Source organism: Myxine glutinosa, chromosome 11, assembly GCF_964187855.1.
Source record: "Myxine glutinosa chromosome 11, kmMyxGlut1.1, whole genome shotgun sequence".
In the NCBI taxonomy this organism is placed as follows: domain Eukaryota; kingdom Metazoa; phylum Chordata; class Myxini; order Myxiniformes; family Myxinidae; genus Myxine; species Myxine glutinosa.
This window is the reverse complement of record NC_136271.1, coordinates 16089671-16161759: the sequence shown is the minus strand read 5'-3', so window position 1 is coordinate 16161759 and position 72089 is coordinate 16089671. Positions and strand designations below refer to the sequence as shown.

General features: G+C 45.3%; 2 protein-coding genes and 1 long non-coding RNA gene across 3 annotated transcripts in view; 2 read left to right on the top strand and 1 right to left on the bottom strand.

Moving 5' to 3' along the window:
- The window catches only part of LOC137436442 (uncharacterized), a 25052-nt gene extending 19204 nt beyond the window's left edge, over positions 1-5848 (top strand). Inside the window, exons 9-12 of the mRNA XM_068130230.2 lie at positions 1022-1685; positions 2406-2577; positions 2739-2783; positions 4584-5848. Of these exons, the coding sequence (XP_067986331.2) occupies positions 1022-1685; positions 2406-2577; positions 2739-2783; positions 4584-4700 (998 nt within the window). The 3' untranslated portion in view covers positions 4701-5848. The remainder of the gene's footprint in view (positions 1-1021; positions 1686-2405; positions 2578-2738; positions 2784-4583) is intronic.
- A 14156-nt stretch (positions 5849-20004) lies between these two features.
- Positions 20005-61979, bottom strand: ACAA2 (acetyl-CoA acyltransferase 2). Its single transcript, XM_068130229.2, has 10 exons — positions 61677-61979; positions 51280-51446; positions 46573-46701; positions 46251-46367; positions 43395-43542; positions 41449-41624; positions 39468-39597; positions 23041-23109; positions 20875-21031; positions 20005-20355 (listed from the first exon to the last, which is right to left on the bottom strand). Exons 1-10 carry the CDS (start codon positions 61690-61692, stop codon positions 20271-20273), a joined length of 1194 nt encoding a protein of 397 aa, XP_067986330.1. The 5' UTR covers positions 61693-61979; the 3' UTR covers positions 20005-20270.
- On the top strand, positions 54495-55849 carry LOC144894234 (uncharacterized). The gene is made up of 3 exons (XR_013624909.1): positions 54495-55129; positions 55262-55439; positions 55618-55849. It is a non-coding gene; the product is annotated as an uncharacterized LOC144894234 (long non-coding RNA).
- Positions 61980-72089: the final 10110 nt, after the last annotated feature.

Sequence of the window (72089 nt, the reverse complement as noted above, 5' to 3'; positions counted from 1 at the left end):
ACCTACCTTGTGTGGTAAGGGTTAAACACTCTAAGTTTGATCAAAATCTGTTAATATTTGTGGACGCTAGAGTGGTAACGTCGTTTTCATGACCAAAAACAAAATGGTCGCCTAAGTCCGCCATTTTTCAACGGATCGGGCTGAAATGTAATACCAACTTGGTCCTTGGGGTAAGGATGCTGCACGGCAAGTTTGATCAGAATCGGTTGATATTTGTGGACGCTGGAGTGTTAACGTCCAAAAGTTGACAGGCGACGGACGCCGGAGGGTTCAGTATGTGATGAACTCAACTGGACGGTAGTCCAGTTGAGTTAAAAATCCTTCCTAGCTGACATATATTGCAGCGACATCGTTTACCCTGAGCCCGTTTCCAGGAAGTGGCATCCATGTCGATCGAAGCAATCTCGATAATATCCAAATCCGAGCGCACAATTGGATGCAAAATAAAATGCTGATTATTACAATTAAACGAGTCTTTAAAGCATGTGCTGTACAAGGGTCAAACGTGACGATGTCGATAATATATCTCGTACATGGAAAACATTCTCCCTCCAGGGAAGAAATCTTTCGAAAAGATCAGAGCAAAGATGCATAATTATCAACACCATGTGGCGGTCACATGTTCCGAAGTGAGAAGCAGTTCAAACTCGAGCCAAGAGTGACAAAAGTCACAAGTTTCTGTTGCTCGAGCAAACCTCGATCACCTGACCGTCCATGTGTATTTTCCGCACGCGTATGAAAGTAGCTGAAGCGTACGGTCATGGTTTTTGTTTTCCAATATTATAAAAGACAAAATTACTCCAAAAATATTTTTGCTCGGCCTTCAGTAACCAAGTTCAGGTCAAATTGGAAGCGTGCTCGTGTGATTGGACATTTGGGATTCCAAATTCACACCAATGTCACCATCTGATGAAAATGGTAAATACACTACTGTCGAGGATTCTAAATTGTGGATGTTGTGTATTTGGGGGATGGTAAGACCGATGGGGGAAGACGTTGATGCTGATGCGTGCACTTTCAGGAAAGCAGACAGAGATCCCTCCAGCACCTTCAGGAAAGCAGAGGGAGGTCCCTCCAGCACCTTCAGGAAAGCAGAGGGAAGTCCCTCCAGCACCTTCAGGAAAGCAGAGGGAAGTCCCTCCAGCACCTTCAGGAAAGCAGAGGGAGGTCCCTCCAGCACCTTCAGGAAAGCAGAGGGAGGTCCCTCCAGCACCTTCAGGAAAGCAGAGGGAGGTCCCTCCAGCACCTTCAGGAAAGCAGAGGGAGGTCCCTCCAGCACCTTCAGGAAAGCAGAGGGAGGTCCCTCCAGCACCTTCAGGAAAGCAGAGGGAGGTCCCTCCAGCACCTTCAGGAAAGCAGAGGGAGGTCCCTCCAGCACCTTCAGGAAAGCAGAGGGAGGTCCCTCCAGCACCTTCAGGAAAGCAGAGGGAGGTCCCTCCAGCACCTTCAGGAAAGCAGAGGGAGGTCCCTCCAGCACCTTCAGGAAAGCAGAGGGATGTCCCTCCAGCACCTTCAGGAAAGCAGAGGGATGTCCCTCCAGCACCTTCAGGAAAGCAGAGGGATGTCCCTCCAGCACCTTCAGGAAAGCAGAGGGAGGTCCCTCGAGCACCTTCAGGAAAGCAGTCGGAGACCCCTCTATTAAAATGTGAACCTCTGGGGCCTGAGCATGAGCATGACTTCCTGAGGTAATATTTTTGGCAGTTTATTACTCGGATTCATTTGTAGTTTTATCGGTGTTCTTTCTTTGGAAGGGTGTGACAGCATTGGGATCACGTTCATTCATTGTCTGGGATCATATTTTGTAGCATGGGCTACACCATCACTCAGAGATAGTGTATTCTATCATTCGTTGGTGGACGTTAAAGATCCTTCGCGCAGAGGAGGCGAGTTGTCAGCACAGCACCTGCATCAGCGGCGAAGCCACTCCCTTAGTCAATGATGCTGCCACTCAGCCTTGTACTACATACAAAAAGAAGAAGAAGAAGAAGAAGGTGTAATCTATGCTCTTTGTGTACACTCTGGGGCAAAAAAATGAGCCAAGCCAATTTTTGGAAGGCAAAAGGTGAAGACCTGCCTGGAAGCCTATCGTCGCTGCTCGTAGTCTCGTTTTATTCGTTCTTACATTATTTTATGTTAACACATCACACATATTGACCATCAATGATCTCCATTTGTAATATAATGCACCTAATGTTTCTCTTCGATCCGCAAGGCTAACCCCCGCTCTTGCAGGGAAAATGGCCTTAACCTGCTTGTTGTTGTTGTTGTTGTTGTTGTATTGTTTCTCTTCAAAGTTTTATTGATGCCACTCGTTTTCTCCCTTGTGATGTATGTGATGTATATGCTTCTTCTTTGACCTCGGAAAAACAAAACGTACTCGTGTTTGTGTTCACTTTCTTTGAAAGCGAGTACCCACCACTGAAGACTGCAGATCGACGTACACGATACAAAGAAGACTTCAACGAGGAGTATGCGGAGTACCGAACACTGCATTCACGTATCCAGGAAGTGACGCAGCACTTCGCCCAATTGGAGACTCAACTTCTTGCACTCGATCCCAACTCCGAGCAGTACAAGGTCAGGTGGATGAATTCCAGACTTATTTTTCTTCCATTTCAATGCCCTGGCACATTTTTGACGCATTGTTAAAAAGAAGGTGCGTGCGTGCGTGCATGTGTGTGTGCGTGCGTGTGTGCGACAAACATTGCAGAAATGTGACGTGAATTATTTTTTTCCAGATTATTCGTGAAAAGGTTTTTCATGAATTTGAAGCGTTGAAGCAGGTATGGACGATGCTCTCGTGATATTAGAATGTGTTTACAAAGTACTGTTGCAGGTGTTTAGTGCCATTATCACCAAGCATTTACTACTGATCGTTCACAATATTTTTATTTATCAATTGCCGGTGTTGCAGGAGGCTCGGAGCGGTATGTATGGATGGGCGTGGGTAAATATTCCCAACATTTTCCTGTTGTGTATACCGCTTGATGCGGATGGGGGAAGAGAGAATGGCAAAGAGAGCGGATAGGTTGAAGGAACAAGGTAGGAGGAAAAGAGGTAGACTGAGGTTGAGATAGGAGGATTGTGTGAAGAGGGTGGGGCGGGGGGGTGGTTGGGGAGTGGAGAGGGCTGGCTGAGGACAGAGGGGAGTGGAGAAGGATGGTCAAGAAGCTTGTAAAGGGAAGAAGAGGAAGAGAAGAAGAACTGGATATGGTTCCACACACAATGTTGGCAACAGTTAGCTGCAACACAAATTATCGAACTTGGTGCATTATTTATCTGAAAATTGTCTTTAGTCTCGAGTCCTGAATAATGTCAAAACGTACTTGTACAAAACTGTGAGGTAATATCCAACAGCATTAGGCCATATACAGACGTCCTCCTTTTGGCTTCTCCACCTCTCTCCTTTTCCCCTTCTCTTGCCCTCTCTTCTGGCATACATGCCAGTAAGTATGGATGGAATCACCATAACGTTTATTGAGGAATGCTAACCGCCGTGGGAAGGAAGGTGATGACGTTTCGGGCGTTGATCCTTCATCTGAGATCTTTTGTTTTGACAAAGGGTTGACAGACGGAATGTCTGATTCGCATCGCTTCCCATTGCGGTTAACATTCTTCGATGAACGTCCTGTTCGTTCCATCCATCGTTCTGCCTGTCTGCCGACACAGATCGAGGCATCTTCACCAGCAAGGCGGGTTTTTCGATCGATTATATGTACAGGTGGCCCTTGCTCTTTGACCCTGCAGATGTAAAGCACCAAGTGGATTGGAAGCAAATATGGTAAAGATTTAGAGGAATAAATTAGATGGATTATAAGGAAATTTATATTGTTTATAGATTATAAGGACATGGGTAATGAATGTAGAGCAGCAACGAAGGCTGGAAAGGGTGGAAATGCGAATGGTTCCGATGGATGTGTGGAGTATCGTTGAGAGAGAGGAAGACAAATGATGAATTGCGAAAGATGATGGGAATAGAGCCTGTGATGGATGCTGTGAAGAGGAACAGATTGAGATGGTTTGGTCGTGTGTTGAGGAAGGATGAAAGTGACTGGTTGAGAAGAGTGATGGAAATGAATGTAGAAGGAAGTAGAGGACGGGGAAGACCGAGCTAAAGATGGTGGAAGAAGAAATGCGGGCAAGGGGGTTAACAAGGGGAGATGTAGAAAATAGGACAAAATGGAGAAGATTGTCATGGGGACCGCAAGGCTAACCCCCGCTCTAGTAGGGAAAATGGCCTTAAAATGCCTGTTGTGTTATTAATATTGCATAAGGAAAGGAGAATCTTTCACACACTTGATGTTTTCTCCTCGTTGTAGCAAATCGGACATGTTCATGGCATAATATCCCAAGTTTTGTTTGGCGGTTTGGGCCTTATCTCAGAGGTAATATCCCAAAAGTATAGCACATGTGATGCATGTTTTTGTGTTCAACCGGCTCCATTATAAAATGCGATTCAAGATCCTCATTGCTGTCGGGATCCTAATATCCCGTGATCTGCATCTTTGACCGTGATGTCACGGTCGAGCTCTAAGAAGCCGGTGGTTGGAAGCCGATCCGAGTGTCTCTTGTGACCTTTGCAGAAACACCCTCGTTACCAAGAGGAGAAACACCACTGCCAGTATTTGCACCTCAAGTTGGCACACATCAAGCAATGCATCAAGAACTACGATAAGAGCTGCTCTGCGACGGATCGATGATGGCTCTCACACCTCGGTTCATTTTGCATGTTTGTTCTGGTTCCTTGAAACCAACATGTCTTGTAGTCACATGGCATGGCTTGTTGACCATTCATTTTCAGGTTCCCTGGGATGCATGGGATTGGTACATGACCGAACACTTTACCCTACGATATCTTTCGCATTGTTCAGTCACTCCGAAAGGTCTGTCTCGATACTGACCTGGCATATTTAAACTAAAAAATACCTGTACATTGTAGTTTTTGTCCTTTTTGGAATTCTCCAGCACGTCCACTAGATTACATCCATGCAATGTATTTCCTTTTACCTGATTTATACCATCGTCAACAATTTAAACTTTGTTAAATGACAAAACATCATTAGCTAACCCCCGTGTTCAAAAACAGCCACTTGAATTGGGGGCGTTTTGTTTTGTACTTGATCAGTAGAAATTTCGTTTCCATCGAGCGAGCGGTTTATAAACGTGTCTTGGAAACTTCCGTGTCGGATTACCGATCGCTCCGAAACGTCCACGAGTCCATGCTTTATTTTTGCTTTTTTTGTTCCGTTTTCCCCCACCTGATCGAATGTGATGGTCTCGTCGCTCGCTCAGAATGTTTTTTGTTGAAATTGCTACGAATCGTCTATTTTTCATCGTATTTATACAGCACGAGAGTATATCGGATACTCGTGCTCGAGGAGGGTATTGCAGTGAACAAAGTGAGATTCTCCGACATGCACTTTACACCGTCAAACCCTAAAAACATCCGTTTTTGTAACGGATGAGCTTTTTTTTGTTTTCTCCAAAAGGGTCATGAAATTTGCCTCCGATTCGACAACTGTTCCGCTTTACTTTGGGCCCAAATAAAGCATCTTTTGTAGTTTGTACCTGAATATAGAGTATATATTTAAGCAGTACCGGTGACGTCTCTTTTGGTACTGTCCGACATTACATCGTTACCAGTATTAACCCAACCTGATATAAACGGCCATATTTTCTGAAATTGTTTTCCCCAATACCATTAGTCACGTGCCCGATAAATCTCACCTTTACCTGTGAATGTGTTAAGGTACATGGCACTGGTTAAATGTACATTTTGAGTACCAAGACAAACTGAACATGATAATCAAATTTTTGAAGTTGAGAATAAATATCTTTTGCAAAGGTTTTCTTACTTTTCTTTATCCCCGTGGTGTATCGTTTGTAAAATATCCCACTGTGGGTGAAAACCGATGATCCGGTAAAGAATTAGGCTTGGACTAATCACTTAATATTTAGTGCGTTGGTTCTTTTAGGAGCTTCAATGCAGGAGGCCATGAGGCCCATCAAAGCCTGTTGTGATTTCCAACCTATGGTTTGTAAGCAGCACGCACCATTATTATTTGGTTGGACTTTGCTGGGGTTCGAACCGATGACCTTGCAGAATCAGTGGACACCTAACCATTATGCCATTGTTCCAGTTACCAGACTTGCCTGGTTTGAATTTGGTGAATCGTGTCGAAATCGCTGTGACAGTCGCCCGTCTCAGACACCTCCTGCTGGATCCTCGTGACCAAAGCGGCGTTACCGTGCAGATCGAGGTCCTTGAAACGAGGGAGTGCTGTGCTGAGCGGTGACGACCTGATCGATTTTGAGGCCGAGCGAACCTCGACCACATGATGTAAACTTCTGAATCAATTTAGCTTCAGCAGGATTTACAGGACCCACCAGATGAAACTGTCAGAACAAACGGAATGAACCAGGGACCGCGTTGGGGTTGTAAAGTGCATTGATGCAACTAAAGCAAAAGGGTCAGGAAAATACAAGGACAATAAAACAATGGATCAAATTCTAATACTCCAACCCCAAGCTAACCACTACCAGCATACACACCTATGGAACAAACCAAACAACGGATGGTAGATCCTAAATTATTCTCTGCCTTAAGGCCACAGACACATGACAGAAGACGAGAGAAAGTCACGACGCATCAGAGGTATTTGGCAAAACCCAATGATGTTGCTTGTAGGAGAACACCCGGTGCAAATGTCAATGCTTTGCAACAACAAGAATGTCTTTGTAAGACGGTGAGGGTGGAAGAGAAGAGACGCGTCTTGTTGAGTGAGCGGGACGTCGGCAAGATCGTGTGGCAATTCTCCCTCTTTATGGTCGCTCCAGGGTACAGCCTCCAGCTCGGTGGATCTGGGTTTTCTGGCTTTCCCATGCCTTTATAGCCGAGCTCGCCAGTGTCATTGATGATGATCTACTCCCCTCCCCTCTCTACCATTGGTTCATGCCCCGACCGGTAGGGCAGAGCTAACAACTCTACTCCTCTCTTCCCTGCCCCCAACTTCTTGTGATTTCCTGCTGGTAGGTCAGAAAGATGATAATATTGTGAGGATAACAACTTTTGCTGTGTCTATACTTGTTGAAATGGCCAGTGGTGCAAAATTGGGACATTTAGACAAACGTAGGAGACAGAAGACACAGTGAATGGTGCCTCTGACATTTTTAACTATAGGAAGTAGAACGGCACTCAGAGCGCATACCTCCACCAGGATGAACAGTTTGTTTTGTATCTCACTGATAGGTCGGATCTGAATCGGGACCTGAACCAAAATCTAATCGGCTTGTTTTTGTCAATAAACAATCCCGTTTATCCTGGTTCTTGTTTGGATGGGTATCCCGTTTATCCTGGTTCTTGTATGGATGGGTATCCTGTTTATCCAATTCTTGTTTGGATGGGTATCCTGTTTATCCATTTCTTGTTTGGATGAGTATCCTGTTTATCCTGGTTCTTGTTTGGATGGGTATCCTGTTTATCCATTTCTTGTTTGGATGGGTATCCTGTTTATCCTGGTTCTTGTTTGGATGGGTATCCCGTTTATCTCGGTTCTTGTTTGGATGGGTATCCTGTTTATCCTGGTTCTTGTTTGGATGGGTATCCCGTTTATCCTGGTTCTTGTATGGATGGGTATCCTGTTTATCCATTTCTTGTTTGGATGAGTATCCTGTTTATCCTGGTTCTTGTTTGGATGGGTATCCTGTTTATCCATTTCTTGTTTGGATGAGTATCCTGTTTATCCTGGTTCTTGTTTGGATGGGTATCCCGTTTATCTCGGTTCTTGTTTGGATGGGTATCCTGTTTATCTCGGTTCTTGTTTGGATGGGTATCCCGTTTATCTCGGTTCTTGTTTGGATGGGTATCCCGTTTATCTCGGTTCTTGTTTGGATGGGTATCCCGTTTATCTCGGTTCTTGTTTGGATGGGTATCCCGTTTATCTCGGTTCTTGTTTGGATGGGTATCCCGTTTATCTCGGTTCTTGTTTGGATGGGTATCCTGTTTATCTCGGTTCTTGTTTGGATGGGTATCCCGTTTATCTCGGTTCTTGTTTGGATGGGTATCCTGTTTATCTCGGTTCTTGTTTGGATGGGTATCCTGTTTATCTCGGTTCTTGTTTGGATGGGTATCCCGTTTATCTCGGTTCTTGTTTGGATGGGTATCCTGTTTATCTCGGTTCTTGTTTGGATGGGTATCCCGTTTATCTCGGTTCTTGTTTGGATGGGTATCCCGTTTATCTCGGTTCTTGTTTGGATGGGTATCCCGTTTATCTCGGTTCTTGTTTGGATGGGTATCCCGTTTATCTCGGTTCTTGTTTGGATGGGTATCCCGTTTATCTCGGTTCTTGTTTGGATGGGTATCCTGTTTATCTCGGTTCTTGTTTGGATGGGTATCCCGTTTATCTCGGTTCTTGTTTGGATGGGTATCCCGTTTATCTCGGTTCTTGTTTGGATGGGTATCCCGTTTATCTCGGTTCTTGTTTGGATGGGTATCCTGTTTATCCTGGTTCTTGTATGGATGGGTATCCTGTTTATCCTGTTTCTTGTTTGGATGGGTATCCTGTTTATCCTGGTTCTTGTATGGATGGGTATCCTGTTTATCCTGTTTCTTGTTTGGATGGGTATCCTGTTTATCCTGGTTCTTGTTTGGATGGGTATCCTGTTTATCCTGGTTCTTGTTTGGATGGGTATCCTGTTTATCCTGGTTCTTGTTTGGATGGGTATCCTGTTTATCTCGGTTCTTGTTTGGATGAGTATCCTGTTTATCTCGGTTCTTGTTTGGATGGGTATCCTGTTTATCCTGGTTCTTGTTTGGATGGGTATCCTGTTTATCCTGGTTCTTGTTTGGATGGGTATCCTGTTTATCCTGGTTCTTGTTTGGATGGGTATCCTGTTTATCCTGGTTCTTGTTTGGATGGGTATCCCGTTTATCTCGGTTCTTGTTTGGATGGGTATCCCGTTTATCTCGGTTCTTGTTTGGATGGGTATCCCGTTTATCCTGGTTCTTGTTTGGATGGGTATCCTGTTTATCCAATTCTTGTTTGGATGGGTATCCTGTTTATCCAATTCTTGTTTGGATGGGTATCCTGTTTATCCTGGTTCTTGTTTGGATGGGTATCCCGTTTATCCTGGTTCTTGTTTGGATGGGTATCCTGTTTATCCAATTCTTGTTTGGATGGGTATCCTGTTTATCCAATTCTTGTTTGGATGGGTATCCTGTTTATCCTGGTTCTTGTTTGGATGGGTATCCTGTTTATCCAATTCTTGTTTGGATGGGTATCCTGTTTATCCAATTCTTGTTTGGATGGGTATCCTGTTTATCCTGGTTCTTGTTTGGATGGGTATCCTGTTTATCCAATTCTTGTTTGGATGGGTATCCTGTTTATCCAATTCTTGTTTGGATGGGTATCCTGTTTATCCTGGTTCTTGTTTGGATGGGTATCCTGTTTATCCTGGTTCTTGTTTGGATGGGTATCCTGTTTATCCTGGTTCTTGTTTGGATGGGTATCCTGTTTATCCTGGTTCTTGTTTGGATGGGTATCCTGTTTATCCTGGTTCTTGTTTGGATGGGTATCCCGTTTATCCTGGTTCTTGTTTGGATGGGTATCCCGTTTATCTCGGTTCTTGTTTGGATGGGTATCCCGTTTATCTCGGTTCTTGTTTGGATGGGTATCCTGTTTATCCTGGTTCTTGTTTGGATGGGTATCCCGTTTATCTCGGTTCTTGTTTGGATGGGTATCCTGTTTATCCTGGTTCTTGTATGGATGGGTATCCTGTTTATCCTGTTTCTTGTTTGGATGGGTATCCTGTTTATCCTGGTTCTTGTTTGGATGGGTATCCTGTTTATCCTGGTTCTTGTTTGGATGGGTATCCTGTTTATCCTGGTTCTTGTTTGGATGGGTATCCTGTTTATCTCGGTTCTTGTTTGGATGGGTATCCTGTTTATCCTGGTTCTTGTTTGGATGGGTATCCTGTTTATCCTGGTTCTTGTTTGGATGGGTATCCTGTTTTTCCATTTCTTGTATGGATGGGTATCCTGTTTTTCCATTTCTTGTATGGATGGGTATCATGTTTATCTCGGTTCTTGTTTGGATGGGTATCTCGTTTATCCAATTCTTGTATGGATGGGTATCTCGTTTATCCAATTCTTGTATGGATGGGTATCCTGTTTATCCAATTCTTGTTTGGATGGGTATCCTGTTTATCCAATTCTTGTATGGATGGGTATCTCGTTTGTCCATTTCTTGTATGGATGGGTATCCCGTTTATCCATTTCTTGTATGGATGGGTATCCTGTTTATCCAATTATTGTATGGATGGGTATCCCGTTTGTCCATTTCTTGTATGGATGGGTATTCTGTTTATCCATTTCTTGTATGGATGGGTATCCCGTTTATCCATTTCTTGTATGGATGGGTATCCTGTTTATCCAATTATTGTATGGATGGGTATCCCGTTTGTCCATTTCTTGTATGGATGGGTATTCTGTTTATCCAATTCTTGTATGGATGGGTATCCTGTTTATCCATTTCTTGTATGGATGGGTATCCCGTTTATCCATTTCTTGTATGGATGGGTATCCTGTTTATCCAATTCTTGTATGGATGGGTATCCTGTTTATCCAATTCTTGTATGGATGGGTATCTCGTTTGTCCATTTCTTGTATGGATGGGTATTCTGTTTATCCAATTATTGTATGGATGGGTATCTCGTTTATCCAATTCTTGTATGGATGGGTATCTCGTTTATCCAATTCTTGTATGGATGGGTATCCCGTTTATCCATTTCTTGTATGGATGGGTATCCTGTTTATCCATTTCTTGTATGGATGGGTATCCTGTTTATCCATTTCTTGTATGGATGGGTATCCTGTTTATCCAATTCTTGTATGGATGGGTATCTCGTTTATCCATTTCTTGTATGGATGGGTATCCCGTTTATCCATTTCTTGTATGGATGGGTATCCTGTTTATCCAATTCTTGTATGGATGGGTATCCTGTTTATCCAATTCTTGTATGGATGGGTATCCTGTTTATCCAATTCTTGTATGGATGGGTATCCTGTTTATCCAATTCTTGTATGGATGGGTATCCTGTTTATCCAATTCTTGTATGGATGGGTATCTCGTTTATCCAATTCTTGTATGGATGGGTATCATGTTTATCCAATTCTTGTATGGATGGGTATCTCGTTTATCCATTTCTTGTATGGATGGGTATCCTGTTTATCCATTTCTTGTATGGATGGGTATCCTGTTTATCCAATTCTTGTATGGATGGGTATCCTGTTTATCCAATTCTTGTATGGATGGGTATCCTGTTTATCCAATTATTGTATGGATGGGTATCCCGTTTGTCCATTTCTTGTATGGATGGGTATTCTGTTTATCCAATTCTTGTATGGATGGGTATCCTGTTTATCCATTTCTTGTATGGATGGGTATCCCGTTTATCCATTTCTTGTATGGATGGGTATCCTGTTTATCCAATTCTTGTATGGATGGGTATCCTGTTTATCCAATTCTTGTATGGATGGGTATCTCGTTTGTCCATTTCTTGTATGGATGGGTATTCTGTTTATCCAATTATTGTATGGATGGGTATCTCGTTTATCCAATTCTTGTATGGATGGGTATCTCGTTTATCCAATTCTTGTATGGATGGGTATCCCGTTTATCCATTTCTTGTATGGATGGGTATCCTGTTTATCCATTTCTTGTATGGATGGGTATCCTGTTTATCCATTTCTTGTATGGATGGGTATCCTGTTTATCCAATTCTTGTATGGATGGGTATCTCGTTTATCCATTTCTTGTATGGATGGGTATCCCGTTTATCCATTTCTTGTATGGATGGGTATCCTGTTTATCCAATTCTTGTATGGATGGGTATCCTGTTTATCCAATTCTTGTATGGATGGGTATCCTGTTTATCCAATTCTTGTATGGATGGGTATCCTGTTTATCCAATTCTTGTATGGATGGGTATCCTGTTTATCCAATTCTTGTATGGATGGGTATCTCGTTTATCCAATTCTTGTATGGATGGGTATCATGTTTATCCAATTCTTGTATGGATGGGTATCTCGTTTATCCATTTCTTGTATGGATGGGTATCCTGTTTATCCATTTCTTGTATGGATGGGTATCCTGTTTATCCAATTCTTGTATGGATGGGTATCCTGTTTATCCAATTCTTGTATGGATGGGTATCCTGTTTATCCAATTCTTGTATGGATGGGTATCTCGTTTATCCAATTCTTGTATGGATGGGTATCATGTTTATCCTGGTTCTTGTATGGATGGGTATCTCGTTTATCCAATTCTTGTATGGATGGGTATCCTGTTTATCCTGGTTCTTGTTTGGATGGGTATCCTGTTTATCCAATTCTTGTATGGATGGGTATCGCATTTATCCAATTCTTGTATGGATGGGTATCCCGTTTATCTCGGTTCTTGTATGGATGGGTATCCCGTTTATCTCGGTTCTTGTATGGATGGGTATCCTGTTTATCCAATTCTTGTTTGGATGGGTATCCTGTTTATCCATTTATTGTATGGATGGGTATCACGTTTGTCCAATTCTTGTATGGATGGGTATCCCGTTTATCTCGGTTCTTGTATGGATGGGTATCCTGTTTATCCTGGTTCTTGTATGGATGGGTATCCTGTTTATCCATTTCTTGTATGGATGGGTATCCTGTTTATCCTGGTTCTTGTTTGGATGGGTATCCTGTTTATCCATTTCTTGTTTGGATGGGTATCCTGTTTATCTCGGTTCTTGTATGGATGGGTATCCTGTTTATCCTGGTTCTTGTATGGATGGGTATCCTGGTTCTTGTTTGGATGGGTATCCTGTTTATCCATTTCTTGTATGGATGGGTATCACGTTTATCCTGGTTCTTGTATGGATGGGTATCCTGGTTCTTGTATGGATGGGTATCCTGTTTATCCATTTCTTGTATGGATGGGTATCACGTTTATCTCGGTTCTTGTATGGATGGGTATCCTGTTTATCCATTTCTTGTTTGGATGGGTATCCTGTTTATCCATTTCTTGTATGGATGGGTATCCCGTTTATCTCGGTTCTTGTATGGATGGGTATCCTGTTTATCCTGGTTCTTGTATGGATGGGTATCCTGGTTCTTGTTTGGATGGGTATCCTGTTTATCCATTTCTTGTATGGATGGGTATCCTGTTTATCCTGGTTCTTGTATGGATGGGTATCCTGGTTCTTGTTTGGATGGGTATCCTGTTTATCCTGGTTCTTGTATGGATGGGTATCCTGTTTATCCTGGTTCTTGTATGGATGGGTATCCTGGTTCTTGTTTGGATGGGTATCCCGTTTATCTCAGTTCTTGTATGGATGGGTATCCCGGTTCTTGTTTGGAGGGCGATCCCATTTATCCTGGTTCTTCTTGGGATTGGAATCCTCTTTTCAAAAGCAAAACTTTTCACTGAGGCAAATGTGACTCATGTTCTCACCTTTTCATTTGGGTAAAATTTGGCACAATCCTCAGGTGCATTGCCAGTTGTGAAAGCTGGATATCCCATGTACATGTTGTGCAATGTGTTGATGCTCATGTGGGTCAACGTACAGAATAATTATGGTGCTGTCTTGATCATGGAGATATTTATTCATCCATTGCAACTTAATTTAGTGAATGAGCATGCAAAATTTGTATACAAGATCACTTCCTGAGAGAGAGTAGAAAATAACACTCATGGGGGTATAATGGGCAGATACCACAATGGGATAAACAAACAGGGGGAGCGGCAGGAAACAGCAAGTGGAGGGGAGAGGGAGGAGAGGATGAAGATCACAGGTAATGATTAAATGACCCTAATATGGTGATACATTACCCACTTGAAGCCATTGGAGGGACACAATCATGAAATGGTTTAGAGGACCATCTCCCTGACTTTTTTTTTTTGTTTTTTTTTGTATACAAGATCGAGGCTCGTGAAAGACCGAACATTAATCACACAGAAAGACAAACCGACACATAAAACATATAACATCGGGAGCGGTAGACAAGATGGGGAGAAAGGGGGAAGGACACAAACACAACATTTGAGAGCAGGGACCTAGAGGCATGGAGACATCGAGAGATCTGTGAGAGGGAGAGGGCTTTGGAGGGGGGCATGGGAAGGGGGGGGGGGGGTGGGAGAGGTATAAAACATATGGACACTGCCAGGACTTCCAGGAAAGAAGTTTGAATTTCAAACAAGGTGGATCTGGGGTGAATTAGCGGGGGTAGAAAAGATCAAGGTTTTGGATGGGGGAAGATAAGAGATGGTGGTGAACAGCTGTTTTAAAGACCTGGAGGGAGGAGTGGGATTGAAGGGAGTGTGGGAGCTTGTTCCAGAGGCGGGAGAAAAGAGGAATGAAAGAGTGAAGGTGAGCAGAGAGCCGAGATTTCGGCAGTTTAACCATCAGAGGCTTGCTGGCAGATCTTGTGCGACCTGTAGGAATATTTGGGGGACAGAGCACAGAGAGCTGGGGGAGCAAGGCTGGAGAGGAGTCGGTAGAAGACAAAGACCACCTACCTGCCTGCGGTGAGTGAGTGAAAGGCCCTCAGAGATAGCTTCATCGCGGGAGATTCCAATGATTCTGAAAGCTTTGGTTTCAACAGCGTGAAGCCGAGCTAGGTGTGAGGCAGGAGCACCGGCCCATAGGGGAGAACAGTATTCCATTGAGCTGCGGATGAAAGCCTTGTATGTGGTGAGGAGCTCAGGTGTGCCAAGGAAGGACTTCGCACGACGGAGGATGCCCAGTCGGCGACTGGCTTTGGAGGCCAGCTTGGAAATGTGGTTTTCCCAAGAAAGATCATGGCAGATAGTGAGACCCAAAAGCTTGAGCGACAGAACTTCTTGGAGAGGATTGTTGAGAAAGTAGATGGGAGGGTTGTCCAGTCGATCTTTTTGGAGAGACATAGTAAGAGTGTGAGATTTGTCAGGATTGAAAGACATGTTCCACTTGTTTGACCAGTCTGTGATTTTGTCCAGGTCTTCAGAGAGTGAGGAGGCTGCAGACTGCCGATCTGAGGGAAGAGGAATGGAGCGGCAGAGAGTGGAGTCATCAGCAAAGAGATAGAGAGGATTTTCCAGAGAGTCGGAGAGATCATTGATAAAGACCAGAAAAAGCACAGGGCCCAGAACACTGCCTTGGGGAACTCCAGCCTGAACAGGAAGGGGAGATGAGAGAAATCCATTCAGGGCCACACGTTGACTACGACCAGAGAGGAAGTCCCCAAGCCATGCATGGAGATTTCCATGGATACCATAGGAGGAGAGTTTGGTGAGCAGAGCTGGGTGCCAGACCGTATAGAAGGCACGTGATATGTCAAGGGAGACAGCTCTGATTTCCTGTTTGGCATTGAGGACCTCCATCCATTGTTGAGACAGCAGAAGCAGCATGTCCAGAGTAGAGTGACCTGGTCTGAAACCAAATTGATGATCAGAGATCAAGCCATTGGAGAAGAGGAAAGATTTCATATCCGAAGCAATGATGGATTCCATGACTTTGCTGATAATTGGGAGCAGGCTGATTGGTCTGTAGTTGCAAGGATCTGTTTTTGCACCTTTTTGTGTGAAGCAGTAATGTTTGCTGATTTCCAGGATGCTGGCAGATGACCTTGAGCAAAAGAGGGTGAAAAGAACAGAGAGAGGGTGAGATAGAGCGGCAGAGCAGGATTTTAGGACCCGTGGGCTGATGCCGTCTGGTCCAGTTGCAGAATCAGAGTCGAGGTTAGACAAAAACTCCTCCACCTTGTCAGGAGAGAAGGACACAGCGTCCAGGAGCAGTTGGGTTCGACTGGGAAAGGTGGGAACAGAGAGAGATGGGTTTGGGACTAAAGATTTTGAGGCAAACACAGAGTTGAGGCATTCGGTTTTGTCACGTGCGATGTCAACTGTGTAGACATTTGAGGTAAGGGAGGGGATGGAGGGGGAACAAACACCAGAAACGGATTTGACCAGATGCCACCAGGATTTGGAGGAAGGAGACAGGTTTGAGAGTTCATTCTTGAGTGTGGAGAGATAGTGCTTCCTGGCACTCCTGAGGGTAGACACACACTTGTTCCGAGCTTGGTGGAAGGAACTGAGATTGCCTTCAGTTGGACAAGCCTTCCAAGAGGCAAAGGCAAGTTGTTTCAGGGCAACTGCCTCACCACAAGATTCAGTGTACCATGGACGGGAGGAAGGGTAAGACAACTGAAGACGAGATGGGATAAATCTGTGCATGAGAGAGCAGTTTGCTTTGGAAGAATTCCCAGGAAGAATTGATGTCAGAGGCAGTGGAGATGGGAGACCAATCCAGACGATTGATGGCTGCTTGAAGACCGTCGCAGTCGGCCTGAGTGAAATGCCAGATTCGTCGACGCTGAGGCGGCTCTCTGAGAATGGCCAGAGAGATGTACACTTTGACAAGCACATGATCAGAAGAACCGATTGGAGCAGAAGAAGAGCAGCAGACATTAGCAGGGAAGTTTGTCATAACCAAGTCTAGAAGAGAAGATACTCCATTGGCTGAGATCCGGGTCGGGAAATTGACAGATTGTGTCAATCCCAGTGAGTCACAGAAGTCCTTTGCTGAGGTGCTATGACTGGTGAGAAAGGAACCCACACCCAACCAGCTGGCATGATGACAGTTGAAGTCACCACATATGAGGAAGAGAGAGTTGGGATGAGTGGATAGAAGTTGGTCCATGTTGTCAGACAGTGAAATGTAAATGGAGTCATCACTGTTTGGAGGACGGTACAGAACACATATGAACAAAAGGTGGGAGCGGAGAGGACGCCGTAGCCAGAGGTACTCCTGGGGGTGAGGAGGAGAGAGGGCAGTGCAAGGAGAGTGAGGAAGAGAGTTTTTGATAAAGATAGCCACCCCACCACCAGGACGAGGCTCAGGTCTTATCATACCGGAGGAGGGAGTAACCAGGAAGAGATATTAAGGAATCAGAGACATCTTGAAGGAGGAAAGTCTCTGTTAAGCAGATCAAGTCTGGATTGTCAGAAGCAACCTGTATGGAGAGATCAGTCAGGTTTGAGCGAAGGCCCCGGATGTTTGAGGTCCATACCGTTAATGAAGAGAGAAGAGGAGCATCGGGTACAGGGGAGGGGAGGGGAGGAGTAGGAGTAGGGTAAGATGAAGGATGAGAGGGGGAGGTAGGGAGAGCAGTTGATAGTGTGTCAGAGATTACAGAAGAGTTCCAAGAAAGGGAAGGATGAGGAGGATGAAAGGTTTGATGGTGAAGGGATGAGGCACAGTGAGGGGGGGGGCAGAGGAAAGTAGAATGTTGGGGATGGTGGAGGTATGAGATAGAAGGGAGACGAAGTGGGGAGGAGGCAGCTTTGAGGAGGAGGGGGGAGGAGGGAGAATTGGAGAGGAATGGTATGGGGGGAGATTTGAATGGGAGGGGTTGGGGGGGAGTTTTGAAGGGGAGGAGTGAGGAGGGAGTTTAGGAGGGGAGGGGCAAGGGGGGAGTTTCGGAGTGTAGGGGCAAGGGGGGATTTGGAGGGGAGGGGAAAGGGGGGAGTTTAGGAGGGGAAGGGCAAGGGGGGAGTTTAGGAGTGGAGGGGCAAGGGGGGAGTTTAGGAGTGTAGGGGCAAGGGGGGGGATTTGGAGGGGAGGGGAAAGGGGGGAGTTTAGGAGGGGAAGGGCAAGGGGGGAGTTCAGGAGTGGAGGGGCAAGGGGGGAGTTTAGGAGTGGAGGGGCAAGGGGGGAGTTTAGGAGTGGAGGGGCAAGAGGGGAGTTTAGAAAGTGGATGATTAATGAAAGACGAACATTGATAACAAATTGGGTTTGTTGTGATTTTCAAGTTAGCAATCCGATTCAGAACGATGGAGGAGGGGTGGAATGAATGTGAATTTAGACCATGTCGTGAGGGAGACGTATAAGAGATTGAATTTCTTTTTTTTGACGTGGAATGAGATGGAGAGAAAATTGAAAAAAGCCTTTTAAATAGGAAGAAAAACAGCGTGTTGTAATATACCACTGAATAAAACACTGAAGGGGAAAGTTTAAACATATTTAAATAATATTTAAACAGAACCGTGAACAATCTTATATGCACAAAATACCAACGGGGGGAGGGCCGAGAGGGACCACCACGAGTCACGTGAACAGGGCAAAAGGTGGATGGCAAGGAGATAATGGGGGCGGGGCGAACAGCACACCTGGACAGAAAGTACAGGATGAGACAACAGCACACGTGGAGAAAGGAAAATAAATGTTTTTGGGTTTTTTGTGGGGGGGTGGGGATTTAAAACGTTAGACAAAGAGTATTATGTTTGGGGTAGAAAGGAAAAAACTAAGCCAAGCAAAACACGATGTAGGGGACTTAAGTTAACAAACACCGACGGGGGTACAAGGCTGCACACGCGGAGCAGAACACGATTAATTAATTACGAGTTACAGGAAATTCAAACCAAAACTAACTATAAACAAACAATAACGCATGGACGATAAAATAACGAGTTGAAATTTGACAAACACACGAATGAAAAAATAACTGCTTTGGATGCCCGGAGAGAACCAAGCCTCAAGGTCGGAAGCTTCAACAACTAGGCCGCGTGGCACGAAATACTCGACTATTTTATACAGGTATGAAAGATTAACACCGATAAATCTCCGAGGGACACGCAAAAGGTACACGCAAAAGGTACACACACGTAAGACAAATACAGTTTCGACAAAAATACAAATGTGACAATTACTTAACTTCGAGCGTGCGTGAAGATCGTGGAACAGCTTCGAAAAACCGTGACCGCCCCGACAGGATCTCGCGAGATATGGATGTTATCGTGTTATCGTGCATTAGCGCAAAAATAAAAAAATTGGGAGAATAATAAGCCATATTATCGTGTTTTAAACTGGACTATTTTCACTTCCGTTATGCAAATGACTACTTTTGTCGATTCATGGGACATCACCGTTTCACAACTCTTGATGAACGTGTACTGTCTGCATTTCATCACAAGTTATTCTGGCGTTCAAGATGCCGATCCGTCAAGCTTTTAACTGTTCCAGCCAACGAGGAATTTGCCTATAGATTTTTTTTTTTTTTGCATCCCTGACCCACAAAAAGATCGTTAACAATCGTGTGCTTTGTGATTGTAACAAACGTTTAGGCTTCAACATCAGCCATGACCTCTCCTGTGCCAATCACAGCAAAGATGGCCTCCAATACAAGCTGCAGATTTGGCATCCTTCGTTGATCCAAGACTTTCCTCGGGAAATGAGAGCTGGTCACGGTCCACACGGCCTTTGTCTATGACCCAATGGATTACTGCTCCCCCCCTACGCGCTGGCACCCCAGCATGCATCAGTTTATCCTGGAATTTGAGATCTGAAGCTCTCAATATTATAGGGAATCTCCCATGATAAGGCTCCAACACAAGGCTTTCACACTGGTGGTCTCTCCAGCTTTTACCACATCTCCAACTGTTTAACTGCCCCCCCTCTCTCTCTCAACCCTCTCCAGCACCTCCAGGATGTGCATGGACCACCATTTAATCTCTTCCTGGTTAATGTCAAACTCCAGGCTTACACCACACCGATACTGGTTTCTCTTTTCTCGTGGTTGTGGAACTCTTTCTAGAATGGGTTCAATACTACCCGGCCTTCCAAGGCTTCCAAGCAAGCGGTGAAGCACCATCTCGTTTCATCCCCCATCCAAATTCACATTTTCTTCCTCATTAATCCCAACTGAACCCTCTTCCTTGCATGTGGTCTCCTCACATTCTCTCCTTCTATTCATATTTACCATCCAGCACCGTGCTCTTCCATACGAAAAATAGTTTCCTAACTACCACATCATCCCCTAACTCTACTTGTGATTTGTTTATGCCCCGATTAACCCCCAGGTTCTGTTCCTTCCTTCCTTCTCCCCTTTTTCATTCCATACATTGTGCATTGCTTTTTTCCTACATCAAATTACCTTCTTGCTTTTCCACGAATCCAACCATGTGATAATGTATTAGTAAATAAGTTTCGAGGAAATGGAATAAATATATTTAATAACATGATTCATTCCAGCAAATGTAGCATATAAGGTTTCTTCTTCTTCTTCTTCTTCGATACAAACCACAAAAAATACAGTGTGAAGATTGCAGTTCTCGGTTCACAGCTTGAGCACCACAGGTATACAACCAGCTTTGTCTTGGCTATACTATTGTATTTCAATACAAAAACAAACTTTCACTTTGGCCATTAGTCTGGGAGCGATTTTAAACAAAAACATGAGGGGTTCACCTCGCAGTTCATGTTCAACTCATATTCTCCAAAATGACCGCAATTCCCTGACCACCGCCGATGCAGGCCGAACCGATTGCGTACTTCCCCTTACGTCGTCTGCGCCACACACACAATGCAAAGTAAACAATAAACCTTTCACCTTCTCACAAAAAAATTAATACTTTTGCCATTCAAGTACATTTTACAATACTGGACACCTGCCTCCTGGTTAAGCCACGGTCCCATAGAGCCTGCGTTGGTATACGATGGACTACGATGGACTACGATGGCCCACGATCACTCTGAGCAAGTCGGCATGAACTGACGATGAAGTGATGGCTGGGTTTTATATACCCCCAAAGTAGCTTCGAGGACGCACGAGGACGCAGGATGATCCTGCGTCCTCGCAGGATTGTCATACGTTGTCGTACGATGGTCTACGATTGTAGGATCGTGGACCATCGTAGACCATCTTTTGAACATTTCAAAAGATGATTTTCCAACCTACGATGGCCACAAAATCGTACGTCGACGCAGGATGGGCTCCACGATCCTACCATCGTATACCAACGCAGGCTCAATGGGACCATGGCTTTATCACCATCAATGAGAGACGTCGGCTTCCCTGCAGCGTACCTTAGCTCATGTACCAGGTGGACGATGATGCGGGCTCCCGAGCTTCCGAGAGGGTGTCCGATCGCTATTGCACCTCCGTTAACGTTTGTTCTCTCTCGATCGAGGCCCAGCTCCCGTTCCACACCCAGGTACTGCGACGCGAAAGCCTCATTCACCTACAATGCAGAATCGGCACGTGAAAATAAATACAAGATGGCTGCCATTATACACGAGAAACGTTCGTCGATCACCATACTTGAGTTCTCGCTGTTAGCTGACCGATTATTTATTTATTACTGCAACAGCAGATTTTCAAAGTCGTTTGGACATAATATTCAACCAATGCCATCGGTTTTCATTTGAATCGACGCTCTTATATGCTCAAGAAACAATTTCAGTTTTTGGGGTCCAAATGAGGATATGAAAAAAAACCCACATGGGACTTGAACTATCTAAAATCTATCCAATACAATGCTGAAGTGCATGCTAATGAACACACGCATTGTTTTACCTCTTTAAATACCTCAAGCCACTCTGCACCTGTTTTCGTCTCCATCTCAATAAGCGTCCACAACCATCCTTGCACATGTACAATGTTGGGCAAGGCCCTCACCTTTTCACCTTTATTCACTTTAAAATTTGTTTTCTCGACAATTGCTTGAGTGATTGACATGAAACTTTCATATACAGTGCATTCAGAAAGTATTCAGACCCCTTCACTTTTTTCACATTTTGTTATGTTGCAGCCTGATGCTGAAATCGTTTAAAATCATTTTTAGGTGCTTTTTTGCAAACTCCAAGCGGGCTTTCATGTGTCTTTCATTGAGAAGAGGCTTCCGTCTGGCCACTCTGCCATAAAGCCCAGATCGGTGGAGTGTTGCAGTGATGGTTGTCCTTCTGGAAGTTTCTCCCATCTCCACACAGGATCTCTGAAGCTCAGCCAGAGTGATCATCGGGTTCTTGGTCACCTCTCTTACCAAGGCCCTTCTCCCCCGGTTGCTCAGCTGGGCCGGGCAGCCAGCTCTAGGAAGAGTCCTGGTTGTTCCAAACTTCTTCCATTTAAGAATTATGGAGGCCACTGTGCTCTTGGGAACCTTCAATGCAGCAGAAATGTTTTTGTCGGCTTCCCCAGATCTGTGCCTCGACACAATCCTGTCTCTGAGCTCTGCAGGCAGTTCCTTCGACCTCATGGCTTGGTTTTTGCTCTGATATGCATTGTCAGCTGTGAGACCTCATATAGACAGGTGTGTGCCTTTCCAAATCATGTCCAATCAATTGAATTTACCACAGGTGGACTCCAATCAAGGTGTAGAAACATCTCAAAAATGATGAGCAATGGGAGGCACCTGAGCTAAATTTCAAGTGCCATAGCAAAGGGTATGAATACTTATATCAATGTGATATTTCAGTTTTTTCTTTTTAATAAATATTCAAAACTTTCTAAAATCCTGTTTTCTCTTTGTCATTATGGGGTATTGAGTGTAGATTGATGAGGGAAAAAATGAATTTAAACGATTTCAGCATAAGGCAGCAACATAACAAAATGTGAAAAATGTGAAGGGGTCTGAATACTTTCTGAATGCACTGTAGGAGCACCTAGCAATGGAGAATGTTTAAACTGAGTTACATGAACACGATGAAGAATGCGGATGGAATTCAAAAAAGTCTTTTCTGTCGGCACGAGTCATTGACCTCGCTTCGCTCGGCCTCTGCTGAATAATATTGTTCAACTGATGCAAGATGAGATTTTGGCCAACTGGAGTTTCCAAGTGAGGTATTCCTACAGTGCAAGACTCCTTCATATCTTTTGACGGCAACATTTGATCAACTTTGTGAACGAAGAAGGCCGCTCGCACGTAACATGTGGCGGGTCTCTCTCGATAAATTAGTTTATAGCGCAGAATCTGCTGAGAAGAGCAGAGAGCAACCACACAGATTGCAAGCAGTGTGAACCGATGCCAATAAACCTTCAACAAAACCAGAACACTTGCCACCTGAAATCCAGGTAGGGATCGATAGGGTACCAGGTCGCCGGCGATAACTCATGTACTCACCGTTGATCACCGTCAGTATCTCTCAAACTACCCATGGAAAGTGATTCTACATTTGGACACTTGACACCAAAGGAGAGACAAAGCAGAACATGCAAGGGAAGTTGTAGAGTCAGGAAGAGAAAAATACTTTCCTCGATCAGGTCCATTTCCTTCAGCGAAAGGCCAGCCTTGTCCAGAGCTCCTTTAATAGCAGGAACAGGACCTGGATTTGAACACAAAGCATGCGATTGGTTGAATGTCATCGATTTGGTCCATAAGTTGCTGATAAGCAAGAAACCAATCAAACAGCAGGTCCTCACAATCACAGGTGGTAACAAGTCATTGAGAACGGCTCGAATGGTTCCTTATCGGCATTTACACAATCATAAGATGCAATTCGTAAAAAAAACCTGAAATATATCGTTACCGTTGTACAAACAAATTACAGGAATGGATCTGTCTTGTCCATCGGTGGTGGAGGTCATCGTCCACGATACAGTTCGCTCGTTAAGAAAATAACTCTCACCTGAATAGGACTTTTTAAAAAGAGTTACAATTATTTCCAGTTTCATATGTTTGGCGAACACAAAGTACACGAGACTATATGAACCGGGCCTTACTCGTTACGGAGCGTTGTCGCTGCCACAACAGTTTGTTAGCGAGGGTTGAAGCGGGTAGTTTGCCGCCACCTTCCCGGTCGTCAATCGGGGATGGAATTGGTAATTGGTTCAGGGTGCCGGTGCCAACTCAGCTGCTCTTCACAAATAGGGCACCATGGGATCGTTAACGTCCACCTACCGATACCGGTAGATTGGACGCCCAGCTTAACGTCCAAACGAGGAACGGCACAAACACCGATGAATCGCCCTGTTTGTGAAACACCGGGATGGGATTTGAACCCAGGCCAGACGGCTTGGAGGCGAGTGTGCGTACCTCTGGGATGCATACCTGTCAGCCATCCTAGCAGCCCACAAAATACATACCCAAGGTTTACCTTTTATTGCATTTAAATACAATAAATGTATGATGTGCCCAGATAAAGATGATTAATGTTATGAAAGGACGAAGGATGCAGTTCACGTACAGATGAGGCCGACATGATGGAGCCTCATGTACCCGACACGCTGCCATCGCACGGGATGTTAAAGATCCCACATCCCATAGTTATTCCCATATGGACATCAGGGATTCGATGACGATAGTGTTTGAAAGTTATACAGTAAGCAATTATTAAAACTAAGTGTTGAGATATTTTAAAGAGGGAGCAAAAATATAACAACTTGTACCATTTTCCTGTTCAAATTCAACTCAAATTACTTTCCATCAAAATCAACAAGAAGTAAAGAAGAACCGTTTAATGAACCTGTGAAAGAGACGACGGTATCGAATACATCGAGTAAAACTACCTTTTAATCCGCACCTACAATGTTTGTGATTCACAACAATTCGCGTTTCATCGCCATTTGGGAACTAGTATGAAACAATGACAACCATGAGGAGGTAATAACACAGAACCATGAGGAGGTAATAACACAGAACCATGAGGAGGTAATAACACAGAACCATGAGGAGGTAATAACACAGAACCATGAGGAGGTAATAACACAGAACCATGAGGAGGTAATAACACAGAACCATGAGGAGGTAATAACACAGAACCATGAGGAGGTAATAACACAGAACCATGAGGAGGTAATAACACAGAACCATGAGGAGGTAACACAGAACCATGAGGAAGTAACACAGAACCATGAGGAGGTAATAACACAGAACCATGAGGAGGTAATAACACAGAACCATGAGGAGGTAATAACACAGAACCATGAGGAGGTAATAACACAGAACCATGAGGAGGTAATAACACAGAACCATGAGGTAATAACACAGAACCATGAGGAGGTAATAACACAGAACCATGAGGAGGTAACAAATACGGAACCATGAGGTAATAAAATGGAATCATGACGAGGTAACAAATACAGAACCATGACAAGGTAACAAATACGGAACCTTGACATAACAAAATACGGAACCATGACGAGGTAATAAAATGGAATCATGACGAGGTAACAAATACAGAACCATGACAAGGTAAATACAGAACCTTGACAAGGTAACAAATACGGAACCATGACATAACAAATACGGAACCATGACATAACAAATACAGAACCTTGACAAGGTAACAAATACGGAACCATGACATAACAAATACGGAACCATGACATAACAAATACAGAACCTTGACAAGGTAACAAATACGGAACCATGACATAACAAATACGGAACCATGACATAACAAATACGGAACCATGACATAACAAACACAGAACCATGAGGACGTAACAAACATGGAACCATGACAAGGTAACAAATACAGAACCATGACAAGGTAACAAATACGGAACCATGACATAACAAATACGGAACCATGACGAGGTAACAAATACAGAACCATGACGAGGTAAATACAGAACCTTGACAAGGTAACAAATACGGAACCATGACATAACAAATACGGAACCATGACATAACAAATACGGAACCATGACATAACAAACACAGAACCATGAGGACGTAACAAACACGGAACCATGACAAGGTAACAAATACGGAACCATGACGAGGTAACAAATACAGAACCATGACGAGGTAACAAATACAGAACCATGACAAGGTAACAAATACGGAACCATGACATAACAAATACGGAACCATGACATAACAAATACGGAACCATGACGAGGTAACAACAGAACCATGACGAGGTAAATACAGAACCATGACAAGGTAACAAATACGGAACCATGACATAACAAATACGGAACCATGACATAACAGATACGGAACCATGACATAACAAATACGGAACCATGACGAGGTAACAACAGAACCATGACGAGGTAAATACAGAACCATGACAAGGTAACAAATACGGAACCATGACATAACAAATACGGAACCATGACATAACAAATACGGAACCATGACATAACAAATACGGAACCATGACATAACAAATACGGAACCATGACATAACAAATACGGAACCATGACATAACAAATACGGAACCATGACATAACAAATACGGAACCATGACATAACAAATACGGAACCATGATGAGGTAACAAATACGGAACCATGGCGAGGTAAACATGGAACCATGACAAGGTAACAAATACAGAACCACGACAAGGTAACAAATACAGAACCATGACAAAACAAAATATGGAACAATGACATGGTAACAAATATAGTCCAGCGGATTAGCTCAACATATCAAACCAATTGTTCATTTTTTGATAAAAGCACCAAAATTGGCACAAGCATAGAATATTATATACTAAACAATTTCAGATATGGAGGCACTTGAAATTTTACCTCTGTCGGGCAGGGCAGTCATTTTCCAAAATGGTGGCCATATGTCATTCGCAATATAGATATGCCGCTCTAGATGTCACTTTATGATACTAAAAGTCGTTTTAAAGGTGTAAGTTGGTAAAACTATTGCACCAGAATATCAAACAGAGGGTTACATAAAATATATATGGCCGCCATTTTTCAAAATGGCCACCATTTTACGAAAATGGTGGCGATTTATTGAAAATTTCAGTGCTAACTCAATCACATTACAAATGAATTTAATAGCGACCACAATCAACCTAATAATGTATTACATGTCTTTGCAGAGTATGGTGGTGGTGGTGGATGGTGGATATTGTGATACAGAGGTGGCGGTTGCAGTAATAGGTGACCCGATAGCACATAATAGCGACTAAGACACTTAATTAATCATGTCAAAACGGTTCAAACTTGTGGACACATGTGCATCGCCTGCATATCAACAGCCAGCTCATACAAACTGGGAACTTTGTGTTATATGCCAGGAGCAAACAATAGAGTCGCTTCGATGCCTGGCACTGTCGAAACGGTCAGACATTGGAAGAGGGTACAAGTCACTTGCTGATAACCTTGTCAAATTCAATGAACTAAGACAGTTACCAAGAACATTGCAGTTGGACAGAATAGATGGTGGTTCTGGTATTGAAGCTGCTATGGTTGCCAACGAGGCTAAGTGGCATCACACATGCATGCTCCGCTACAATAGGACAATGCTGCGAAGAGCAGCAGCTACGTCGAGTGGAAGTGGTGATACTCCATGCAAACGGACTAGATCGTGGCCTGCTAGCACAGAAACAATTGCAAGCGAGCCTTCATGCTTCTTCTGTGGACATTTGGCTGGTAATGATGGCCTTCATGAGGCTTCAACATTTCAGATTTACCACAATGTATGGGCAAGTGCAGCAGTTGTTGAGGATACTGAGCTATTGGCCAGGCTCAGTATGGGTGACATGGTGGCATTGGAAGCCAAATACCATACAAAGTGTTTGCTGGCCCTATACAATCGCGCAAGAAAGGTCAAGACAGATGCACAGCAAGGGACAGATAGCGAAAGTGTAATTTCCGGAATCGCCTTTGGTGAACTTGTGATGTACATTGAAGAAACTCGCCTGGAATCAGGAACTGCACCAGTCTTTAAGCTTGCTGATCTGGCACATCTCTACATGTCAAGAATGGAACAGTTGGGAGTTGCACACGACAAAAGAGTAAATACCACACGACTGAAGCAAAGACTCTTGGCCCAGTTCCCAGACCTGCGTGCTCAGAGTAAGGGAAGAGATGTTGTGCTGGTATTTGATGAAGATATCAGTGCTGCATTAGGCAAAGCCTGTGATGGGGACATTGATAGTGACGCTGTTCACCTTGCACGTGCTGCACACATTGTACGTCAACACATGTTCGAAGACTCGGTGCCTTTCAATGGGTCATTTGATGAAAGGTGCCAGGAGAACTCTGTGCCAAAACTTTTGCTTGCCTTAGTAAGCATGGTGCTGGAGGGCCCCAGCATCAAGGACCAAAGCCTGGTGTCTTCGACACCAGCAACACTGGCTATTGCCCAGCTTCTGAAATATAACTGTGTCAAGCACAGGCGAACCCAGAAAAACACTACTCCATCAGTCAGACACGATACCTCCCAGGAAACACCTCTTCCAACATACATTGGGCTAATGCTGCATGCAAAAACTCGTAAGAAAGAACTGGTAGACAGGCTATTCAATCTCGGCCTCAGCATCTCATATGACCGCATGCTGTGCCTCTCTGCTGAGATGGGGGAACAATGTCTGCCAACGCTATCGCATGGAGCAAGTGGTTTGTCCAACCACCATGCGTGGCAACATATTCACAACTGCTGCTGTGGACAATATTGACCACAATCCGAGTGCAACCACAGCCAAAGTCTCATTCCATGGAACAGGAATCTCATTGCTGCAACATCCCACTTGCACAGATGCTGGAGTAGACCGTGGTATTGTCATAATTGGAGGCAATGTTGGCTCGAAGACGGTTGGTGATCTACCACATTTCTATGCTGATGTACCGCCTGTTACATCCAGCATCAAGGAATCTACTGTTCCGACTACCCATGTCACCTCCCTGCGAAGGAGTACAGGTGGTTGGAAAACACGAGACATGTCCTTGATGATGACGAAGAGAAGGACTTTGAGAACATATTGTTACAGATGTGGCTTAGATGTTATTTACCGAGCGGTTTTGGTATGACCACGTCTGCACAAGTTACCCGATTATACTCGAACGTCGACTAATCGCGCTACGCTAGGTCAATAAAGGCAATAAAGGAAAAGGACACACGGCTGGGTTTCAAATGACACGACACCCAGGGTTCAGTTCTCAAGACCTCCGGAGGAGATTATATTCGTTCGGAAGGTCAGATTACAGGGACGAGAGGTACAACATAGAAAGACAAGCACTTAGACACAATCTTATATTATTCCCAACAGACGACAGATAAACGGGACAAAGCTGACTCACACGGGGATTGATGGCTAGGAAAGGCAGGATCGATGGCTCAAGGTGCACTCTTGGCTCAAGGACAGGGTACTGTACGGTCCAGTAGATGCAGGAGGTTTCACAGCGCTCGAGGTGGCGACTTGTCGTCTCAAGCTGGGGGCGCATCTCACGTCACATCCGGCGCGGGGCCGCGTATATCCGGCGGGGAGTGACACGCCCTCGGCTCGTTAGCTCCGCCTCGTGGAATCGGCACGTTGCTTCTCATTGGGTGCGTGCGGGGGGGTTACCGGCTCCGCCCTTGACGAGGAGCTGACAAGGAGCCCGTTTGTGGTAACCCCGTGGAGCGCATGGTCTGGAGCGCGTTGTCTGGAGCGCATTGTCGATGGCGGCTAACCGAGCCGGTGGGAGGACGCACACTCCCCCCCCCCGCGCAGCGCCGTGCCCCTCTGTTGTTGTAGACGGGGAAGAAGATGGGAGGAGGTATGGGAAAGGTCCTAAACTCACTACTGGTGCCATATAATCACATTCTGGTGCAACGAAGAGTCATAATTAATGGAAACGAGGCCTTAACTGACATAGACTAAGAATAACTAGCAAGATGTCCGAAAGTTGTCTACGTGTGGTGCGGTGGACCTGGGCACGACATTTAATGGGGGAATAAGGGGAAGGTCGGCTCTACTGATTGTTGTTTACAGACAATGGGACTAGGGAATGGGGGATTGGGGATAGTTGGGGAGTATTGGGGAAAATAGGGGAATATTTACAAGCGGATATGGAGGCCAAATTCCATATTCGCAACATTGCACCCTTCTCTACCCTCGGGGCGTCCCGACCCGATAAATTTTTACCTACTTTAGTGTGGCACGCAATGTAGTTCCCTCTACTATTAACTCTACCCTGAGTGCGACAGTTTTATAGATATTCACAAATGAGTAAATATGTCCCCCTGCGACGTTGCACCCTTCTCCTCTCAGAAACACACCCACAGGATAACCGAATCCGGAAAGAATTCTCAAACTAAACATACAGCCGGTAGGGAGCATTATTTACACAAGACTACGCTGATATTTACACTACGATCCAGGACCTGTTTTTGGAGGAACACATGCAGATGTTATGCATAGAGAGAGCACGCATGCTAGCATCGATACACCAACCCACGAGTGCTCTGTGGCCGACGGCCTTTAATAACGTGCAGAGCACCCCTTCCAAGCATCAAGCACCACCCCATCACACAGTGAGCACCATCCGGTGCACCAATAAAGTGTTTATAAATCATTGTGTGGTGTCGCAGCCGGCCGATGTTCTGCCGCTGGTCTTGCCTTCGTGTGGTGCACTTGGCCTTCTTACTTCTTTTCAAAAATAAAGAAAGGCGCCAACCGCGTCCATTTCTGTATTTTGGCCTTCAGTGGTGTCAACTATAAGTGGTTCACCTGTTTGGCATAGGTGCCACGTTGACCCATAGGTCCTTCCACGGGTGGTGCTTGGCCGCAAAAGAACTGCGGTCCATTGTGGGTGGCCACAAACATTGCGGTCCGTATGGTGTATCGATCCAAGCAGCAAGCAGCGAAAGTGCAGGCCCACAACTGCGTAGCCAGCACCGCTCTCTCCTCTCTCTCTACCCCAAAGCCAGATCCTCGGAGGTGGGAGACAAAAGAAGAAGACAAGTGAGTAAGGTGGTAAGGGCGCAAAAGTGCACGCAATACAAGATGATGCACACTGGGGGCACATGGGAACCAGGTGAGACAGGTACGTTCCTATCGTACGCCCCCCCCCCCCACCAGGTAACCTACATGGCCCCTCCCTTACCCCTTACTGCATCCACAAAACACAACACTACCCATAAACATCTACTTTACAAATCAACAAACATCCCTACTGTCTTCCCCGTTCCTCCCATAAACCAAATTCGTCTTCTCTCCCTCCTAACCAATCAAATTTGCCATTTTCAACTCTCATCAAAATTTGCCATTTTCAACTCAACATCAAAATTTGCCATTACCAATTCATCATCAGTCCCTCCTAGGGAGGGAGAGATGGAATCACCCCAATGTCTCATCCACGTCGTGATGCGTCTCACAAATCCACAGCAATCTCATTTCCTGCTACAAACCAAGAAAACACAGGTGTGGAGTCATCATCATCACCTCAGGTAAGTGGCTGCGTATGGTGCGACAGGTTCATCAATCCTAACTATCTCCTAAATGACTTTAACAACTTTACACTACCCGGGGTCTTTCTCCGGCCAAACCATTGGCCCTCTTACACTATGGGTTCTAAAAACCAATTCCCATTGGCCAAACTGTGGTGCTCTTCAATTTGGGGTCTCACTCCCCCGATTCATCTCCCGGTGCCCTCGCACAATTTCTGGGCTGTGGCGTGTACCTCTCCCAGCGGGTCTACCCACCTGCACACCTCCACCACTGTAGTTGCCTCCGAGCTTACCTGTTCCTTACCCTAACCTATCTACCTGGGGAAGGCCCTCTGGCGCTCTCCCCACTCCGTGCCCTCTCTGGCACTGGGCTGCCCGATCCACACCCGGGATCCTCAGGCACCCACTCACAACTACCGGCTCCCAGAGCCCACCTGCGGCCTCACCTGGCCGACATCCTCACAGTGGTGGAGTGCCCAACCAACTACACACACTAACAGGCTACACGCCCAGCCATTTCCACAACACTAATGCACCCATCCACAATACCATTCTGCAACCGCACCACAAATGCCAATATCCAACCACAATTTACCTGCACCCTCTACCTAACACTTACACTACCCGCCCCGGGTACTCGTGAAAGGGGTCCACTCTTCCCCCATCCACACCTTCGCACCATGCACACCACTCCGTACCACTCACTCCAACTCTCTCCACACACCTGTACCTGCACACCTGTGCTCTCACACCTGGTGCCACCTGCACCCTTCTCTCCCCAAGCGCATTCGCGCTGATCCACACACTCACTACTTATACACTGCTCCACACACCTGTCCAATTGCACACCTGTGCAATCACACCTGTTCCATCCTCACACACACGGCATCATCTCAGCTAACTACTCCCTTCTGAAACTTGCGCTTCCCAGTCGTCCCTTTAAACTATTGCGCTCCCTCGTCATTATCATCCACACTAAACTACCTGCGTCCCCCACTACAGGTATCAGTCACTAACTAACCTTAACGTTACCTACTGTCATCTTCGCTAGATCCCTATCAATATAACCTAACCCACCCGGGCTAGTTTTCACTGCCATACACCCCATAAACTATTGCTCCTTTGCCCCCACTTGGGCAGGGTGGCAGGGATGGTCTCTCACTACCAATTTTGCACATCAAATTTCAACAAATCAAAAATTTGCCAATCACTGCCCATCATCTGCCAATCACCACTGCCAATCCTTTGCCAATCATCAAATTTTGTTCTTCTCTAATTTTGGGTCCAAAACACTAACCTCATCACCCAGTCTACTCACTAATACCTCTCGGTGCGCCAATCCCTGTCCAAAGCCCGGCTTCGTAAAGCCAAGCCATGAATGCGGGTTGTTCTGTGCCAGCGGCTGGATGCGTCCAGCACTCGGTGCAGGGAAGGAGGTTTACCCGGGCCGAGATCCCACGCACCATCTCGGCACGGAGCCATCCCATGGCTCGATCTCGGCCTGCCGGAATGCCTCACCAAAAAGTGGTCGCCATGACGACCCTTCCTATCCTGCCGCCCGCTCCGCCTGGTGGAGCACGGACGCGGCCGTTCAAAGCGAGGCCCAGCACACACCGAGGGCCCGATTCGGCTATAAGTCGTTCTAAACTCTACCCCGTCTAACGTCGATGCTTCACCTGCATGCTTACATCCCGCAGCCCGTTCCTTGCTCACACATCCAGCCGTGCCCATGCTCCTCGTACCTTTCCTTACACACCCAGGTACACCCATTCCACTCACAGCCTTGGTCACACACCTGACCACCGAACACTTTGGCACACATTCGTTGGTAGCACACCTCACCAACACACTTCTTCGCGCCCCCTCCTCGGTCACCTCCTCTGTGACAATCACAGGTGTGCTCTCATTCGCACACCCAACCACGTGCCTCACCACCAACTCCAGCGTGCATTCCCACTCACGCTCTACCATTCCAGGTGTGCATCCTTCCATCCCAGGTGTCCATCCTCGCTCACCTGTCACAACTAACTCACGCTCCATGTCACTCTCACTACTTTCACCTCCATTCCTGACAGCGCACTCACCCTTACTCTTGACAGCGCACTCTTTCCCCATGCACCTGTCCGTCACACACCTTTCTCGCGCACACTCTCCCGTCACACCCTCTGTAACACTCCCCACAGGTGTGCATTCTTCCTTGCCTTTGACAGCGCACTCTTTCCCCATGCACCTGTCCGTCACACACCTTCCTCGCGCACACTCTCCCGTCACACCCTCTGTAACACTCACCACAGGTGTGCATTCTTCCTTGCCTTTGACAGCGCACTCTTTCCCCATGCACCTGTCCGTCACACACCTTCCTCGCGTCACACCCTCTGTAACACTCACCACTCCGCGCTTCCATGTGCCCCCTCGCACACGCGCTACGACCGACTCACTCTCGCCAGCACCCTCACTCCTTGGCACGCACTTTTTCCTCACACACCCCAGAGTCGGACTTTCTCGCACACCTCCTTTTTCGCACACCAGACCTGTCGCACACTTCACCCACGGCCTCTCACGAACACCCGGGTCTATCTCGACCCCCAAGCTTATTAAATCCCCTGGCGCATCATACGCACGACCATATTGGTCACCACTTACACCGGGTCCTCTTCCTCTTCGCTTCTCCTCCATCACCTGCGAATCCCTCATCCGGTTAATGAGCACATCATCACGATCCAAACACAGACTTTGGACCAATTCTTTTATCTCCTCTTTTATCTCCTTCTTATCCTCTCTCCGTCGCTTCTTAATTTCGCTCACCCCTTCTTCCACTTCTTCTAATTTCTGCTTCACCTCCTTCATTCCCCGGTACGTCTCCTCAAGCTCGTCCTCCAAGGCTACCTTGACCGTTTCCATGTGCGTCCTCACCTGCCGGTCCTTCGTCTCCATTACCTCTACCACCTCGTCCAACCTCGTTGTCAGTCCCTCTCGTACCATCTGACATTCCCTCTTCGTCGCTACCAAGTCATTTTTTAGGTCATTTTGTGTCGCTTTTAAACCTCCTAATACCACAGTGTTCCTTTGAACCTGCTCCGTTAGTCCTTTTTGTCCCTCCGTCAGCTGTTCCACCTCCTGCGTCAGGACCTCTATGCCCCCCTGTAACTTTACAGTCCCCTTTCTCACCTCCTTCTCCATGTGCTCCTTACAGTGCCTCACCTCCTCGCGCACTCCTCCGACCTCCTCACTCACTCCTCTTCTGATCTCCTCTCCCATCACTTGCATCTCCTGCCCAGATGCCACCCTCATCTGCTCCATTTCCTCCCTGTGAGCATCCAGTTTGGTTTCTACCCCCATTCTGACCCCCTCTATCTGCTGCCCCATTTGGTTAACTTCCCTTTCCGCTTGGTCCCTCATGTCCCTCAATTTGCCTTCCATACTGTTTTCTAACCCCATTAACCCATTTTTCACCCCCTCTAACTGATTCTCCTGGGCAGCCATTCTGTTTTCCACCCCCGTTAACCCCTTTTTCACCTCTTTTATCCCGTTGTCTAACCCCTCACCGGTACCCCTCGCTTCGTCCCTCATTACCCCCATTTCGTTTCCCATTACCCCTAATTGGCCCTTCAATCGCTCACTCTGAGCATCCATCCGGTTCCCCATTACCCCCATCATTCTGCTTTCCATTTCTTCGCTATTCTGGGCCATAAGGGCCTTCATTTGTATGAAAAACAAGTTCCAATCCACCGGGGGCGCTGCCACGGTCGCGGGCGTGGACGCCGTGGCCATCTGCGAGGCGCCATTTTGCGCGCCCGCTACTTCGTGCGTGACGGCGCTATTTTGCGAACCTGCTACCCTCACTGCTTCGCTCTCCTCGCGTCCCTCAATTTGGTCCTGGACCGACCCTGCTTCACTCTCCCCTACCGGACCCCAGCTGTCTTGGTCTGCCATAGCGCGACTTTCAAAATTCGGGTTTTTATTTTCGTAAAACAAATTCAAATTTCGCCGTTATAATTTCACGCGGGAAACGCGCTCCGAATCGATTCTACTTGTTACAAATTTGGGCCTAATAAATTTAGTCCCGGGTTCGAATTCCACTCCTCGACACCAATTGTTACAGACGTGGCTTAGATGTTATTTACCGAGCGGTTTTGGTATGACCACGTCTGCACAAGTTACCCGATTATACTCGAACGTCGACTAATCGCGCTACGCTAGGTCAATAAAGGCAATAAAGGAAAAGGACACACGGCTGGGTTTCAAATGACACGACACCCAGGGTTCAGTTCTCAAGACCTCCGGAGGAGATTATATTCGTTCGGAAGGTCAGATTACAGGGACGAGAGGTACAACATAGAAAGACAAGCACTTAGACACAATCTTATATTATTCCCAACAGACGACAGATAAACGGGACAAAGCTGACTCACACGGGGATTGATGGCTAGGAAAGGCAGGATCGATGGCTCAAGGTGCACTCTTGGCTCAAGGACAGGGTCGACCCGGTCCGGTCTAGAGATGCGGGGAGGTCGCAGCGCTCGGATGGCGTCTTGTCTGCTCCAGCTGGGGGCGCATCTGACGTCACATCCGGCGCGGGGCCGCGTATATCCGGCGGGGAGTGACACGCCCTCGGCTCGTTAGCTCCGCCTCGTGGAATCGGCACGTTGCTTCTCATTGGGTGCGTGCGGGGGGGTTACCGGCTCCGCCCTTGACGAGGAGCTGACAAGGAGCCCCTTTGTGGTAACCCCGTGGAGCGCATGGTCTGGAGCGCGTTGTCTGGAGCGCATTGTCGATGGCGGCTAACCGAGCCGGTGGGAGGACGCACACTCCCCCCCCGCGCAGCGCCGTGCCCCTCTGTTGTTGTAGACGGGGAAGAAGATGGGAGGAGGTATGGGAAAGGTCCTAAACTCACTACTGGTGCCATATAATCACATTCTGGTGCAACGAAGAGTCATAATTAATGGAAACGAGGCCTTAACTGACATAGACTAAGAATAACTAGCAAGATGTCCGAAAGTTGTCTACGTGTGGTGCGGTGGACCTGGGCACGACATTTAATGGGGGAATAAGGGGAAGGTCGGCTCTACTGATTGTTGTTTACAGACAATGGGACTAGGGAATGGGGGATTGGGGATAGTTGGGGAGTATTGGGGAAAATAGGGGAATATTTACAAGCGGATATGGAGGCCAAATTCCATATTCGCAACATGGGCTGTATACCATGCAAGCCATCAAACCCCTGGTGATCAAATCATGTCAGTCACAGATGGGGACCGGGTACTCTGTGTGCCACCATAACAGGACATTGACTCACTTGCACCATGCAACCATGAAGAGGCAGACAGTCGAATGTTGCTGCATGTGGCACATGCTGCAAAGCACGGACATCACCAGATACTAGTACGTACTGTTGACACCGATGTTGTGGTGTTGGCTGTGATGGTAGCTCATACATTACCAGATAAAGATGAACTGTGGCTAGCTTTTGGAACAGGAAAGAGTTTTTGCTACATACCAACCCACAAAATTGCAGCCTGTCTGGGTCCAGAGAAATCACGTGCGCTTCCAATGTTTCATGCCCTAACAGGGTGTGATACGGTGTCACCCTTTGTTGGACATGGAAAGAAAACTGCATGGGCTACTTGGAACTCACTGCCGGAGCTCACTGATGCACTTTTGCGACTGCCACGTGCTCGCAGTGGGATCTCGGAACAAAGCATGAGTGTCATTGAGAGGTTCGTCATACTCCTCTTTGATCAAACAAGTACTTGCACTGATGTTAACAAGGCTAGGAAGAAGCTGTTTGCAAAGAATAACTCTATTAAGCGAATTCCGCCAACACAGGCTGCTGCTCTAGAACAACATGTTAAGAGGGCTGTTTTCCAGGGTGGCCATATCTGGGGCCAGACACTGCTTCCACAGCCTGCACTTCCTTCTCCATGTAGCTGGGGTTGGATAAAGACTGATGATGGACTTTTTCAACCAAATTGGACGACACTTTCTGAAGCATCCAAGACCTGCTATGAGTTGATCTCCGGTGGCTGCAAGAAAGGATGCCGTAACCGCTGCAAGGGCAAAAAGGCTGCACTTAAATGCACAGCTCTTTGCTGGTGTGAAGGAGAATGTCCAAGAAACTAATATACCTAGCAGTACGTCAATTTTTACATAAGCTGAACTGTTTTAAAGCAATATGCTCAGATATGATCCCATTTTGTGAACATGGCGGCCATTTTGAAAAATGGCGCCCATAAATATTCAGGCCAGCACCTGGTTAATATTCTGGCATAAGATCATGAGCAATTGGCAGCTCTAAAGTGGCTATTAGGCACAAACAAAGACATCTAGTAGGCATTATCTATATCTCTAATGCAGCATGGTGGCCATATTGGAAAATGGCCGCTCTGGCCAACATAGGTGCAATTTCAAGTGCCTCCATATCTGAAATTGTTTACTATGTAATTATCTATGTCTGTGCCAATTTTGATGCTTTTATCAAAAAATGAATAGGTTTGCTAATCCCCTGGACTAATACAGAACCATGACATAACAAATATGGAACCATGACAAAACAAATACGGAACCATGACATAACAAATATGGAACCATGACATAACAAATACGGAACCATGACGAGGTAACAAATATGGAACCATGACATAACAAATACGGAACCATGGCGAGGTAACAAATACGGAACCATGACATAACAAATACGGAACCATGACGAGGTAACAAATACAGAACCATGGCGAGGTAACAAATACGGAACCATGACAAAACAAATACGGAACCATGACATAACAAATATGGAACCATGACATAACAAATATGGAACCATGACAAAACAAATACGGAACCATGACATAACAAATACGGAACCATGGCGAGGTAACAAATACGGAACCATGACGAGGTAACAAATACGGAACCATGACAAAACAAATACGGAACCATGACATAACAAATATGGAACCATGACATAACAAATATGGAACCATGACATAACAAATATGGAACCATGACATAACAAATACGGAACCATGGCGAGGTAACAAATACGGAACCATGACGAGGTAACAAATACAGAACCATGGCGAGGTAACAAATACGGAACCATGACATAACAAATACGGAACCATGGCGAGGTAACAAATACGGAAACACGACGAGGTAACAAGTACGGAACCATGACATAACAAATACGGAACTATGGCGAGGTAACAAATACGGAACCATGACATAACAAATACGGAACCATGGCGAGGTAACAAAAACAAATACGGAACCATGACATAACAAATACGGAACCATGACATAACAAATACGGAACCATGACATAACAAATACGGAACCATGACATAACAAATACGGAACCATGACATAACAAATACGGAACCATGACATAACAAATACGGAACCATGGCAAGGTAACAAAAACAAATACGGAACCATGACATAACAAATACGGAACTATGACATAACAAATACAGAACCATGACATAACAAATACGGAACCATGACATAACAAATACAGAACCATGCCGAGGTAAGAAATACGGAACCATGACATAACAAATACGGAACCATGACATAACAAATACGGAACCATGACAAAACAAATATGGAACCATGGCGAGGTAACAAAAGCAAATACGGAACCATGACATAACAAATACGGAACCATGGCGAGGTAAACATGGAACCACGACAACCATGACGAGGTAACAAATACAGAACCATGACAAGTTGAACACAGAGCAATGACAACCATGTTGAGATAACAAACACAGAACCATTGATGAGATAACAAATGCGAAACCATTGATGAGGTAACAAATACAGAATGACGATGAGGTAACAAACACAGAACCATGATGAGGTAACAAACACAGAACAATGATGAAGTAACAAACACAGAACCATGACTACCATGATGAGGTAACAAACACAGAGCCATGACAACCATGATGAGTTAACAAACACAGAGCAATGAAAACCAAAATAAATACGGAACCATGATGAAGTAACAAACACAGAACAATGATGAAGTAACAAACACAGAACCATGACTACCATGATGAGGTAACAAACACAGAGCCATGACAACCATGATGAGTTAACAAACACAGAACCATGACAACCATGACAAGTGTTCTTTTATATCCTCAAAGTTAAATTGATGAGGTTTGTCATGAACAATACACACAGACATGTTATATCCTCAAGGTAAAGGTGAAACGTTTACAACAATATATCATGTTCAAGCATATCCAAATTAGCTTCTTTGATGAGGAAGTCCACCTCCTGGACAGTTTTCAGGTATAACGAGAAGAAAGTGTTAAATATTTCACCTCGTAATGCCATTAGTTTAATAACCAATCTGTAGTGGTGATAAAGGGATGAAGACGACTATAAATATATAACTTGTACAACTTGAAGTCGAACATCAGTTAACAGTACAATCTCGCTTCAGTCGTTGAACAAGCATTTCATAAGATCGAAGATCTTTGGACCGGGTCTCGTGGAAATACTCGCATCTCGTCGAGCCGGGTCGTGAGTCAAGCCATGTCGTACCAATTCCCATGATGTTGGGATCACATCCAGACACGTGATATGCCACGATCCTTGCCAACGGTGTAAGGTTGTGCTGTTTTATCGCTTGCTCCCCAGCTAGCACAGCTGCTGCAGCACCGTCGCACACACCCTGCGCACGCGCACACACAGTTATATCCAAATGTTTACAACAGTTGTGATGAACTATAGCGCACAATTGTGATGTTTACCGGGAACAACACAAGTTAAGATGTGAGATCTTACCAGGAAATTCAACACATGAGGACATTTCAGCCATCAAAGGCTGCACAACGGTTGCCAACTTATGGTTATTTCTCTTATCTTCCCCCATCCAAAACCTTGATCTTTTCTACCCCCGTTAATTCACCCTAGATCCACTTTTTTTGAAACACCAACTTCTTTCCTGGAAGTCCGAGCAGTGTCCATGTGTTTTTGTTTTTTTTACCTCTCTCACCCTTCCTCCCTTGTCCCGGTGTGTACCCCGGTTTAGAATAGGTACACCGTATCCCTGCGCATCGCAAGAGGCGACTAAGGGTTGGTGCCAGGAAGGGCATCCGGCCATAAAAACATTGCCTCAAACAGGGAACCATGATTGTCATGGGGCCCGCACGGCTAACCCCTGCTCTAGCGGGGAAAATGGCCTTAAAACGATCATTCATTCATTCATTCATTCATTCATTCATTCACCCTTCCTCACTTGGTGTGAAACCGTGCAGGCTTGCTGCGGAAATCGAGCGAGAGAAAGCCATGCTGCATGATGATGCCTGATGTGAGCAGGTCATTGTTGGGCGTGTATCGTGAATAATTGCCGCCTGGTCGAAGGAAGCTATCTTAGCACCTTTAAGGTGTCCGGCTTACATAAAGCTGCCTTGGAAAGGTAGAATTTCTTTAAAATTCGAATGACAGGTTATGCAAGGAGTCTCGCACAGCTATCATACGGCAGCAACGACAATGGTATCGACTCCCCACAAAATGTTCCTAACTATCCGCAATGATGTCCTCCCTACCACAGAACAGTATAGTGTTACTTATATGTTTTGATGCCAGTGCTATACCAGGTACATAGGCAGTACATCCCGAAGAGGGGAGGACCGAATAAGACGGCACACGTTCCATTGGCGATTCAAAATGGTCTAGGTACGGTTATCATAATACGACCAGCTCACACATGCAAAACAAATCAAAATGCTGTGATTGGACAGCATTTGCTGAACAATCGAGAATGCGCAGAAAACTATCGCGCCAACTGGTTTCAGGTTAGGGCCCGAGCACGCAGTGTGGCATATTTCCGCACATCCGCACCCACACCCACGCTTCGATGCAACTACAGCATTGTGGGAGGAGGTCTTGGGTTCCCTCATTGCCTCGCAGTTCCGACGTGCATCGACGTCGGCCAATCAACGTCAGCCAATCGACGTCAGTCACGTGAGCGAACCACCAAACTCGTTTGAACATAAATCGCTTTGATGCCTGATATGCGGTATTCTTAAGTTTGTTCTGAAGAGTTCAAGACGAAAGGCTGAAGCAATGTCTCTCTGTTGAGCTATCTTTAGATATTGTAATACCGAGAGATGATATGGAATTTACGAAGGAAGGAAGTCAAGGAAGCAACTCCGCTACAAGCTTTGCTCAACACGTGGGATTTGGTTTTTCAAACAGCAATACGCAAAACAAAGTCAATTAATCAGGTTACAAATTCAAAGAAGACATCACATGGTACATGCAAGGTGAAATTTCTACTTGCAGCAACTACACAAAGTAATTTAAATACAGTTTATCAGAACAATCAATTCGAGACAGAAAGTTCTTCTTCTGGAGCAATCTTTAAATAAATATCTCCTGAAATGCTTTATGGATAAAAAAAATTTTAATCAATTAATTAATAAATTATATTTGTGCATCCCTTTACAGAGCACTTGAAATCAGCGAGATAAAGCATTGACGTTCAAATAGCTTGTGGATGGGGTTAACGATGACGTACCGACGCATTGCCTGCCGTCACCGTGCCTTCTTTTTTGAAGACCGGAGGCAACTTGGCCAGCTGCTGTTCAGTGATGTCAGGACGTGCGTGCTCATCTTTCGTCATCGTTTCAACGCCCTTACGAACCTTCACCTCCACAGGTACCATCTCAGCTTCAAACCGCCCTTCCTCCTGGGCTAAGAAACCATAACACAGCAGAAGGGTATTTGCAATGACCGTCATCACCAAAATAATTTTATCGACGGGAAGTAAAACCGTCATGTGTTAATTAAAATCAATATCAGAATAAAGTTAGAATGTTCTCCCTTGTACTTATGAACGCAACAAATTTACACTACCTGGCTTGGGAGTGCCATACGTCTTTGGCATATCAGAGTGAACATCCTAAACGACAACACATTCCATGCACTTACTCATCCACAACTTATTTAAATGTCCCCATCCTCTTGTGTGGTCGGAAGTGGGGGAGTTCTGGCTCGTCAAGTCTTTTTGCAAAAACGCCAGGCCGTTCGATTGATTTGTGTGGGAATTGGAATTTGTTTGGGGGTGTGGGGTTGTTCGGGGGGGAGGGGAGGGAGGAGAGGGAGGGGAAGGAGAAACAGGGAGGGGAAGAGGAAGAGGAAGGGGAAGAAGGACGGAGGGGAGAGGAGGTTCTGGTTTGTAGAGAAGCAGAACAATTTTTTTAAATTTAAATAAGCATATAGATTACAAAGCAATATGATGAAAAGGGAGTAATAGGGGAGGAATGGTGGGGGGCTTAGACGCATTACAGAAGGGAGGGGTCACGTTTGATCTGATTAAATGCAGCAGGAGACTTCATTGTGAGGCCGATTTATGTTTATTTTTCATGTTTATTTTAAATTGTGATATATGTTTGTTTTTGTCTGCTGCCCACCTTCCTCTACATTTTCTCTAAGTCCAGGACCTGTACCAACTTTTCCCAAAGTTGGACCTGTACCAATCTTTGCCCTTTGACATGTTCAACCGAAAAGTGATCAGTTCTTCTTTGTATTACAGTCCATCAGTCTGCCACTTATGGTCACAATCTCTTGAGTGGTTGATAAGTTATTGCAGCAACACAGTTTTTCGATAAAAGGGCACGCGACTTTGGGCCTTTAAACGTTTGAACCCAAAATTTAATCAGTTCATCTTCAAATTACAGTCCATAGTTATACCAGGTTTGGTCAAAATCCCTTTAGCGGTTCACAAGTTGTCACAGTAACTAAAATCTGCTACTTTCAGCTATAGGTCACATGACCTTTGACCCTTTGAACCCAAAATCGAAGTAGTTCATCTTTTCATCATAATTCACCTTTATACCAAGTTTGGTTTAAAAAATCCATTCAGTGGTTCACAAGTTATCGCTGGAGCAAAAATTGATCACCGACGGAATGACGGATAAACCGAAAACAATAGGCCTCGGCAGCCGAGACATTAAAACAAGAAAACCTTTCCCAATGTGACCAAAAGTTATTTCCCGAAACCAGTTGCAGCTCATTTCAAGCTCATGTCTAAATTCCTGTCACTCGTTTAGTCGTTCGCGTAGTTTCTGTCAATTTTGGCAAATTATAAACTCGGCTATCTTCAAAATATCAAAATACAAGTCTGAAACAACGGAGAAACCCACATTTAGGTTAAGTTGAAATATTAACAGAGGCGGATGTTTCTCTATTAACATCAGCACAGTCGGGGCGCACACACATGACAATTTTACCTGCACTTCCACGACACGGCTACTGACATTGTTCAAGATGGAGATGCGTGCAAAACAGTAGGGTATACATGATAAAGGTAGCACCAAGTATTAATGATCAGCTGTTTGGAAGCTTTGCAATAAAACCAAAAGATCTTTCAGGTTTAATGACACCCGCTGGTCTTCTATGTGACCACCGAGCTCAGGCTGATAAGAAATACTGACGTCACGAGTATGGACAGCTGTTATGTACCGGCTTTCCAGCGGTGTTGAGTCTGCATTGCATACTGGTCAGCATCTTGACGCGTCACTCCGTACTTCTCTGCGATGTTCTCGGCCGTGACACCCATCGGCGTTTTGATATGCAAGTCTGTCAAGCCGGTCCACAGCGTGTCCTCCATCTGTTCATCCCACGACAATTACTCAAATATAGTGCTCGAGCAAGTTTAAAGGAGTCGGACAGACCGACAGACACACACATCCAATTATATATGTACAGTACGGTAGCGTGATTACTTAGTGCAATTATTTTGACAAAGGCCTACCTGTGATGGTACACAAAAATGGTGGAAAATTGATCGCACGTAGACCATTTCCAAGGTTGCAGCTGAAGACCAATTCATTTAATCTCCCATTCAATTACACGATCCTTTTCACTCTCCCGAACCCTTTTCAATTGGATTGGCAGGTTACCTTGTGCCTCTAGTTGTTTTGGCTGGAAATCGAGTTGCTGTCGTTATAGAGAAAATATCAGGTTACAAAATGTGATGTTATGGAATAAGTAACCCTTTAGCAGGAGGAACATGAAGGTGGCTGTCCTGTCTTCTAGCACTCACTTGTGGGCATTACAAACAATGGTAACTTTCGAAAAGATCGTTGACGTGCCGGTCGTTGTGTGCCGGTCCCTGGTTAATCATGCCTTGAACACACCAGGTAAAGAGATGGATAGTGGCGACATTCAGGTAAACATGATTGCTAATGCCAACATGACAAACACGCCCAATGACCGACTATTAAGGGGGTAAAACCACGCCCCTTTTCCTCTTGGGAACCTGTTCAAATCGGCAACTGAAGGACACCTGTTCCTCTCTGCCCTTCATCCTGTGATGACCCCCGACTCTACCGAGAGAAAAATAAGGAAAATCCTTCCTCCCTTCTTCCCATCTCCAATGTCCAGCTTCTCCAGAAAACCCGGGACACTACCTATACCTGCCCCAACCAATATATATATATATATATATATATATGAGCCTCTCGTGCCTTTGTACAATCTCCCTTACTCCTGCACACCTGACATCCTCGTTCCTCTTCCCTTCCCTTGTCCTCTACAGCAATCTTTCATATTCCTTTCTCTTTACAAATCACCAATCATCGATGCACCATCAAGCCGTCATCCTCTTTTGACATGTACTCTCATCTCTGAAATGAAATGTGTGCAATCAGAAGAAAAAAACATTAACATGCCACCGGACTATCCATTTGGGAAGGCAATGATAACCAAACTGGTTTTGCCTTTATCTATCTATAATTCCAGTAATCTCTGTCTGTACGTTTGTTTGTCTGTGACCGCTGTTTCTCGACAACCACGGGTCCGATATACTTTTAACTTGCCAGGTATATTGCTGGGGACCCGAGGATGTGCCTTTTCAAGGTTTCATATTAATCGGACAATTACTTACCGAGCTATGTCCAAAAAACGATTCAACCAATCAGAGAGCAGCGAACTATCGCGTGTGCCGAACGTGGCGGGCACACTCTGCCTCGGATGGCACATTTGAGAGCGTATTCATTTATTTCACGTTTGCAAACTATGTTGGCGTTAAACTATGTTTTAACACTAATAAAAACGAATTTGCGATTCATTCGCTTTCCTGCGCGTTTGTGCACGCGATGGCGATTTCTTTACCAAACTCCGGAAGCCGTTCGCTTTGGACCAAACCATTGCATGTAAATAGAGGGGGGGGATTGTCACTGTACTCACAAGCCGTTCGCTTTGGACCAAACCATTTCATGTAAATAGAGGGGGGGGATATAATTTTAGATATAGATATAGTACGGGCAATGCCCTAGTTTAAACAATTTGTGATTCAAATTCCATGTTTCAATAAGTTAGAGCCCATCGCTTTACAGTCTGGAGTCTCGACCATAGTAAATATTACATACTAGCACGGACCCACAGATCATAAAATGGGACTTCAAGTCATGAACTTCCATAACCGTCTACACTCCCCCTCCCAAACCCCAAGTTATCAACCTCCCCCTCCCAACCTTAAGGTTCCAATCCATTCCCCATTCCAAGCCCTCAAACCACCCACCACCACATCCACCAAACACAGAAAATGTGATCGAAACAGCAACGGCATGACTCCTACCTGTCACCTGTCCAACTCACAATCCCATGAGTTATGCGGAAACCTCATGAAATTTCAACTCTCAAGTGACCATGAGCAGCTTTATTGTGTCAATACATGACCCTAAACTAATTATGGTAGGTAGCTCGCTTATTTACGTCGAGTCTATTTGTGTCGTTTCGATAGAACGTAGTCAACACATTATGGGCCAACGGTTGATTAAAGTTGTGCTCGTCATTGTGGTTGTGTGGCTCAGATAAATTCCAATTGCACTTACCCAGAGGTCGACACCAGAGGCCTGAATCCTAAGGACTGAAGCATGAGGCTGAAACTTACTGTGGTTTTCACAAGGCCTGTGAGGCATATCGGCTCCAACCTTTCGATAGCCGATGATCCTTTAAAGTTTTAAACAGTCGCTTTGATCATTTGCCACTAAAGGGGAAACTTATAGGGAGGGCATGGCGATTGTGAATATGACAGCTCTAAAGACGTCTTTCACTTCGCATAGCACCAACATGGTGGCCATATGGTTTTTCAGGGGACAATTGTGGGTGGATTCATGCCTGCTGTCCAACCAATGGGTGAAAAGGAAGGGCAAACACAGACTGACTGACGAACAAGCGTATTATTATATATAGATGAGTAATTGCATCATTTTAGGTCTCACTCCGTCACAACAGACCTTATGACATCACAAACTCTCTCTCAAGAGAATTCAGCCCAATTAATTAATAACATTATTCAAACAGCACACAAACCTTGAGGTCAGTTCCAAACTTCGTTCCGAAGCGAATGTTTCGTACGGCATATGGAGCTTGGGTCATGCTTTCTGATCCAGCGCACAAAACTACACTTCCCTCCCCCAGGCAGATTTCCTGCGGAAAGAGCGATTAGTTTTTTAACAACTTCAGATTATTTGTCAAAGGGTACAAAAAAGATTGTACGGAAAAAAAATAACACTCAGTAAGACTACAATAAGGCAAGATAAAATGTGTGGGTGGTTGTATGGGAGACGGAGCTATATAAAGATCAAAGTGTGTGATTACCGGTGCTGATGAAAATAAGCAGGGAATTGATTACCTGCGAACCAGTAACAATAGCTTGAAAACCAGAACCACAAAGGCGGTTGACCGTTAAGGCTGGCACCGGAACAGGGATTCCAGCACGCAGGCCCACATGCCGAGCTATGTACGCTGCATCGGAAGAACTCTGCAGATTCAAGAGAGAGAGAAGGCAACGACAGGCCAAGCTAGTCGATCAAAATAATCCCATGAGAATGATGCGTCCATGTTACAGCTTTAGGTTAAGTTGTTACACCCAGAACTTCACCGCATACCTCAAAAAATGCCAGGCTGTACACTTTGGCCACATACCCAGAAATGCCCCAAAATATATTGAAAGGAAAATTCTATATTTTGTACAACATGATGAAGGGTAAAAAAAATAGACCTGCATACCCCCATAGACCTGCCAGCCCCCATAGACCTGTCTACCCCCATAGACCTGCCAGCCCCCATAGACCTGCCCACCCCTATAGAGCTGCTAGCCCCCATAGACCTGCCAGCCCCCGTAGACCTGCCTACCCCTGTAGACCTGCCTACCCCTATAGAGCTGCCAGCCCCCATAGACCTGCCTACCCCTGTAGACCTGCCTACCCCTATAGAGCTGCCAGCCCCCATAGACCTGCCTACCCCTGTAGACCTGCCTACCCCTATAGAGCTGCCAGCCCCCATAGACCTGCCTACCCCTATAGAGCTGCCAGCCCCCATAGACCTGCCTACCCCTATAGAGCTGCCAGCCCCCATAGACCTGCCTACCCCTATAGACCTGCCTACCCCTATAGACCTGCCTACCCCTATAGAGCTGCCAGCCCCCATAGACCTGCCTACCCCTATAGACCTGCCAACCACATCTGATTATTCCATTGATGGCAACATGCTGACGAGTTAAGGAAGTCAAAACTCCCAGATATGAAGGTGGCTTTGTATGATACAGCCAAGTTGCTTGGTAGGTAAGGCAGGATCCCAGAAAGGATGATCTGAGAAAAGAACCTGGGCATTGTTGCTCATTTGGGCCTATCAGTGCTGGACACAGTTTTCTCTGTCTTCTCGAGTGTGAAAGATACAAAATCAAAGCAGGCAGTGAGTAGGTGGGAAAAGAGCGTGGTGGATTTGGTACATGGGATTTGGAGGTGAACGCTGAGTTGAGACATACCATACTGTCCAGCAGAGTTTGAGGTGAGGCCTTTTGATGAGTGAGGGGATGGAAGGGGAGCATACACCTAAAACTAACTTGACAGGACATCACCAGGATTTTAATGGACACTTGCTGAAGTGTTCAGACTTGAGATTAGCAAGATTGTTGTTTTAGCTTGTTGAAGGAAGGGGGACACACTTGTTGTGACACATCCCGTGTGACCTAAAGGTACCCTAAGTCTGGTTAGCCTTCCAATACAGGACTTTTGAAATGACGTAATCTGCCCAGAAATCCCTGGGGTCATCAGGGTAGCCGAACATGTATCGTGTGTGCGCGGGATAAGGACTGTAACCTGCAGACAGCAGCTTTGTCGCTCTTCACCAATCCAGAATTTATGAGATAGGCCTACTGGGATGACAAACAGAACAGGTCTTTTGATCCTGGCAAATCGCACAGCCTCACCCTGCCGCTCCGGAAGCACCGTCAAATTAACTCCCCTTATCTATTTCTATGGTCAGCCACTGGAAGAGGTTCGGCCTCTTTAACTCCGAGATGACACCATCAGTCATGCTGGCGTCTCCTGGGCTGACTACATAGTAAAGGTGGACTCCAAAGCCAGCCCACAGGCTGAACATCCTCCATTATTCCATGAAAAATCTGAACTTGTCAAAGCCTACAAGGCCTTTGTACTTGGCTTCATGGAGTACTGCTCTCCCCTCTGGGTTGGCACCTGAACTCTTTAGAATCTGAAGATTTAAAAAAAAAAAAAATCTTCCACAATGATGTAAAACCATAAATCTTGTTAGTCTCACATCACAAACAGGTCGGTGACCTCTCTGCTGTTTTATTAAGCACGTCTCCTCTGGTCTTGCTCCTTACTCTCTCTCTCAACCCTCTCCACCTCCTCCAGGACACACTCATTCTTCAGTAACCTCTCCTGGCTAAAACAACAAAATCCAGGCTTACTGCCAACCTCCACCATTTTGTTCCTCTTTTCTACTATTTGTGGAACCACCTGCCTCTGGTCTTTCCTCTGGTCTGGTCTGGTCAGGTCTGGTCTGGTCTTTGTTTCTCTGGTCTGGTCTGGTCTGGTTCTGGTCCAGTCTTCCCTCTGAGGCTTCAGGTTAGTGGTACACCACCACCTTACAACATCTCCCATCCTTACCTGCAATATTTTCTACCCTGATCAACCCAACTCTCTCACCTGCAGGTTTCATCCCTTCTTCATTCTCAAATTGCTGTTTTACTTCGACCTGCTGCCCCACTGATAGTACATTGCCTTTTTACCCTCTGTCACCTTGCTCTTCCATGAAATGAGTGAGATGTGTATTTAAAAAATTAAAACTAAAATTGTGAAAGCACAACTGGCACAAGTCGTTTACCGTTTCGGTAACTTTTCTGACATTTCTCACTTAAAACCCACAAAGTGTGGTCACAAGGCCACATTGAGACGGTCTGCATCTCCCCTGAAAATATACATCATGTAAGCATTTCACCTTGCAGCCCACAGGTGATGCTTCAACGCGTTGCTTAGGCCCTGAGGGTACCTGCATTTTTGGTCGATACAGCTACAATCAAACACCACCGTGAACTTCATTGCTCATCTACCCATGATTCCACCATCACATCACACATTGTCTTGACTCAAATCACATGTAATGATGAAAAATTGCCAAACATGCACATTGTATGGGTAAAGACGGTTGCTATGGTTTAATCTTCTCAGACAATACAAAAAATCTCTGTTACATTAATCTCTGACACCCTTTCACACCCTCTCTCTGTTCTCTTCACCCTCTCTTTTGCTCAAAGTCATCTGCCATCTGCTTAGAAATCAGACAACATTATCGCTTCACAAAAAAGTGCAAAAACAGATCCTTGCAACTACAGACCAATCAGCCTGGTCCCAATTATCAGCGAAGTCATTGAATCCATCATTTCTTCGGATATCAAATCCTTCCTCTTCTCCAATGGCTTGATCTCTGATCATCAATTTGGTTTCAGACCAGGTCATTCTACTCTGGGCATGCTGCTTCTGCTGTCTCAACAATGGATGGAGGTCCTCGATGGCAAACAGGAAATCAGAGCTGTCTCCCTTGACATATCTCATGCCTTCGATACGGTCTGGCACCCCGCTCTGCCCACCAAGCTCTCCTCCGATGCTATCCATGGAAATCTCCACGCATGGCTTGCGGACTTCCTCTCTGGTCGTAGTCAACGTGTGGCCCTGAATGGGTTTCTCTCATCTCCCCTTCCTGTTCAGGCTGGAGTTCCCCAAGGCAGTGTTTTGGGCCCTGTGCTTTTTCTGGTATTCAATAATGATCTCTCCGACTCTCTGGAAAATCCTCTCTATCTCTTTGCTGATGACTCCACTCTCTGCCGCTCCATTCCTCATCCCTCAGATTGGCAGTCTACAGCCTCCTCACTCTCTGCAGACCTGGACAAAATCACAGACTGGTCAAACAAGTGGAACATGTCTTTCAATCCTGACAAATCTCACAATCTTACTACGTCTCTCCGAAAAGACCGACTGGACAACCCTCCCATCTAATTTCTCAACAATCCTCTCCAAGAAGTTCTGTCACTCCAGCTTTTGGGTCTCACTATCTGCCAAGATCTTTCCTGGGAAAACCACATTTCCAAGCTGGCCTCCAAAGCCAGTCGCCGACTGGGCATCCTCCGTCGTGCAAATTCCTTCATTGGCACACCTGAGCTCCTCACCACATACAAGGCTTTCATCCGCAGCTCAATGGAATACTGTTCCCCCATCTGGGCTGGTGCTCCTGCCTCACACCTAGCTCGTCTTCACGCTGTTGAAACCAAAGCGTTCAGAATCATTGGAATCTCCCGCGATGAAGCCGATTCTGAGGGCCATTCACTCACTCACCGCAGGCAGGTTTGGTGGTCTTTCTGTCTTCTACCAACTCCTATCTGGCCTAGCTCCCCCAGCTCTATCTGTGATCTGTCCCCCAAATATTCCTACAGGTCGCACAAGATCTGCCAGCAACCCTCTTATGGTTAAACTGCCAAAATCAAGACTCTCTGCTCACCTTCACTCTTTCATTCCTCTTTACTCCCACCTCTGGAACAAACTCCCTTACTCTCTTCAATCCCACTCCTCCCTCCAGGTCCTTAAAATAGCTGTTCACCACCATCTCTTATCTTCCCCCATCCAAGACCTTGATATTTTCTACCCCCGTTAATTCACCCCAGATCAGTGTCCATGTGTTTTATACCTTTCCCACGCCCCCCCCTCCCCCTTCCCATGCCTCCTCCCCCCCAAGCCCTCCCCCTCCCACAGATCTCCCGATGTCCCAGTTCTCTGCTGTTGTGCTTGTGTGCTTCCCTCTTTCTCTCCCCATCTTGTCTCCCGCTCCCTGTATTGTATGTTTTGCGTGTCGGTTTTTTTGTGTGTGTGATTAATGTTCGCTCTTTCAGGAGCCTTGATCTTGTATACAAAAAAACAACAAAAAAACAACAGCAACATTATTTGAGTTTCTGTTCAAAGCTTGTATTACAACTTGCACTTTGTATCCCATTGGCAAAAGGCACGACAGCATAATTATTATCAATTTGATCCTTTTTCTGTACCTGCATCACATTTCCCACGACAACAGAGTCCACAATCTCAGACTTGATTCCTCCAGCTTTGAGTGCAGCACAGGAAGCGAGGACCGCAAGATCTGTAGCAGTGTGATCTTTCAACATCCCACCAAATGCGCCAAATGGAGTCCGCTTGCCAGCAACCACAAACACTCCTGTGCGAGCAACAACAGTTCCGTTTACAAAAACCCGCACAGCAGAAAGGAACATCATCTCGGTCATCAGTTACACGAGGATATCATCATAAATCCATCGCCGATTCACCAGACAAATTACTCGGTAAGGACATCTTACACAACCAATCATCATTTTACCCGATACAAATGGTGACGCGAAGCAATAATAATAAATTAATCAAAAGATTAATGCTGTAATTAAAATATAGATCACATTCTAACAGTAGATTGAATAAATTAACATTCAAAGAACAAAAGAGAGATCACCTTGGCTGCAATTCAAAGAACAGTGGCCTGCAAAAGTATTCACCCCCATACCAATAATGCCACGCTTAGATGAATTACAAATTATGTAAAAACAATTTTTCAAAATGAACTTATTTATTCATAACGATCAAACAAAACACTGATATAGTTGAAGGAGGTCACATGTCAGGAATACCTGCAAAAAAACATGTACAAATCAGAATTCACTGGTTGTTAAAGTATTCAAGCCACTTCGGCCAGTACTTCGTGGAAGCACCTTTTCCAGTAATGACTAATATGAGTCTTTTTGGGTGGAATAGGTCTCTACCAGCTTCGCATAGTAAGATGGTGAAATATTCGCTCATTCTTCACATGAAAATTGCTCTAGTTCTGCCAAGTTTGATGAGGATTGGTGATGGACTGCAATCGTCAAGCCTCACCATAAATGTTTAATTGGGTTAAAGTCAGGACTTTGATTGGGCCACTTAAGAACATTAATTTTCTTCTTATTCAGCCACTTGTGCAGCTTTAGATTCGTGCTTCGGATCATTGTCCTGCTGAGATGTGAATGTCCGACCCATTTTCAGATTCGTAGCTGACTCAAGCAGGTTTTCATGAAGGATTATTTTGTAGTTTGCGTTGTCCATTGCCCCATCTATCCTGACAAGCTTGCCAATCCCTGCTGATGAAAAGCAGCCCCATAACATGATGCTGCCACTATCATGGTTTACAGTAGTCATTATGTTGTCTGGGTAATGTGCGGTGTTAGGTTTGTGCCAGACATATTGAATTTGGACCAAAAAGTTCAAGTTTTGTCTCGTCTGACCACAAAACCTTTCTCCATATACCTGCAGTAGAATTAGGATGCTTTTTCGCAAACTCCCTAAGAGCTTTTAAATGCGTCTTTATCAGTAACGATTTCTTTCTTGCCACCTGCTCATCAATACAAGGCCAGCTTTGTGAAGGGAAAGGAATATTGTTGATTGACGAACACTGACTCCCATCTCAGACATAGAGCCTTGTAGAACTTTCAAAGACATTGTTGGATTTACAGTGACATCCCAAACCAGTTTCCTGCTTGCCCGGCTGATGAGTTTGGATGGGCGATCTGATCAGGGTAGAGTCCGGGTGGTATGATACGTCTTCCAATTCTTAATGATGAATTTCACCGTAATCAAATGGATGAATGACTTTGAAATCTTCTTATAGCCCTCTCCTGAATGGTGCTTCTCCACCACTTTTTGTCCGACTTCTTTGGAAAGCTCCTTGGTCTTCATGTTTGTCTTGTTGGTTGACCAATTGAGTCGCACCTTAAAACTCCTTAGATAAGTGGAGGAGATTAATTTTTAAGTTAACAAACGTATTACATGCAGGTGAAATCTATTACACTTATTTTGTAACTTTTCAAAGAAATAATTTGCTCCTCAGGTGATTTAGGGTTAAAATTAGACAAAGGGTTTGAATACTTGGGCAACTGAGAATCACCCGATTTTCTCTGTTAATTTTACTTATTCACATTTTACCTGCATTTTTTAGTTTTATTGCTTTGGCGTAGTTTGTGAAGACTTCATATTTTAAGTTTGATCTTAAAGCATCACAAAATAAGCTCAAGTGGCATCAAAAGGTGAAAACTTTGGAGGGGGGAGAATACTTTAGCAGGCCACTGGATGCTCACTCATTGATGAATGTCCGACCAAATAGTACAGAGGTAGCACACTTACCTTTGAGCTGTCTAGTCTGGGTTTAAATCCCAACGTGACCATAAACTGCCAGATTGGTGCTTCATGCGTAAGACATTGCATCACAAAGTCACAACCTCTGTATGTACGTTATAAGAACATGGTAAAGTTTGTGGATGATAGAAACACAAGTTGGTTGTTTTTTGAGGAAACTTTTGCACGACACAAGAAGTGTGGAGTTACACTTTATGAATGATAATTGTTATAAACATTCCATTACAGTCGCCAGACTCGGCCCAGTTGCCTGGTCCGAATCCCGACAAAGTAGTCATGCCGAACAGCTGGTCTCGGCGCTTCGAGTAGGGACTCGGTCCTATTTGCCACGTTGCCGTGCTCAAGTGGAATGCCCGAGCCAGTCGAGCAACATGCTAGGAATACCGTGCATCCTGTCATGTGACGCAGGTAAGTTTGGTTCTGGACGCTAACCACTGTTGAGGCTATCGGGTTCATTGGTGAGGTTATGTGGTTATTTGATGAGGTTATCCCGTTACTTGATGAAGTTATCCGGTTACTTGTGAGGTTATCCGGTTACTTGTTCAGGTTGTGCGGTCAGTTATTCAGGTTATGCGGTCGAGGTCATGTGGTTACTTATTCAGGTTATCCAGTCACTTGTTCAGATTAGCTGGTCACTTGTTCAGCTTATGCAGTTAGTTGTTGAGGTTATCCGGTCACTTGTTCAGGTTATCCAGTTACTTGTTCAGGTTGTCAGGTTACTTGTTCAGGTTATCTGGACACTTGTTCAGGTTATCCAGTTACTTGTTCAGGTTGTCAGGTTACTTGTTCAGGTTATCCGGTCACTTGTTCAGGTTATCCAGTTACTTGTTCAGGTTGTCAGGTTACTTGTTCAGGTTATCCAGTTACTTGTTCAGGTTGTCAGGTTACTTGTTCAGGTTATCCAGTTACTTGTTCAGGTTGTCAGGTTACTTGTTCAGGTTATCTGGACACTTGTTCAGGTTATCCAGTTAGTTAGGGCATTTTATAATTTTTTTGAAAAATCTGTGAAAAAATTGCTTACCAATAGCTTTCTTCACCAATGTGTTCATGTAGGTGTCTACAAACACCTCTCAATTTATTCCTTCCCAAATCCTTGGGGAAAAGTCAAAATTCAAAATGGCGTCCAAAATGGAAATTTTTTGGATAAAGTCATTGTTTGGCCAGAAATTTAATACTTAATATGGGAAAGAAACCACAAAAATATTGTTCTAGGACAATTGTGAACTCTTGCTAAGCATATTTGTATTATTATCTTGCTTTATATCCAAGATGGTGGCCAAAATGATGTCCAAAATGGCCGCTAAAATGTGAAAATTGTGGATAAAGTCATAGCTTGGCCAGAAATGTAATAATTATTATCTTGCTTCAATAATAGGTGTCTACTGAGACCTCTCAATTGATTCAGTATGGAAGGGGATGTAATAGCTGCACCTGGCCATGGCTTGAGGTGTTTCATCTGTGATGATCCTGGGACTGAGATGCAGAAGCTGTCAAAAGTCACCCAAAAAGGCCACTCACAGATGTTATAATATTCTGAGTGTGTGGACGAGGCGGCGCTGATCAGGAGACTAAATGAGGACTGGAAAAACGGAGATGACCCCAAGTTGAGATATCATTTGGATTGCAGAACCGAGTTATACAATCGTGTGAAAAGTATATCCACTGCAACTGCAACTGCTAATCGTAAGTTTTTAGATTATCATTCAGAAGAAGTAGCCACTTGCAGAGATTTCGATCCCAATCTGTTATAAGTTGTGATGTTGCAAATGAAGAAAAACTAACCAAAACTACCTTTCTACACAATCCATTCCCTAGGACAAGACGAGGAGGACCGAAGGTCAGGCAGGATGAAAAGACGACGGGTATTCTCTGGGTCAAGTACTTCAAGTGCCGGCAGCTCCAAGTCCAAAACCCCATCAGTACACCTTGTCTACCGTGATGTTTGTATACTCTAACGAAGGCATCAACGTTGGAGCATTGGCCAGATACCCTGGTAAGTTGCCTGTCAGCCTGTCACAAGCAGGGTCATGCAGAAGTTAAAATGAATGTCTTGAGAATTCATATTTCTTTTTTATTTTTCTTGCTCCTTCCTGTACTACTCGAAGTCGAATCATCTAATCATGAACCTAATCCTAGATATGTGACTATTTTAAAACATACCTATCTTCCAGACAGAGCCCGGAAGTTGTATCGTGCACCTGACAATCGCTACATGAACTGACTGAAAAGGAGCTTCATGGAGACAGCAGTGAGCCGAGGAGATGCCTGGGGAAATGAGGTCGCCGGTCGCCTGTCTGGGATTGTAGATTTGGTAGCAGAAGAGGCACTGTATCATCTTCGGTGCAGGACCCTGTTCGAGCACCCAGTTGAAAACTCGAAGATATTGACTATCGAATAAATGAATGACCCCTTTGGATCTCTGACTGATTTTTTAATTAGACTAGAAGTCCATGACTCCATGGATAATATTCTTGGGGCAAATTTTTTTTTTTAAAAGTCAATCATTTCAATTAAAAATTAAATATTATTTCCTCAGGTCGGACGGCCTCTTGACGAAGAGAAACAATTGCTGTTTGAGAACTTGTGCAAATGGATGGATGAAGAAGTGGAACACGGTGTGACAACTCTCGCAGAGATCCACATGAAGATGGTAGAGCTTGACCCAACCGAGGACAAAAGTCTGGCATACGGCCGGCGATATCTGAAAACAAAGCTTCAGTAAGAGTACAATGAGTCTCTCTACTTCACGTCGGAAGAGAAAAGAGCGGACATTGTGTGCCTGAAAGACACGACAAATGCAATCCTTCGAGACTACCGTCAACAGATCACCACCCCCTTGCACACTGTTGATGATGCTGAATTCAAAGAGCTCACGATTACAACTGCCATCAACCTAATCTGTGGAGACTTGGCGAGAGTTCCGCTTACCCGTAAGCAATACCCTTCAGTGGACAGCATGACCAATACAGAGAGCCAGCTCGCTCTGATTCCCAACAGCCTCCAGCAGTTACTGAAGCTGATCGTAAAAACTGATGAAAAGGTGGCAGTCTGGGGCCAGAACATGTTGAAAGCCTACCGCCCTCAGTCAGCAGTGATGCCCTCTCAACTCGGACTCACGATTCACCTTGACCACAAGTTTGGATCTAAGTGGTTGATTGAACGTTGTCATCACTTAGGATACTCCGAGTCGTATGCTGAGCTCCATCGCTATAAGCATTGTTACTTGAGTGTGAAACATGGACTTGGTAGCATGGATTGGGATACCGTGATCACAGACAAAGATGAAGCAGGAGCCGTGGAGATTGAGGAAGCAGAAATCGACGCAATCCTATCTCCAGAAGAGGAGAGTAGTGATGATGAGATGGATGAGGATCCTCAAACCTCTGCATTCTTTGTTCCAGAGGAAAAGAGAGTTCATCAATTTGTTGGTGATAATATAGACCTGAACATTGTGTCACTGAATGGGAACACAGCATTCCATGCTATGGGCATGATCAAGGCAACTTGTCCGGCTCCGGCGACAAGACAAAATGAGCTTCTCGCAATGATCCCAAGAAGAAAGATAACCTTTGAGGAGAAAGCAGCAACTCTCAAAGCAGCAGAGGTGAAAATTCTGTCCTTTGTGCCAAAAAAGAAAGTAGGATTGGCAGACTTTCAGTTTGTTCCGGTAGCAGATCTCCACCAAGACCCTCCAGCTTTGCTACCAGGGGACATCGCTTGGGCGGCAGGATGGACTATCAAGAATCACAACCCCGTGTTTGAACATCACAACTGGAATGGTTTCATGAAATCAATACACCTACCTGAATGCAAGGAGAAGTCCCTCATTGAGTTTCTTCCAATCATCGAGGGTGACCCGAACAACTACAGCACAATCTACACTACTCTAATGGAGTGCCTACGCAGCAGTCAGTCTCCTGCTGTCATCACGTTCGACCTGCCAATATGGTTGAAAGCAACTCAGATAGTCCTCCAGTCTGAGTTGCCCATCATCACAAGATTAGGCGGGTTTCACCTCCTGAAAAGCTTCCTGGGGTCCATCGGGGCAATCATGGCAGACTCGGGACTGCAAGAGCTGATACAGCTGGTTTACCCAGGCAGCAGCACTGCAGAACACATCCTCTCAGGTGGTGCTTATGCCAAGTCCATCCGGTTTCACCTTCTTGCATCTGTGGGAATTACCAAGTTCGTGCTGAGAGATGTTGTGTTCAGTGAGCAGGAGTTCAAAGACATGGAGGACTTCATCAAGAATGCAAAAGATGAGAAAAACAGGTAATTGCAATCTCCCCAATCTGTAAATCTCCAACTATCTCTGAATACTCAAATTGCCGTGCCAAATGAAATTTCTCATATTATGTAATTAATATCAATTTCATACTTTTATTTTTCAACAGGTACAACGTACGCAGCAAGGATAGTCACTGTGTTCAAGGAGAGGATGGAGGAGAGTTTGAAGACCTTGGCTGAGGGAGGAAGGACACCTGCACTCTGGGTCTGGTACCACGGCAGAATCGACCTCATCAAGGTGTTCATCAGGTGTGAGCGTATCCCGGATCACACAGGTCACCTCAGCTGCATCATTGCAATGCTGAACACCTTCGCAGCAGCGGGCCACCATCAGTATGCGAAGGGAGCAAGGTTGTACGTACAGCTGATGCAGCAGCGACAGGACAGTCCGGCGTTCCAGGAAACTTTAACCAAATTCACCGTGTATGGCAACCATGCAGTCAGGTTCTCAGACCATGAGTGGTCAGGCACATGGACCGACATCACGATAGAAACCACACTCATGTGTGATGCCAAGTCCTCAGGCGGTCTAAACAGAGGACGTTTCCAGAATGAATCTGCTTATAAGTCTTGGGTTGAGACGCTAAACCACTTCTCGTTCATTCACCAGGAGCTGGAAGGAGGTATGAACACACGTGGAGTACCTGTCCACACAGACGTCACAAGAGCCCAGATGAAGAAAGACGATGATGCCGTCAACGCCATTGTTGGATGGTTGGAGGAGGTTAACCCCTTCGATGCAACACGGGACTCGAAGACCCTGGTATCCTTCTCCACAGGGTTCAGTAGCACTCCCGAGGACCCAGTCAATGCTGATCAGGCAGAGGAGGTTGGCAGAGCCATGCAGGCCAAGATGGATGGAAAAACCTTTTTGGATACAATGGAAACTAAGCACAAGGTCAAATCATTAGAGAGCTTCAGAAGTGGACCCAAAGTCAATGGGAAGAAGCTGGTTATTGACTCACTCAAGCTCTTCAACCGCCTCATCATCATCAGTGAGCGTGAAGTCAAGACCAAACAAGCCCTGCGATTTGAGTTGACGCCAACACCGATGTCTCTATTTGATAAAGACCAGAAGTTGCGAAAGCCAGACAAGGCTGCCCTAGCAAGGGTCCTGAAAACATTTGTGGAACCCGTTGAACAACACCCCTGCACGAGCCTGGTGATTGATGGTGGGTGGCTCCTGCACAACGTCAGATGGGAGGCTAAGCTCACCTGGAAGGACATCGCTGAGAGCTACCTCTGGTTTGTGAAGTCCACGGGGAGCCATTGCCTCAGGATCACTGTGGTCTTTGACGGATACGGCAGCTCCACCAAGGACCATGATCACCTGAGACGAACAAAGAACGCATGCTGCGACATTCTGATTCGCCCAGACATCAAAAGCCTCGTTCCAAGAGAAAAGTTCCTTGACAACAAGAGCAACAAGACCCAGCTCATTCGGCTACTTGCTGAGACATTCGGTAGAAATGGGATCAGTGTACAGGAATGCCCCGATGATGCAGACACCTCTATCGTCCGGGCAGCTCTAGATGAAGCAAGAGAGTCCCCTGTTGAGGTGAGGGCTGAGGACACCGACATCATGGTTTTGCTGATTCATCATGCTGCAGACCACCCGATCTTCCTCACAACAGCCAAAGACATCTTACGATGTCGGAAAGATCCGGGAGGCCCTCCCAGAGAGATATCGGAAGTATCTGATCTTCTTGCACAGCTTCTCCGGCTGCGATACAGTGTCCGCGATTTCTGGGTTTAGCAAATCAACTTTGCTAACCAAGCTCTGCAAGACTGACAAAGCAGAGAGGGCCATGGACGTGTTTCTGGACATCCGAGCCAAGAAAGATGACATCATCAAAGCCGGCTGTGAACTATTCAAGCTCATGTTCCGCGGGAACCCATCCAAAGACTTGGGGGACTTGAGATTTGACATCTTCAGCAAGCGGGCCGCTGCTGGGAGCATCAAACCTGAGAAACTGCCCCCGACAACAGAAGCTGCAGCACAGCACTCTCTCCGGGCTTATCTCCAGACTAGAGATTGGCTGCTGCTGCAAAATCCATCATTGGATGTCCTGGACTACGGATGGAAACTCGGTGACCAAGGTTATGCGCCGGTCCCTACAACAGACCCTATCGCACCGGACTATCTTCTGAAGTTTGTCTGCTGCAACTGTGAGGGGGAATGTAGCACACTCAGGTGCTTCTGTAAAAAGCAAGGAGTCAAGTGTATTTCTGCTTGCGGCAACTGTCATGGTAACTCTTGCCAGAACATCAACCAGCCAGATGACGAGAGGAGTGTGGGATATGCTGGGGATTAGGATGAGTAGGGTGAACTAGAGAACTGACTAACCGAGGTTTCAATTGAGATACATTTCTATTTCTATATAAAGGTTTGACTTTATCCACAATTTTCACATTTTAGCGGCCATTTTGGACATCATTTTGGCCACCATCTTGGATATAAAGCAAGATAATAATACAAATATGCCTAGCAAGAGTTCACAATTGTCCTAGAACAATATTTTTGTGGTTTCTTCCTCATATTAAGTATTACATTTCTGGCCAAACTATGACTTTATCTACAATTTTTCCATTTTGGACGCCATTTTGAATTTTGACTTTTCCCCAAGGATTTGAGAAGGAATAAATTCAGAGGTGTTTGTAGACACCTACATACATGAACACATTGGTGAAGAAAGCTATTGGTAAGCAATTTTTTCACAGATTTTTCAAAAAAATTATAAAATGCCCTAACTGAGTTACTTCTTCAGGTTGTCAGGTTAGTTGTTCAGGTTATCTGGACACTTGTTCAGATTGTCTGGTTACTTGTTCAGACTGTCTGGTTACTTGGTCAGGTTATCCAGTTACTTGGTCAGGTTATCCAGTTACTTGGTCAGGTTATCCAGTTACTTGGTCAGGTTATCCAGTTACTTGGTCAGGTTATCCAGTTACTTGGTCAGGTTATCCAGTTACTTGGTCAGGTTATCCAGTTACTTGGTCAGGTTATCCAGTTACTTGGTCAGGTTATCCAGTTACTTGGTCAGGTTATCCAGTTACTTGGTCAGGTTATCCAGTTACTTGGTCAGGTTATCAGGTTAGTTGTTCAGGTTATCTGGACACTTGTTCAGATTGTCTGGTTACTTGTTCAGGTTATCCAGTTACTTGGTCAGGTTATCCAGTTACTTGGTCAGGTTATCAGGTTAGTTGTTCAGGTTATCTGGACACTTGTTCAGGTTGTCAGGTTACTTGTTCAGGTTATCCAGTTACTTGTTCAGGTTATCCAGTTACTTGTTCAGGTTATCAGGTTAGTTGTTCAGGTTATCTGGACACTTGTTCAGATTGTCTGGTTACTTGTTCAGACTGTCTGGTTACTTGGCCAGGTTATCCAGTTACTTGGTCAGGTTATCCAGTTACTTGGTCAGGTTATCCAGTTACTTGGTCAGGTTATCCAGTTACTTGGTCAGGTTATCCAGTTACTTGGTCAGGTTATCCAGTTACTTGGTCAGGTTATCCAGTTACTTGGTCAGGTTATCCAGTTACTTGGTCAGGTTATCCAGTTACTTGTTCAGGTTATCCAGTTACTTGTTCAGGTTATCAGGTTAGTTGTTCAGGTTATCTGGACACTTGTTCAGATTGTCTGGTTACTTGTTCAGACTGTCTGGTTACTTGGCCAGGTTATCCAGTTACTTGGTCAGGTTATCCAGTTACTTGGTCAGGTTATCCAGTTACTTGGTCAGGTTATCCAGTTACTTGTTCAGGTTATCCAGTTACTTGTTCAGGTTATCAGGTTAGTTGTTCAGGTTATCTGGACACTTGTTCAGATTGTCAGGTTACTTGTTCAGGTTATCCAGTTACTTGGTCAGGTTATCCCGTTACTTGGTCAGGTTATGTGGTAAACTTGTTCAAGTTCTCCGGTTACTTGTTCAGGTTATCCAATATTACTTACCTCGGAGAAGCGCCATGTCTCGCACAATTAGCTGCAACTTTGCTCTCTGTACAAACAAAACTCCGCTGCGCAACCGTCAAACGTCAATGCAAAATATGTACACAGCAGGCGCGTCCACGACCTTTCACCACAATGAACGACTCATTAATCCTTCCTCCCTTGTTCGGAAGTCGTTCTTATTCCAGGTAGCCTAAACGTTCGTTTTTTTTTTTTAATGTTCCCTTTGGGATTTAAGCTTTTTAATCCAAACGAATGTGTCGTTGAGGTTCGGGAGCACGCATCCAAGAAAACGAAGCATGAATCAATCATTCATTTATTCATTCCTCAGATGTGGAGGAGGTTTAATAGGAGTCACGTGACGGCGCGCATGACAAGTTCTTTCTGAATGTGTTAACTGTAAACGTTTCCATCTTGGAAATGGCAATGCAAAGGTTTTGTTCGAAAGAGGAAAGTGATTTATCACTTCCCCATATATTATATTATTATTTTATCGTAGGGACGGATGTGATTACGAGGGTTTGAAATGAAAGGTAGTCCTGGACACAAAATAAAAATTAGTGAAGAAGAGTTCTTCAAAAGGTACCAGAACATCATTTCAAAAGGTCTCCCTGGAAAGGTAGTGGTAGTACAGGAGGTAATCTGTTTAAATTGGGATTAGATAGATACCTGGATACATTGGAGATAGAGGGGGACAGTACAGGTACAGGGATATTGGCAGGACGAGCAGGTAGCTTGTTGTGGTGTAGCGCAGGCATGACGGGACAAATGGCCTCGTCCTGCTCCACAATCCTGTGTGCAGCACATCACATATTCATATTGTGACTTGGATATTTTTTTTTCGAAAATGTTTTCTTATTTGGAGCGGAGAATAATTTCATCTTCAAGTTATTAAAACAAAATGATTGTAAAGAAAAATCGAAGCTGGTTCATGTTGTCGATCTCGCGAGATTTCCCAAGCGGGTAATTGCGATTTGCAGTCTCGCGAGATTGCCCATGCTGGTCATGGCGGTTTGCAGTTTCGCGAGATTGCCCATGCTGGTAATTGCGGTTTGCAGTCTCGCGAGATTTCCCAAGCGGGTAATTGCGGTTTGCAGTCTCGCGAGATTTCCCAAGCTGGTAATTGCTGTTTGCAGTCTCGCGAGATTGCCCATGCTGGTAATGGCGGTTTGCAGTCTCGCGAGATTTCCCAAGCGGGTAATTGCGGTTTGCAGTCTCGCGAGATTTCCCAAGCTGGTAATTGCTGTTTGCAGTCTCGCGAGATTGCCCATGCTGGTAATGGCGGTTTGCAGTCTCGCGAGATTGCCCATGCTGGTAAGTGTTATGATGTTTGCAGTCTCGCGAGATTTACTACACTGGTAATGGCGGTTGTGATGTTTGCAGTATTGCGCCGTAAGCTCTTAGATTTGGCAGGAATCAGTTTAAATGAGCTTGACTGTTTTCCTTATATGATCGGTCTCCACATCAAGAGAACTGAAGTGATTACACAAAGATAGTTCAGCGATAAGCTGGGCGTTCGCATTTAATTAATTTAATGGTTTAACATGTAAAACTGGTAGGCCTAACTCAACGCTCATGTGAGCGTTTCAATTTTAGATAGTAATTAAATGGCAAGATATTTTCGAAATAAGGTTAACGTCTTTAGTTTAACGACATGCTACCTCCCAGCCGCCATGTCCCTGTGTCGTGGTCCGGGATGACACGACCACTGCGTAAGCGGAGGATCGTCCGGTGATGATCTGCATTGGATACGTCTGAGACCACGACCCTCCCTGCACTCAAGCTGCACCAATCTTACCGATGGCTGTGCATTTGTTTAAATAACACATTCCCTTTTTTACCTACCTATTAATTTGCGCTTCTTCCTCGTAGGTAGACACGAGACGGCACCTTCGGCTTAACGTCCTTCCGTGCGACAACGCACAGGTGCACTGATGCCTCAGCCTCACCCTGCTACACACCAGGGTGGTAGTTTATAGCTATGCCGAGACCCCGAACCCACGTCAGACGGCTCATAGAACAAGAGGCTGAGGGCACACAACTTGTCTAGGGTAACCTGCCAGCCTCTCATGATACGCTATTGCTTATTTGAAGCCCAGGAGGGAAGAGTGGGATTGAACAGGTCGATGAAGAAGAGGCACAGTAGTGATTTGTGAGCCTGGATTGTGGGAGTTGCTGGAAGGATACACATCACCTGGGGATGAAATATCAGATGTAGTAACACCTGAGGAAAGTTGATAGTTAATCTTAGTAACATCACAAGAGTCTGTGTAATGGTTACTTAGACCTTATAGTCAGGGATCCAGTCACCAAAACTTGAGAGAACCTGCCATGGCATGCTATACTTTTTGTTTGTGTTTTTTAAAATTAATTTGGAGATTAAGGTCCGCTGAATGAGAGGTCTGCTCTGCCGGAAACCTTACGAAAAAAATTTGTGACCATTTTTGGATATGCAGCCTTTATTTTTTGACCGAAAAATGTGACGTCTTTTTTCTTAAAATCCTCAGTGGGTTGTGTAGGCTGTCAATAAATGCATCCCAGATACACAGAACACATGTGTTGACATCAAGTTGAGAAATACACTTACAAAACCTTTCCAAATGATTTAGAATCATTTTTGTGCAAAAGCACCCCTGATTTTTTTGCATTTTTTCATTATTTTCATCCTGCTAAAACAAATTGTGGCCAACGGACCCAGATGTGGTTGAACAGTCAGTTCAGTACTGCATGGATGTGTCAAGAAAACTGCCAATAGTTCACCGTCATCACATGCGACCAAGCAATCTATGAAGTGGTTCTGGGTCTGCAAAAGAAGAACCTCCAGAAGTATGCCAAGCTTATCTTGCGCATGGGTGGATTCCATATTGCTCAAAATTTCCTGGGAGCAATCGGGCATTTGATGCAGGCCACTGGAATCGAAGACATCATGGTAGAAGCTGATGTCTGTCTCCGTGGAACAGCAAACAAGATCATCAGTGGAAAAGACTACTACGCAATGCTGCGTGCCCACACTATGGTGCATGCAGCCATGTTCGCCCTACACTGGGAAGCATTTGCCAGATGGTTGATCATTGAAGAGAAGGACCTGGAGTGCATGTCTGTGCTTGCCATCAATGTCCAGCTACTCCTAGATGCCCTGTCAGAAAAGGATATAGAGAAGGCATCTTCTACATGTGCTGATGCAACCGACCAACTGAAAAAGCTGTCACGTTTGATGGCTGAGTTTGATGAAGTATGTACGTCACCTACCACAAAGCTATGGCTAATGTAACATGGACATGGTGATGATTCTGAAACGGTTCATCCATGCTGAGCGTGCAGGCCTGTGGGAGGAACACCTGGCTGAAGTAGAAAAGATGTTACCATACCTTGTAGCTGCTGGCCACTACAAGTATGTATCCTGCCTGCCCCACTACCTAGAAGCAATGAGAAGCCTACCTACACTGGCTCCGAACATCCATAGGGAATTCAAGGATGGGCAGTTCACTGTACGTCAAACAGAAGGTCGATTCAATGGTGTCTGGACAGACATGGCACTCGAGAAAACCTTCAACCGTGATACCAAGACAAAACTCTTCACTGGCATCAGTCAGCAGCCATGGAGAAATACTTGCGAGCTCTTCCAGTTCTGACAGCAGTGTCAGAGCAGACAAAGGCTATGGCACACCTGGATATGGATGACACCAAACACCATGAGGACTCCAACAGCCAAAGCACAATGGAGGCTGAAAGTTTTAGGAAAATAACAGATGTCATCAACAACCAGATGATCAATCCATTCACATGTGAAAACAGGAGCTGATGAACCTCTCAACAGGCCACAAAGCTGCATCTGCAGACTTGGTGAGCGCCCGTGTAAAAGGACTGGAGGCACTGGCTGCAGCAAGAAAAACAGACAGTGAGAAAATAGCCCCAATAAAACTTGCCACATTTGCAGCAAAGCCAAAAAAGTCACTGTCCATGGCACTCAAAGCCAAGAAGGTCTATGAGGAAGAGTGCAGTTGTCCGAAACCTGTACTTTGTGCAGGACTTGGATGAAGACAAGAAGGTGGAGGTCTACAGTCATGAATGGACAAGTTGCCCAGCCTCCCTGTTTGAGCCAGATCCATCCCTTGACCAAGGATATGCCATGCGTAAAGGGAACAAGGCCGACCACTTGGCTGCAATCAAGACATCCCTTGGCAGCTCATGCAGGGAAGTGGACAGACTGCCACCGTCCGACAAGCCTGTTGTAATGGTAATAGATGCCATGGCATTCATTCAGTGTCACCAAGATCTTGGGAGCAGCACCTTCCATGAACTGCAAGTAAAGTACCTGAAGCAGCTCCTCTGTAGTATCCCAGACAACTGTGACTGCGTCCACTTTGTTGGTGATCGATATGATGTCTCCCCAGCTGAAAGTCTGAAAGGTGGGGAACGAGAGAAGAGAATGAAGACCTGCCCCAGCAAGATGGAGTACAAGCCACACGATACTCGCCATACCCGAATGGAAAGGCTTCGTTCACAATCCACTGAATAAAACAAACCTGTTGAACTACATGGGAGAAGCGTGGGCAGCTCAGAACAAGTCACTTCCTGCAAGATGCACACTTATTCTTGGTGGAATCTTCCGTGATCCTGGTCGCACTGTCCTGTTGTCAGCAGATTGTCAGGTTGAGCTTCCAGAACTGTCCTGTGAGAAGCATACAACAACACAACATGCATTTTAAAGGCCATTTTCTCTGCTAGAGCGGGGGTTAGCCTTGCGGTCCCCATGACAATCTTCTCCATTTTGCCCTATTTTCTGCATCTCTCCTTGTTAACCCCCTTGCCCGCATTTCTTCTTCCACCATCTTTAGCCAAGTCTTTTTCAGTCTTCCCTGTCTTCTACATTCATTTCCATCACTCTTCTCAACCAGTCACTTTCATCCTTCCTCAACACACGACCAAACCATCTCAACCTGTTCCTCTTCACAGCATCCATCACAGGCTCTATTCCCATCATCTTTCGCAATTCATCATTTGTCTTCCTCTCTCTCAACGATACTCCGCACATACGTCGAACCATTCGCATTTCCACCCTTTCCAACCTTCGTTGCTGCTCTACGTTCATTACCCATGTCTCGCTCCCATAAATCATAACACTTCTCACACATGCAGCATACACCTTTCCCTTCAGCTTCAACGACACTCCCCTCATCATCAGCACGCCACTCAATTCCCGAAACTTCTTCCATGCACATCTCACTCGAGCAACCGTTGCCGAGTCTGATCCACCTTCTCCATTCAGCATGTCTCCGAGGTAGCAAAAAGCATGAGGTGAGAGCCTGTGAGAAGCATGAGGAGGCAGATACCAGGATGTTTGCCCACATTGCATACTCAGTACAACATCTGCACCACAAACGGGCTGTGGTGGTGGCTACTGACAGACGTGATCATGATGTGCATATACTACATCACACACCTGGATGGCCTGCAGGAGCTGTGGGTGAATATGGATATCTACCTACCTGCTCATGCAATCGCCGAAGCCCTGGCAGTGAAGTATGATGTTGAAGCTGCAGATCTTGCATCCATGCTCCTCAGCACCTACATACTGACTGGATGTGATAGTGAGCTATCTCTACAAAAGAGGAAAAAGGCACGCCTACAAAACTGCCGTTGATCACCTGGCAGACCTTCTGCCCCTGTGCAGATACGGTGACCCTGAAGAAAGCCTGGATGTTCAGGAAGATGTTGCGACAGCAGCTAGGCGATACATGGTGTCACTGTATGAGAGGAGTGACTTCGGTGGTAATCTGGATGCACTGCGAGCCCATCTCTTTGGTAACATCAAAGGAGACATGCATTGCCTTCCACCTACCGGAGATGTCTTCCAGTTACACCTTCGCCGAGCCCTGCATCAGTTGGCTGTATGCAAGCGAGCACACATGTTTCAGCCAACCTACCCTGCTGCCACTGACTTTGGCAGAGAGCTTGTCAATGGTAAGTTGGTGGCAACCATGATGCTGAAGGAGGCAAAACCTGCAGCATTCAAACGCACCAAATACTGTCACTGCAAGAAAAGCATGTGTGCCCGAGGATGCTCCTGTGCGAGAGCCAATGTGAAGCGTGTCATCGCATGTCTCTGCACCGGGGACCCCAACACATGTTCAAGGATTGAACTCACATTCGAAGACAGTGACATGCATTACACATTATAAGTTATTTTGTTCAGTGCAATGTTAATTTCATGTGATATTACAGACGTTGTTGCCAGTAATTTTTTATTTTGTCATGTTCAATTATTTTGTTCAGTTAAATTTTAATTTCATTTTTTCTACATACTGGTCACTAATCTATCCAAATTCAGCTGCGTAACGATCATTGTTTTGTTGGCTTGTCATCCTGTGTACATTTTGTTTAAAAATAATCATTTTGCTGTTTTGTATTTCTTGTGTTACAAGTATTTTCTTTGGGGGCACAGGGTTCTGTTGGAATTAAAAAGATGCCTTGGCCAGGATGTTAAAAAAAATATAAAAAAATAAAAAACCACCTTTAGAGGCCATTTTTCCCCGCAAGCGGGGGTTGGCCTTTTTCGGGAACCGTGGTTGTTGTTGTTTTTCGGTCCCCTTTTTGAAGCAATGTTTTACGGCCGGATGCCCTTCCTGACGCCAACCCTTTTTGCCGCCTTTAACGACAAGCAGGGAATTACCAGTGAACTGGTACTCAATTTGCCGACCTCGGAAGGATGACAGGCTGGGTCAACCCCCCTGGCGTTAATTCAGCGATTGACCGGGATTCGAACCTAGGATCCTAGGATCCTAAGCCGGCACCCTAGCCGCTAGCCCAACACCAGGGACTCCAGGGCCAACACCAGGGCCAGGATGTTAAATAAAGGACATAAACTACCATGATGCTAAATATGCGGTATGTCTCTCGGATGTTTGAGCATAAGGGTAATAAAATCACCACAGATCCATTGATTTTGGTTTGATTTTCAGAATGTTTACTGTGGAATGACTATAATGTTTGGTGAAAAGAATGACACATTGGCTGATGTCATAACTCAGGGCATAGTTGATTACTAATGAAGTAAAGATGAAAAATAATGAAAAAATGCAAAAAAATCAGGGGCGCTTTTGCATAAAAATGATTCTAAATCATTTGGAAAGGTTTTGTAAGTGTATTTCTCAACTTGATGTTGTCAACACATGTGTTCTGTGTATCTGGGATGCATTTATTGACAGCCTACACAACCCACTGAGGATTTTAAGAAAAAAAACATCTTTCACATTTTTCGGTCAAAAAATAAACGCTGCATATACAAAAATGGCCACAAATTCTTTTCTTAAGGTTTCCGGCAGAGCAGACCTCTCATTCAGCGGACCTTAATGTCCAAATTAATAGAAAAAATACAAACAAAAACTATAGCATGCCATGTCAGGTCCAACCCATTTTATTGAGCTTTTGAGCTCGAGCCTGTGGATCCCTGACTAATAGAACAAGAAGAAGAGGCTGAGGGCACACAACTAATGTCGAGGGTAACCTGCCAGCCTCTCGTGATACGCTATTGCTTATTTGAAGCCCAGGAGGGAAGAGTGGGATTGAACAGGTCGATGAAGAAGAGGCACATTCGTGATTTGTGAGCCTGGATTGTGGGAGTTGCTGGAAGGATACACATCACCTGGGGATGAAATATCAGCTGAGGAAAGTTGATAGATAATCTTAGTAACATCACAAGACTCTGTGTAATGGTTACTTCGACCTTAGGCTTAGAGCGTCCGCTCCGAGTCAGAGTTCGGAGATTCAAACCCCTGCCGAATCACACCGCAGACTTTTTTTTAAATGTCACGTGCACCTTTCTGGTTTGATGTTCAGCATGTAAAAGGATTTAAGACACGAGCAATCCCCATAGGTTGGTTGGCATTCATGGGAAGGAGGAAATCCCTCCTGAGAATAATGCCCCACTGAGTGTGGTTAGAAAGGTGGAGCCATTATTGTGACGTCACTGGCACCCAGAGTGCCTCAGGAAATGACAGCTTTTTTTGGTACACAGAATCGAGGCTCGTGTAAGGGCGAACACATTGAACATGAAAACATGCACAGACACATAAAACATGCAATGAAGGGAGCGGGAGACAAGAGGGGGAGAGAGGGAAGCACACAAGCACAACAACAGTAGACAACTGGGACGTCGGTAGATCTGTGGATGGGGGAGGGCTGGGGGAGGAGGGAGGAGTACACGGTATAAAGCAAATGAACACTACTAGGAATTTCAGGAAAGAAGTTGGGGATTTAAAGAGGTGGATTTGGAATGTTTTAACGGGGGTAGAAAAGATCAAGGTTTTGGATGGGGGAAGATAAGAGATGGTGGTGAACAGCTTTTTTAAAGACCTGGAATGAGGAGTGGTATTGAAGAGACTGTGGGAGTTTGTTCCAGAGGTGGGAAAAAAAAGAGAGGAATGAAAGAGTGAGGGTGAGCAGAGAGTCTTGATTTTGCACAGTTTCACCATGAGGGTTGCTGGCAGATTTTGTGCGACCTGCATTAATATTTGGGGGACAGAGCACAGACAGAGCAGGGGGAGCAAGGACGGAGAGGAGTCGGTAGAAGACAGAAAGACCACCGACCTGCCTGCGGTGAGTGAGTGAAAGGCCCTCAGAATCAGCTTCATCGTGGGAGATTCCAATGATTCTGAAAGCGTTGGTTTCAACCACGTGAAGCCGAGCTAGGTGTGAGGCAGGAGCACCAGCCCAGAGGGGAGAACAGTATTCCATTGAGCTGCGGATGGAAGCCTTGTATGTGGTGAGGAGCTCAGGTGTGCCAAGGAAGGACTACACACGACGGAGGATACCCAGTCGGCAACTGGCTTTGGAGGCCAGCTTGGAAATGTGCTTTTCCCAGGAAAGATCATGGCAGATAGTGAGACCCAAAAGCTTGAGTGACAGAACTTATTGAAGAGGATTGTTCAGGAAGTAGATGGAAGGGTTGTCCATGTGGTCTTTTCAGAGAGACAAAGTGAGAGTGTGAGATTTGTCAGTATTGAAAGACATGCTCCACTTGTTTGACCAGTTTGTGATTTTGTCCAGGTCTGCAGAGAGTGAAGAGGCTGCAGATTACCGATCTGAGGGATGGGAAATGGAGCGGCAGAGAGTGGAGTCATCAGGAAGGAGATAGGGAGGGTTTTCTAGAGAGTCGGAGAGATCATTAATGAAGACCAGAAAAGCACAGGGCTCATAACACTGCCTTGAGGAACTCCAGCCTGAACAGGAAGGGGAGATGAGAGAATTCCATTCAGGGACACACGTTGACTGTGACCGGTGAGGAAGTCCGCAAGCTATACGTGGAGATTTCCATGAATACCATATGAGGAGAGTTTGGTGAGCAGAGCTGGGTGCCAGACCGTATCGAAGGCATGAGATATGTCAAGGGAGACAGCTCTGATTTCCTGTTTGGCGTTGAGGGCCTCCATCCATTGTTGAGACTAGGGCATGCCCGTACTATATCTATATCTAAAATTATATCCCCCCCCTCTATTTACATGAAATGGTTTGGTCCAAAGCGAACGGCTTGCGAGTGGTGACAATCCCCCCCCTCTATTTACATGCAATGGTTTGGTCCAAAGCGAACGGCTTCCGGAGTTTGGTAAAGAAATCGCCATCGCGTGCACAAACGCGCAGGAAAGCGAATGAATCGCAAATTCGTTTTTATTAGTTGTAAAACATAGTTTAACGCCAACATAGTTTGCAAACGTGAAATAAATGAATACGCTCTCAAATGTGCCATCCGAGGCAGAGTGTGTCCTCCACGTTCGGCACACGCGATCGTTCGCTGCTCTCTGATTGGTTGAATCGTTTTTTGGACATAGCTCGGTAAGTAATTGTCCGATTAATTTAAAACCTTGAAAAGGCACATCCTCGGGTCCCCAGCAATATACCTGGCAAGTTTCAAGTATATCGGACCGGTAGTTGTCGAGAAACAGCGGTCACAGACAAACAAACAAACGTACAGACGTACAGACAGACAGACAGAGATTACTGGAATTATAGATAGATAGCAGAAGCAGCATGTCCAGAGTAGAATGACCTGGTCTGAATCCAAAATGATGATCCGAGATAAAGCCATTGGAGAAGAGGAAGGATTTGATGTCAGAAGCGATGATGGATTCCATGACCTTGCTGATAATTGGGAGCAGGCTCTCTCAACCACAATGAACGTAATGGTCTGTAGTTGTCTTCAAATGGTCTGTAGTTGCAAGGATCTGTTTTTGCAGCTTTTTTGTGTAAAGCGGTGATGTTTGCTGATTTCCAAGCAAGTGGCAGATGACCTTGAGCAAAAGAGAGGGTGAAGAGAACAGAGAGAGTGTGAGATAGAGCGGCAGAGCAGGATTTTAGGACCCGTGGGCTGATGCCGTCTGGTCCAGTTGCAGAATCAGAGTCGAATTTTGACAAAAACTT

What these genes read in the sequence shown, in the direction of transcription:
- ACAA2 (XM_068130229.2), bottom strand. An exon ending in TCGTGGGAAATGTGATGCAG is followed by an intron (nt 46,702 to 51,279) that starts GTACAGAAAAAG and finishes TTGAATCTGCAG; the next exon opens with AGTTCTTCCGATGCAGCGTA. An exon ending in AGTTTGGAACTGACCTCAAG is followed by an intron (nt 43,543 to 46,250) that starts GTTTGTGTGCTG and finishes TGGGATGAACAG; the next exon opens with ATGGAGGACACGCTGTGGAC.